We start from the raw sequence: 71,585 nt of genomic DNA on the forward strand, positions 1-71,585 counted from the left end.
ATTTGTAATTTGTATTTTACTAAGGAAGCAAGTCCTTTTTATTCACCTTTATATATGTCTCATGTATATCTTTGTAGCATCTTTTTCCTTAAATTTCCTCATCTGTAGAGTTGCACTGACCTATTTCTTCGTTGGATTTTATATTGCAGTTAGAGCAATGGGGTGGTTGCCAAATACAAAATCCTGAATTCAGAGAGGTGTATTTACTAGAAATCAACTGTGCTGTGACTTATAAAAATCAATAAATGTTCACCAACAGCATCCGAAGCTTTAGATTAATCAGATACAACAGATGGAATCATATAGACTAATCAGAAATGCTGCTCATTGAAAGCCAGCGATGCTCTTCCAACAGTTGCAGAATGTCTGTGACAAGAGAGTGAGATGCTTTTTCTCCCTTGAATATCTGATTTTACTGCCCTAACAGGATTTAAGGCTTAGTACAGCAGTTGGAGTATGGAGTTTAAAGGTTCAGCATATAAAGTGATTGCTTTCCTTGCCCTGGAGAAAAAATTCTCCTTTCAGGTTTTATAGGTATACATCTGTTTGTTTCAATTAATCAAATGAATGGAAATTAACTGAAAACCCAAACTGCAACTCTGCTCATGTAATCCAAGATTAATTCTTTAAATGATTTCATACTTATGCAAAGAGACTTCATTTATGTAACTGTGATTTCACCAATATACACTTTTCCGAAATATTAAGACTTAATGCTTATCTGCAGAGGTTTTTTTTTTGTTCATTTCAGGTCAATCGTTTAAAATTATGGTAAACAATCCACTGAATAAAAAGCTCTGAATTACAGTGCAGTGATCCGTGGGGTCTGGTAGAATGATTACACCTCACCTACTGCATTATAACAGCTCCTTTACTGTGGAGATGTAGAACTGGTCCTGTCACTGTCATGGTTACCCACAGACTCACACTGTAAGTATCAAAAGCAGAGATATGCAGAGGTTTCTGCAGCACAGGCTACATTTCAGAGAGGTTTTCAGATATCGTTTGTTTTCCTCACCATGCCATCCGCCTCTCTTCTTAGCATTCCTGTCAACATCTGTATTACATTGATGCCGTGCACTGATATAGGAAGAAAATGCATTAAATTACTACAAATAATCCCAATCCCCTTGGTGATTGTCATAAATCAGTTTCACCTGTCAAGCTGGTAAGAAGTTGAGATAGAAATATTTCCACTGCCAAAAAACTCTTCAGCAAGATCTGAAACACAAGCTTTAAGCCTGTGAACTCTGAAGTATCATGGCATTGAACAAAAATCACAAGCTTCTCAGCATGTAAATATATTATGATGAGTCCCTTATGATGCTCCTTATTGGACCTTCCTGCTTGGAGGAACTCTGTTTACGAGGGCTAAGCCCAATACTGATCAGAGAGAAACTACTTCCCCTGCAAGTGAACGTATCCTGTGAAGCATCTAAAAGGGATAAAACCAAGTGAAGTGAGCCTTGGAAGGTCTAAAGTTTCAGCTTGAGTAAACATGTAGAAAGTATAAATTCTTGTTTTAAATCTGCTAAGTATGAAAAGCTGAGCTGTGACTTGCAGTTAAAGCGTGGTCCTGTGAGATTTCTCTTCCTTGTTCTTCTCCTTTCAGGTAAAAATGCTACGAGAAACAATTCAGAAGTTAAGCCTGAAAAGCAGTGGTCCAGTATGAAAAATGTTCACGCAGAGCATCAGTTTGCTTCGATACATATGTTGTGTCTATGAATAGCTGCCTCTATATAAGTCATCACAAAACATCAAACCAATGCAGAAAACAAACAAACAAACAAAGGAATACATCTTAGATGAAACTTAGGTTCTGCTTCATTAGGAGCAGGTTAGCCAATACTAAAAATTAAAATAAAAATAATGAGAAGAATAACCAAGGTTATATTTCAGTCTGTAAAAACTCCTACAAATAAAGAACTCAAACAAACTAAACCTATTCTGAGCCTAGGACCTTCAGCCTAATGAAGAAGATGATGGAGAAAGAGAAGGCAGCAGCTCTGTGCCACAGTACACAGCAGAGGCATTAGCTGAAAGAGACCATTTCTGATTGAAAGCATTTAATCTAGAGACAATTGAGAAACACACACAAAAATCACCACAATCTTCTTTGCATTATGATTTCCCAGAGCATACATGTACCTTTAGATGTGCAAACAAATAGTCTCAGTTCTGGAATTCAAAGTAACTTCAAGTTGGGAGTAAGGTGGAGATTTGCTCATTTTCCATCCAAAGAGAAAAAAATGTGTCTTTGCTCTGGTTGGGCAATGGTGTTTCACTTACAGTCTTGTGGTATTACGTTGCATAAAGTTTCCACATCCTATCTTGAGATGAGAACTATCTTTAGGATTATTTTCTAAAAATTCCTTGGAGAAAATTAAGCAGTATCAGTGCATTTGTATCTTAGACAAATTGGTGAGTGAGCCAACTAGGGAAGATGCCCCGCTGGACCTGTTGTTTGTGAACAGAGAAGGACTTGTGGATGATGTGATGGTTGGTGACTCTCTTGTGTATAGTGATCATGAAATGATAGAGTTTTTGGTTATTGGAGAAGGAGAACTGCTACCTTGGACTTGCAGAGGGCAGAGTTTGGCCTGTTTAGGAGACTGGCTGACAAAATTATTTGGGAGGCAGCTCTGAAGGGCTAAGGAGTCCAGGAAGGCTGGACATTCTTCAGAAAGGAAATATTCCAGGCGTAGGAGCAGGCTGTCCCTGTGTGCCAAAAGACAAGCTGGTGGGGAAGAAGACTGACCTGGCTGAACAGAGAGCTCTGGCTGGAACTTTGTGGGAAACTACGGCAGGTCTGTGGATTCCCTGAGAGAGGGCATGGGAACAGAAATCAGCCTTGAAGATATTAAGGTGTACCCGTGAGAAAGAAAGGAGTAAAAGAGTATCCAGAGATATTAAGGTGTATCTGTGAGAGACAAGGGAGTAAAAGAGTAACATTGATGACAGCAAAATTAGCCAATGAGATGTTACTACTGCAACTTGTAACCAATAGCAAAAAGACACATGAGCTGGTAAAGACTATATAAAAAAGCGTTTGTGGCAATAAATGGAGACTGCTGTTTGTACTTGGGTCTATGTCATTTGTCCATCTCAACCGTGACAGAACTTGGGAATAAAAAGAGAGTTTACGACATTTGGAAGAAGGGGCAAGCAACTCAGGAGGACTACAAGGATGCTGTGAGGCTAAGCAGTGACAAAATTTGAAGGGCCCAAGCTCAAATAGAACTCAATTTGACTATTGTGATAAAACACAATAAAAATGTTTCTATACATAAATTAACAACAAAAGGAGGGCTAAGGAGAATCTCCATCCTTTGGATGTGAGGGGAAACACAGGGACAAAGAATGAGGAAGAAGCTGAGGCACTTAATGCCTTCTGGGCCTCAGTCTTTAGTAGTACAAATAAAGACTAGTTGTGCTCAGTCCCCTGAGCTGAAGACGGACAGGGAGCAGAATCAAGCCCCCATAATCCAAAGCAAAACCGTTAGTGACCTGCTACACCACTTAGACATGCACAAGTCTCTGGGTGTAGTTGGGATCCATCCAAGGGTGCTGAGGGAGCTGGTAGAGGTGCTCACCATGCCACTTTCCATAATTTATCAGCAGTCCTGGCTAACTGGGGAGGTCCCAGTTGACTGGAAGTTGGCAAATGTGACACCCATCCACAAGAAGGGCTGGAAGGAGGATCTGGGGAACTACAGGCCTGTCAGTCTGGCCTTGGTGCCAGGGAAGGTTACGGACCAGATCATCTTGGGTGCCATCACACAGCACATACAGGACAACCAGGCAATCAGGCCCAGTCAGCATGGGTTTATGAAAGACAGGTCCTGTTTGCCTAACTTGCTTGCATCAAGAATAGTGTGGCCAGCAGGACTAGGGAAGTGATCATCCTGCTCACTGTCAAGGTGAGGCTGCACCTTGAATCCTGTGTTCAGTTTTGGGCCCCTCACTATAAAAAAGACATTGAGGTGCTGGAGAGAGTTCAGAAGAGGGCAATAAAGCTGGTGAGAGGCCTGGAGCACAAGTCTGATGAAGAGCAGCTGAGGGAACTGGGGCTGTTCAGCCTGGAGAAAAGGAGGCTGAGTGGAGACCTTATCACTGTCTGCAACTACCTGAGAGAAGGTTGTAGCATGGAGGGTGTTGGTCTCTTCTCCCAAGTGGTGAGTGATAGGATGAAAGGAAACAGCCCCAAGTTGTGCCAGGAGAGGTTTAGATTTGATATTAGGAAAAATTTAATCACAGAAAGGGTTGTCAGGCATTGGAACAGCCTGCCCAGAGAAGTGGCTGAGTCACCACCATCCCTGGAGGTGCGTAAAAGACACGTAGATGTGGCAGACTTGGTAGTGTTAGATTAATACCAATAGCTGATCCTAAGTTTCTTTAACATGCCTTTTCTTTATAAAGACAGAACTTTCTGGTTATTTAGCCTGCTTATAAAGTCAAGCAACAAAGCCCAGTGTTTTTTGACAAAGACTTTGAAGAAAAAATACACAGAGATTTCAAACAGGAACTCTATGCAGAGGAATGCACCTGAAACTCATTTTGGGGAAGAATCAGACATAGAACCCAATGATGCCTCTGCTGGCCTAGCAAAGCTGAGGCATTTGTACATTCCACCAAGCAAACAAACCAAACCCTGCCATCTAATACCATATCCAGAGGGGCTATCTTTTTATCATATTAAAATAATTTTGCAGACATGGCAATGAATGGAAGTACTTGACCACTTGGCTAAAACCATTATCTAGTAAGAAAATACATCACAAAAGATTATTGCATTCTGAAACACCATGTCATCAACACCAGCACCTTTGACATAAGAATATGAGCTCCCATCTGGCAGGTGCCATCTGGAGCCCTGAGAGTAGTGTCCAATTCTCTCACCATGTTAATAAATCCCAAAGTGCTTTACAAGGAAAAGCACTGCTCCTGCTTGCATGGGGGTGGATCAATTACAGGCTCTTTCTCTGGTACAAGTGCTTTAGTTTTGCTTGGCCTACTTTTTTTTTTTTTTTTTTTTTTTTTTTTTTTTTTTTTTTTTAGCTTAAACCATCTTCGGTTTATCTGAAATGAGAACCCAGACTGCTCTGACAGGAATCCCTGAAAAGGATTTTTGGAGACTGAAGATTTCCATTTGAATTTCAGAACGATCTGATGTTACCCAAGCTGATGGCTGGGACTGCTCCAACAGGAAGGGGCAGAAGCAAAGCTCATACCTTCTGCAGCCTCTTTCCAGGTCCTGCTAAGATGAAGGTACCACCAAACACTTCACTGCAAGTGCTGCACATCCTCTCGAGTGTTGCCACAAATAAAGGGTGGGAGAACAGCAAAACACTCTCAGGAGGAACTTGCCTGTGAACAGTACACATCCAAGACAGGATAAACCCTGCAACAGCTGGTCAGCACATGCACTCGGCTAAACAAAGCACTACGTCATGAGCTAGTGGAGACACAGCTTCAAATCAACAGGGAAAAACGCGCCTCCATTAGACCCAGCACTGTTTTGGTCCAGGAACCATTCAGTCATAACGTATTGCACTTCAGCTTGTAAGGTGCAGCAAGACTTTCCATTCTGGTGAAGGCACCTCAGAAACAAATTTGGGGGCATCTGGCTTGGCTGCTAGTCCAAGTTTGGAGGTGTCTGTCAGCAGAGTAGATGTATCTTAACACAAGCAGCTAAATTCAAAAGTCGAATTAAAGGTGGCACTTTGAGAAGAAATTCCAAACAGAAAAAGGACACCGAAGGTAAGGAAAGTGCTGAGGATGTTCAAGAAAGCTCTTGGATAGGAAAGGAGGGCAATCTTTTGTAGTGCAAGAGCTTAATTCAGGTGAGTAAATAAGATAAATAATAATTAGCAGTAAAGTTACATTTGAAATTATGGCAACACATGTTGAGCCCTAAATGTACTAAAGTCTATTGTTAAGAAATTGTCAAGCAATTTTAAAGAGAACTGAACTATGAGTTTAGAAGAACTACAATGAAGCATGTAGAACCTGTGCTGAACTGATAAAACTCACTTGCAATGCTGGTGGCTTCTTCTGCAGCTATTTGTTTTATTCCACTTAACATCAATTGATCTTTAATTAATTTGCAATTAGTTCAAGACTAAGGAACTTTTAAAAATGCAAAATGTAGTATTCTTTCCTAGCAAAGAACCAGGTTGTGAGAGGATGATGTCATAACTGATCAGAATTTGAATTTTGTGTAACCTGCTTAAATTTAACTCAAAGAGTATCTTCTTCAGCCAGAGCGAGGAGTAACACTGGAGCAAGCACCACGGGGTTTTTTGTTTTGGTGTTGTTTTGCTTTTTCAGGACAGCAGCATCAACCAAGAGCGATCACAAAATGACAATCTGAAATCTATTCATTTTGGTATAAGAAAGCACAATGACCAGAAACCTCCGCAGAACTCACTAACTACAGAAGATATCTCATTTATTTAATCAGTTAATTTTAAATTAATAACATTTGTTACTTTTTGCATATGTATGCAGCACATTCAGCATAATTTTACATCACTTTTAACTCTTAAGTGTTGCATTTCATTACTATCAAAATGAAGTTTGACACAAAGTGAGGAAAAAAAGGAAACAAATACTGTTAAGCATTACTATTGTCATAACGTAAAAAAATTAGAAATCTAGTAATTGTCTAACAAGCTCTAAAGTTGTTTAAATGTGAATACAGTGCATTTTTTACAGACAGTCAGAAGAAAGAGCCAAATATAACGTAAAAGCTGTATCTAGTCGCAAATCTGTATTTTAAGGGTTACAAATTGAGGAGAATCAACCTTTCAACCAAAATCTCTAGTCTACCACTAACTGGTAATTTGAATAGTTCAACCTGTATTGCTTCAAATCAGCAACTTCATATAAACTTGATAACCACACTTGAAAGTATAGAAACTGTAAAGTTTCAGACAATAAAACACAAACTGTAGAATAACAGTTTTAAGACTCCTTGAAAAGCACTCCACACTGAAGGAGGAGGCAGGAGAATGCAAGCTGCTTTGGAATTGTTTGGCTTGTATTATTTCTCAAGCTAGTGGGTAAAAAAAACCCAGGATTTCAGACTCCTATATACTAAGTATATAAATATTTCTATTCTAAGCCTCAAAGAATTAAGCCATGAACTTTGTAGAAGACTTACACATATGACAAGGCTGGGGTAATTTGTCTGAGAAGCCAGCTAAGCTCTGAAAGAGAATCCCCGTACTAACAGCAATATCTAATTTTTCCTAGAGCCACAAATAGATGGCAACTGAATTCTGCCCAAACTCAGCAATAAAAAAATCTTTACAAGGCAGTTACACATAAAAAGGTAATTTACCATCAGTTTAGCCACTGCAGCATTTAACTTCAAATAAATGTTTTACAATGACAAGTTTTGATTCACATTGTAAATGGCTTTTGAAGCTATGTGAGGGCAAATATAATAGCGGCCATTGACACACGGAGAGGCACAGCCCAAGGCAAACCACACCACAGTAGTCAAAACACCAACAAAAGGTGTGTTGATGAAATCATGTGAAGATGAATGGCAACTTAAGAATGGAAAAAGGCAACTTTCCTCCTCCTGAGTTCCCCACCCCTTCTGCCCTTCTGAAGGCATTCTCCAAGCAGCTAATCTATAGGATTCATTTTAAAATTCAACCTGAAATAGAAACAAAGTCTTATTTTTTTTTAAAGTATATGACTTAAATGTCTTAATTAAAATATTCCACTTTAAAGGCAGAACTATGTAAGTATTCTTCGTGCTGGTCTGAAACCACTGCTAGTTATACTATAGCTTTGTATTAAGACCAGAAATTAAAGCAAAGGCTGATACCATCAACACATGTCAACTATTTCCTCACACACCTGCAGAGGTCACTTCACCTTGTGACCAGCAACCATACCCAGGCAGTATCATTGCTGCCTGTGACTTAATCTTCAGTGCCCAAACCATATTCACTTCACAGGTCCTTCCAAAAAAATACAAAGAATGAGAGCCTGGTATTTGCCTGGTATTATGATTACAGAGAAGCAATGGGGTAATAGTAATTAACTAATTTACCCCCAAAAAAACCAACTTACAGTTAAATATATTACAAGTTCAGAGCTTAACATATCAAAAGTTCAGAAATATCATATAGCTTCAAAAGAGTCACAGCCTATCAGTATAAAGGAAGAATATAAAACTATTTTATTGACCACTGTTCACCAGTATTTACAATAAAGTAAACAATATACAGTCTGATAACATTCAAATTACTACAAAGTTAGTTTTCACCTGGTCTTCTTGAGGCCAAGTGATCCCAAATACTAAAAAGAATGATTCTACAGGTTTAAAGGGCTAGGTTTGGGTAAAGAAGATACATGCACATCAATAGTATAGAAGACTACAAAACATCTGTGAGTTTGTTTAGACATTCATTACGATTTTGTAATAACTATGTAAGTTTATGAATGTTTTATAAAAGCTTTTACCTAATATGGAGGAAGCAGTAGTATCAAATGCTCTCTCATGATAAATGAAACAAGTTGCAGAAAGCTTTTATGTACTTGCTGTTGATGCAAAACATACTACTTCAAAAAAATAACAAATTTGATTCTTGTTAGAATGTATGTTTCTCACATTGCTAATAAATCAAATTTCAGGTTTTAATATTCATATATATAAAAAAAGCAATGCAAACAATTATTGTGCTTCATCTTCTGGGCATGAATGCCAAGTTAGTCGCTCTTCATAAAAAGCAATTACAATCTGAGGACACTTCACGTTCGCTTCTTTGGCCAGCACAAGATCAGCCTCATCAGAATCTTTCCTGATGTAGAAGAGAGTGGGATTTAAGAAAACACATAATCAGTAATTCAGTAAGATTAACAGCTCTTGATAGGTCGTAAGTTCTGAAAAGACTATCAGCTAGAAATCAGTTCTCAGTATACCTTTCACTATAGTTACCAGGAATTTCCACGCTAACAGCAAGGTTTCATAGCTGCATCTTCCTTTTCTTCCCTTCCTGCATTTTTGTCTATTTGAAAGGAAAACGCTATTCAAATGGAATCTTATATATCGTTACCTACTGCATTATGTAATTAAAGGAGTAAAACTTCGCTAATTTTGTCAACTTGCTGTATTGCTTTTGCAACTTGCTGTATTTCATACTGCTACTCTTGATGCTGTATTGCAGTAATAAACTTGTCAGTCTGACATGCTTCAGATTCCATTTTTAAGTGCATGCTGCCTTTACAAGTCAGTTTTATGCATACATATTCTTATCTATGTTTGTTGACTACAATTATGAAAAACTAATCAACTGCAACTGAACTAAAAAAAAAGCTGCTTTTTGTACATTTCTTTTGTGTCTGGTGTTGCCAGTTATCACTACAGAAATTCAAATAGTCAAAATCTATACTTTGCAACTCTTTTAAATTTCACATAAAGTGTATAGAGAAATTGAAAAGGCAGAAGGGAGGCAGAATCTTTCAAAGCACTTATCTTCAGCAGCCAAGGCATATCACATGACTAATCATTTATCTGGAGACCTCTTCTCAAAGGCTGTGGAAAGCTATCATCCTTGCCATCTCTCCATCATAAGAAATCTAACCCCCAGAAAATGCTAATTCATTTTATTGTATTCTCAACACTGGGAAAAAATACTAATTTTATCCTACTTGTTCAGAAGGCAAGAAGTCCTCCTGTCAACATTACAGCTAATGAAGCTGGTCTCCACCCAACCTCCCAACACCACAAACTCCCCCCATCACTTTCCCCTCTTTATGAGCCCATAAAGATAAACCTCTCCTTCACATTGTTTATTCATCTCAACCTCAACTTCCTCCACTAGGTGCTTCCAGTTCCACTCGATGGCATGCAGAACAGCTGGCAATACAGTTGGTTAAATAGTTGGCTATCCAGCAGCTGGTTTCTGCTTATTGAAACATGCAAAGCTGGATTTCTGCCTGCCATTCCCTTAGCAAAAGCACTACTGAGATCTAGCTTTTCCATACAAATACAATTTCTTCTGCATTTTATCAGAATTTACCTTTCAAATTTCTACTTATGTAAAACTGAACCAATAGAAACTGAAGTAATTTGAGTTTTGAAGGAAGAGGTATTAAGTACTAACTGGTTAGAGAAGCCTTGTTTTTTAAGAATACAAGGTTAATAAGCAGACAACCAGCTTCTCTGTCTTCTCCTGAAATGAAGTTGTCTCACTAGCCTAAGTGCAACTGCCTGCCCTCCCTTAATATGGACAAGAACCATGTATGTAAGACTTACCATTTCATGAGGAACATAAGCTCTCCACTGCTATCCGTAGCCCCAATTATCCGCTCGGGATCAAGACCCCTTGCAAACCCTCTTGGTTTATCAACCTATTGAGTAAATTAGAAGATTGTTATCTAGTTTAAAATAAAATTCTATTTTGGCATTAGAGCTAGATATATGCATTCTTGTGTATATATTATGTGAGTATAACAAAACTAAAGCATTACTTAATTATAAAAGCTATAATTACATATAATTGTTTGAAGATGACACTAATTTTATTTTTTCATGACTGATCTTCAGGCCAAGTGTCAAGGTTTAACCCCAGCTGGCAACTTAGCACCATGCAGCCGCTTGCTCACTCCTCCCCCCTGGTGGGATGGGGAGAAGAATCAAGAAAAAGTAAAAGTCGTGGGTTGAGATAAAGACAGTTTAATAGGACAGCAAAGGAAGAGAAAATACTAACACTACTCCTACTAAAAACAACAGAATATACCAAAAAAAATTATGCACAGTGCAATTGCTCATCACCTGTCGAACAATGCCCTGCCTGTCCCCGAGCAACAATCCCAGCCCCTGGCCAACTTCCCCCTACTTTATACACTGAGCATGACATCCTATGGTATGGAATATCCCTTTGCCCAGCTCGGGTCAGCTGTCCTGGCTTTGCTCCCTCCCAGCTTCTCGTGTACCTCCTCGCTGGCAGAGCATGGGAAGCTGAGAAGTCCTTGACTTACTATAAGCACCACTTTGCAACAACTTAAAACAGCCTGTTACCAACATTATTCTCTCACTAAATTCAAAGCACAGCACTCTACCAGATACTAAGAAGAAAATTAACTCTATCCTATCCAAAATCAGGACAGTATCCACCCCTTATTCTATACCATCTACATCATGCCCAGGCCATACGCTTTTCAATACATTCAAAATAATTGTCTTTTTCTCCTGTCTTTGGATATACACACACAGATATCATTCCCTTAGTCTATGGGCCACCCCTCTAAAATGTCTGTTGAGTTCATTTAGGTGTAGAGTAAAAATTAATGAATTCTACACCAATGTTTCTATCATTTCTTTCTGAAAACTCAATACACAAAACAAGTGATCTAAAAATCCTCATAGCAGATAAACAAACCAGCATGGCCAGTAAAAGCAAAAGAGACAAAGCCAAAATGCACTCCTGGAAATCGGAAAAACACATCCTTATCAGAAAAAAAACAACAAACAAATTTGGGTTGGCTTAAGCCAACCATGAAACTGCACCCTTGGGGGATATCTCAACTCTTCTTGGCTCACTGGGATTGCATTGGCAGTAAGGAACATCACAACTATTTCCTGTATTAGTTCCTCTAGGTTCACAATACCCTTTTTGAGAAAGTGGCCACTACTGTACCAGATAAAGGCACACAATTACCTTCATAGAGAAATGACTTTTTTTTTTTTACAACTCTTCAACTACTCCTTCTGATGCCTTCCAAATTCTTTGACAGTAACCACCTATCCAATAGCTGTCTTCAGCAAACCACTGACATTGCCAACCAGTTTCATTTCAAGCTGCTAGTTTGGAAGCTTGTAGAGAAAAATGTAAACTATGGACCACATAATTATATGTGCATTATTTTGTACTTATCAGCGCTAAATTTGTCACATTGTTCATTTAAATGGTACGAGAAGCCCAGACCTTTAAGAAAAGGTAGGCTTTCTTCAGTCACCCTTTCTACTCCCTCTCCACCATCACATCCAGTCCTAAACTGAGCAACTGCCTGGTCTTGACATTTTGCCATCTTGTCCCTTACCTATTTAAAATCACATACTAAATATGAAAGCCAAAATAGAGCTTCATCTTTGTTCCATTCATGAACCTCTTGCTCTAATACAAACTGACCACTTAATACTATCAATAAATAACTCTCAAGCAGTCTTACTTTCAATTATTCCTTAAGCACCATGGGACAGTGCAAGAACTTTTAGTCATCGTGTCAACCAATCATCTTTTACCCACCATTTGGAGAGTCTCATTAACCGCCATGAATGATTTCAAACCACAGTTCCAGATGTCGTGTGATTTTTACAGTTTTAAACCCATGTTTGGTCTCATTCTAAAAGTCACGACAGGATTTTGGGGGGGATGGGGATGGAGAGTTAGGGAAGAGACACAGTAGAATAAAGCTTAGCACATGAACACATACTTACAGAATCACGCTTTTTCTTTGATTTACTATCATCAGATTCACTATCTGACAAAGATTTTCTTTTGGCACCATCTGTTTTTTCTTTACCAGCTTTCTGAGAGTTCAGAAAAGCTTCGATTAGCTCTGGACAATCTAAGTTTTCTTCAGGTTCCCATGTGTTGTCAGCACTGAAATATACACACATTTATGTAAAACTAGGAAAAGAAGAAAAATGTAAAACTAGCCACATGGCTCACCTTAAGCAAGTTATTTTTTTTCGCATTATGTAAGGGAGGTTTCTTAAACCTAAGGATGCTTGTCTTGTCATCTTTAGTAACCTTCATGTACTGCATTTGATGACTGAAAGAAGCACGGAAAGAAGCATGCTCTGCTATTGTCAAACAACGTTCTTAAACTGGAGATACAGAATAAGCAGCTCTATTAACTCCTATGATCTGGGTGGGATCACAGGAGTTAAAACAAGCAATCCCCACCCTACCAAAACATATCTGTCCATTTTAAACTAACTCCCTTCCCTCATTCCTCTAAAGACTGTCCATGCAAACAAACCATAAGATACAAGCACTATGACTGACAGAGAACAGAATATACACAACATACACTACCATCAGCTTAAGTATATATGTCCAAGCTTCTATATATGAGGAATGCTCTCAAAAGTTTTCTCCAACCACTGAGATCAACTCTGTCTAGAACTATCTCCCTCTTTCACTTGACTACAGGAGGGGGACAAAGGTTCCACGTCCCAAGCTGGGCACCGCAAATGTTCCAATGAGTGTGCATTTTATTAACGAAAAAGAAGTCCATGAATGTTCCCTACAACAACTAAGCACCTCCTCAGAAGTCCTCATGCACAAACACTGCACAGCCCTACTGCACAAGCAGGATGTCTACAAATTATTTTCAGCTACAAAATTGTATTTTTACAACTTCAGATCAGACCCTTGAATACTAAACACATTGTGTTCTGCACTTATGTACTTCTCACTACAGAAATGTCAAGTGCTACAATGCAGAACGTTGCAATGCAAACACTTTGGGAAGTATGCAACAATAATGTGACTGTATAAGTAACTGCTTATGTCCAAATTCCAGGTGCATCACCTTTTTTCAGCTAGTAGTTGGCCAGAAAGTGCCACAGGAAGGAACGGGCACAACTACATACCTTCCTTAACAATCAGCTTGTTAAAGTCCACTGTAACACTTTTTGTGCTTCCGTAAGTCCTGGGAAAGAGACTTAAAAGATACCTTTCGGGTATGCCTAATAAAGGTAACCATGCCACAGAATTCCTTATGCAAACTCATCTAATTCGAGAGTAGTTCAGAAAAGTGAATAATAAACAAACTATCTACTTCAAATTCATCACTTCAGACCTGCCTACAGTTTAAATCCCAGCAAAATTTCTTCCTCAGAAGTAACATTCATTCCATCACACATAACAACTGTCAGCCTTGCTCACTTTGATAGATACTGACACAATCAAAGAACAGTGGTAAAAGAACAATTACTAAGGACTTGGTAAAAATCTTGGAACATTTTACGTAGCACAAACACTAAGCTACACATCTTCTATCTTATTTTCACACTTGACTGCCCCACTTGAATATGCATTTATAGATGTCCTTCTCTTTAAGTTCTTTAAAATGTGTCCCCATCATCCAGTCCCCTCTCTGCAGTTATTTCAAATAAATGGTTAGCATTTAGCATTCTAGCAGGAAAAAAAAAAAAAAAAAAAAAAAAAGTAATGCCTTACTCTGTAAATCCTTTCCACTTCAAGTAGTATTCCACCTTTCCATTTACAACACGTCTGTCCAGGACTTTCTCCACAACAAATTCTTCAGGCTCTGCCTCTTCAACTTTTTTACCTTTGCCATTCTGTTTCTTTCCCATTTTGTGCTACAAAAGAAATTCAGAATGACATTACTCATTCTTTTGCTTGACACAGTTACTTCACTGGCCAAATCCAACTTTGCTCAGTGAAGAGCAAAGAATCACGTACTTTTTCACACTAAAGCCAGAAGCTCAGACCCCTTTTACGTTAGTGCATGTGGTCAGGTAACCTGAGCGAGACATGTTAATGTTTTGGGTTTTTTCAGTTGCTTAATGAGATACCCAACACCAGTTTTTTAAAAGGGGAAAAACTTTTGTCCTTACACTCAGTGCCTCCACTCCCCTTATAAATTTAATTCTCAGAGTGCTACATGCTCAAAAATTACAAAGCTTCTAGAAGTTAACTCTATGCCTATGAAAAGGCAGATGGCAAGAAACAGCATAAGGCAGAAGTAAAGAAAAGTAATAAGGGAATGGTGAAAATGCACAAAATAGAAAAGGGATGCTACTCAAAAAAGGTGGTTCCTACCTTTTCCAAAAAAAAAAAAAAAAAGCTGATGGGAGCAAAATTTATGCTGTATTGCTACAATAAGCAAAATACTCAACAATAACCCGTAACTAGTGAACAGGATGCATGCTTGGAGCATTCCATTAGTGCAGTCCCTTCTCATTCTTAGCCACGCACCAATGTAACTTACATTCAAACAGATGTCACAAAGGTGCAAAAATTTAAAACACCTACACTTAAGTACAGCACTTAACATGTAAATGAAATTTTGCTAACTTAAAGAACTTTATAAATAAGTTTACATTCGATACTTCAAGTAATACTCTTTAAGTTCTTAAAACAAATATTACATCCACATCATCCTCAAGGCATTCCCAGTTTAATAAGGCACAATTAAATAGTAATTGAAGGACACATTTCAGAATTTCTTTGTTTGTAATCTTAAAAAGATTGGAACAAGGCTATCGTGTTGTTATATCACGCTTCTGGAGCACTAGCAGACCAAAAGCAGTTTGCTTGCCATTTTGGACCGCACCTTATAAGAAAATTATTAAAGTGGTAGTCATAAACTAATGGGTGCAGTATTAAGCTCCTAAAACATATAGTCACGCAGCACCCTAAATCAAAGTGGACAGAACTAATTCCTCACTAATGCACTTCCTATAGAACAGAAAAGAGACAAGCAAAAACACAGAGCACTTCTATTTGCTTGATGGCCTTTCTCTAGTCCTCTCTAGAATTAATGCAGGTTAGTTCGAGAATATTGCAAAGCAATTTTGGAACTGTCCAATTTAGACTTTGTAGAATTTTGTCTTGATGTGGTGAATGGTAAAAAAAAAAGGTATGCTTTAGAGGAAAAACTCTCTTTTTCTAGATCAAAGATGTGAAGCAGACTCTTTCATTACAAAGTCCTACTTTTGTGCCCCTTATTTTTCACAATTACTTTTTCCTTCTCTCCTCAAAATAGCTTTAGTCTAGTTAGCAACCCATAAATTAAAGGTGCAAACAACAAAGACAAGTTTCAAGTTTCTCTTTCAAACAGCAAATTTCTGTATATGATTGTATCTCTTGTGACATTTGTTTTGATTTGGAATCATACAAGTGAGATTATCTACAACAGAGCATGTATTTCCAATTAGATTTTAACTGCCTGCATATCCCAGGTGTATTTCGACCACAGCATTCATGTCTGAGAAGTGTCAACTTAAGCACACTGGCTTTTTTTGCCTTCATAGTAAAAAGAACGCAAGACTGGAAATGAAGGAAAATAGAAGCATGAAGATGTCCAACGCTTCTATGAAGGCAGCTGCTTTCAAGAAAACGGAAATGTGAAGAAGAGAAATGGGTAGATATGAGGAAAACAAACAAAAAGAAGCAGAGAAAAAAGAAAAAAAAGACAAAGACTCACTATACCATAGTAATAACATTATAATTACTGGTGATGAGGCAAGCAGGCTACAAGTGGGGAACATCTCCATCTGTGTTCTCCGTTGGACTAAAATTCTTTGATTCAATGGAAGACTGTTTTCTGGTACTCTTTTCGGCTTCACTAATTCTCGTCACTTAAATGTTTTGGATTTCTGTATCAAAGCAACAATTTTTTTTTACTTTCTAAGACTTAAGTATCTACATAATCTTCCACAGAAGAAAACGAATGCCATGTGGGTCTGTACTTTTTTCTTGCAGTGCAGTAAGAAATAACAAGATCGACAATACGTTGCTTTTTGGTTTAAATATTAGAGACTGAATTAGGTCTTGTGTGCATCAGCACCACCTTCCAAACCCCTTAGCCTTTTCGACCTATTAAAATAATACTTGATCACAAAGCCTGCAGAAATACTGAACATTTGTTAAAAACCCTGTACATTCTGAGATCACATAAGCCAATGTAAGCCTCAGCCCACAAGTGAATGTGGTACCTGATTACTACATGTCCACTAGACCCCTAAAGCTTCCTCCTCTAGGGTTATAAGCTGCAACTTGGGCGTCTGACCACTGAATGCTCATCTATGGTTCATTTCCCTTTCTGCATTCAGAAGTCAAGTATGACAGATGCAGATGCTCTCCAGTGAATAATCACTCTTTCTTTGAGGGGCAAGATTAAAACACTGATGTGACACTCTGGTGAAGGATTTTAACATACAAGAGGTAACAAAATCAGAATTTACAGTTCTACAGCTATGCTATCCCTTCACACATTTAGGTTTTGCATGCAAGTACATAATAAAGCAGAATTATTTATGGTTCCCATGGGAACCATAACTGATTTTCCTGACCTGTGCAGCAAAATTCTCAACAATATCAAAAGATTAAGAATACTGCACTGATTCTTTCCTCTCCCTGAGGCACCCCCTCCCCAGCCTGGCTAACTCCTTCTCTTCCTCAAATTAAGGAAGAGTGGGCAATCAATTACTAACTGAAAGTTCAGACATTCACCTTGGTGAAGTCTTCTCGAATAGTTTATCATACAATATAAAGGAAGTACTCCATTGCACTTCTAAGCCAAGGGTTAATACAACTTTTTTAATATATCTTGATCTGGGTCAACTAGTAATAATTTCAGTAAATTTAATAAAAGGCCTTTTGAATGCATTGTAGATCAGCTGTTCTGCTTTCCAAATTTTGAATTGTATATGTGTATTTTTGCTTACTTCCCTGCCTCAACCTCAGATGCATCTCACACTATACTTTTTCAGTTGTCTTTCACAAAACTACGCATCATTATTAGTTGAATGGTAACCAGCAACCAACTGCCCTTAGAAGTCCATTTTTTAATGTCAAGCAAAGCTTTATAGGACTTGAGATCCATGAATGCATCATTAAAACGGTCCAGGAGGGGTTGACATCTGATAATCTCTGCTCCTATGAAATTCAAAGAAACTGTTATTTGTTAAAATCATTTCAAATGGCATCTTAACTATGCCACATCATTTCCCAATAATGTTATTATTCATCTGTAAAGACTGCCTTTTCTCAGGCAATTAGTTTTCCCCAAATACACTGGGAGAAATTAAATGAATACATGATTTTGATTTCGTTACATATATGCTGAATTACATGGTGTACTGAAAGGAGGCTAATAAAATGCTTAGTGTTTTCTACTGTAGGACAGATGAAATAGTGCAAAGACCTTTAATTTTTTTTTCCCAACAAGTCTCTTTAGAAATGGCAGATTCATTAAAGCCAAAGATAATGTCCTTTCTAGTAGCCTTACTTTCTGGATTTGAAATTTTGGTCAGAATAATGCTGGGGAGGGGAGATGTGGATGTATCTTTTAAATGGAGATGCCAAGTTATAAGTTTGAAGAAAAAATATGTTGATTAAATCCTTATATACTTTAGGTGTGCGTGAACTTACCAATGTAGTTTTATTGGAGGCCATTTTTATTGCAGACTTGCAGAGCTTTTACTAGAAAAATGCATGACAATTAAAAGGAAGTTTACGTTACTCAGAGAAAGGCATCCCAATACAAGCATGGTCCTTGTTCCAACCCCCATATATTCCCTGCATACAACATTTCTAATACGGATTAAATCCAGAACAAAAAGTAGGTTACTACTTTGTCCGGCATAACCCAGTAACACACCATCATGCTAGCCAGTATAAACGATAAAGTGGTATATAGGGTTGAAAAAAGGTTTTTAACAAGGCCTTCTAAGGCACAGAGACGTTTCTAGGGAAAAGGGGGAGGACCATCAGGGATGCTTATTTCCTTAAACCCAGCAGAACAGGAGTTCAGATTCTAGCAGTTAATCAAGATATACCTAGGTATATTAACTGCATATCTAGTGGGGAGCAGCTACATATCTGTGTTGTAATGAGTCACCCATTGCTCTTACATTGTAGTAAATGCTTATAAACAGCAACTATGAATCTTAACTACCAGGTTGCCTTCTGATTCTCAAATTTGCAGAAGTTAAAGTCCTAGAGCAATATTAACTCAGCTAAGCTGTATATACTACTTTTTTGACCTACACAAATGATGTTGAACACAATCCATCCCCTTTTCCATGTCATTTCTCATGTTGGCCACCTCCTCGGGTACATATTATCCCCGCCCCACTGCAAACTATCGAACTGTTATAATTCCCCATATGCCTGAGCAAGGCAAAAGAGTAAGTCCTTCAAGGCCAGACAACCTCCCGGGTTTGGCAATCCCACCCAATCCTCCCCTGATGGGGAAGGTGGATTTTGGCAATCCCATGGGCAGTGGGGTAGACGGAGTGGGAGAAAGGCAGGGGCTAGGGCCCCAGTGCAGAAGGGCTTGTCTTGTCCCCATTCGAAAGGCAGGACAAAGGGGAAAACAAACAACAATAACAATAATAATAATTATAATAAAACCCCCGTGCCACTCCCATCAGAAAATAAAGAGAGCCCTGCGGAGGCCTAACGGGGGAGGCTGAGCCTCGGGCCTGCGGTGGGCACACGTGAGGCCGGCGGGGACGCCCCGGGCGAGCTAACGGGACTGCCCCGAGCGGCGCGGGGCCGGCCCGCCGCTCACGGCGAGGCCTGCGGGAGGAGGCCCGCCGCTCCCGCCCGGGGCAGCCGCCGTCCGGCGGGCCCTGTGCGCCGCGCCCCCGCCACCGGGGCCCCCTCCACACCGCCTCCCCCACCACGCCACGTTTCCCCCAGGCCCAGCACACGCCGCCGCCTCCCGGAGCAGGGACGCCCGGTGGCGGAGGCCGCCCCTCGGCGGTGGCAGGCTGGCTTTGTCTCCCGAGCGCGTCCGCCACAGCGCGGGTGCCGCTGCCCCCGCCCCCCGGCGCAGCCCTCCTTCCCCGCCGCAAAGCCCGCTCCCTTGCTCCCGCGCGGGCCGGGAAGCACTGTGCAAGCGCCGGGGCCGTGCCCCCCGAGCCGCCAAGGAAGCGGCAGCGTAGGGAGAGGAGGGGGGCTGCATCCCGCATCTCCCCGCAGCCGAGGCCCCCTCCGCGGGGAGCGGAGGGAGGGGGAACTGGGGAAAGAAGGAGAAGGCTGGAGGGAGAGAAAGCGGGAGAGAGAGAAAGAGAGAAGGATACAGACTTCAATGGTGCCCAGCCGCTCCGGTCTCCTGCCTCCTCCTCGCCTCTCGCCCTGCGCACACTGTGCAGCGCCCGCAACAGCGATATCTGAGGGGGGTTGAGTCGGGGGGGTGGGGGAAGGGAAAGAGAGAGAGGGAGAGAGGGAGGGAAGGAAGGAAGGAGGGGGTGGGGAGCGGCTGGGCGGCAGCGCGGCGCAGGGCGGGCGCGGCGGCTGGTGGGGCTGGGCTGGCCGAGCACTGCGCGCCGGCGGCTGACGGGGCAGAGCGCACGACGCCGCCTACGCGCGAGCTGCAACCTCCTACCGTCGTCGCCGCCAGCACAGGAGGGGGGCCAAGACGTCTCTCCAACGGGGGGCTAGCGCAGGACCGCGTCAGGCGTCCAAAAGAAGGAAGATGCCTCGCGGCGACAGAGAAAGCGACTGGGTGAGCCGGGGGCGGCGGGCGGGGGAACGGGCCAGCGGAGCCCGGTAACTGCAGCCGCCATGATGGCCGCCGCCATGAGGGCGCGTTGGGCCGGAGCGGGCGCCGCCCGCCACGGAGCGAGGCCTTTAGTCGGTGTGGGAGGGCAGCCCCGGCGAGGCCCGGGAGCGGGGAGGCTGGGCGGCGGGGTGGGTTTGAAGCTCGTTGTGGCGAGGCTGAGGGGGGGCGTTTGGAGCGCGGCCATTTCCCGCGTTGCGGCGGGGAGGCCTAGTCGTTAGGGCACTAGGGGAGGGACGTGGGCTCAGAAAGCAGTGCGGGAGAGAAGCTGGAAAATTCTTTCTAGGAGTGGGGATGGGGGTCGGAGTCGGCTGGGGAAGGCTTCACTCCGGGTGAGGAGCCGCGGGTGGATCCGTGGTGGTTTTCCCCGAGAGCTGCAGGGGGGAGGGGGAGAAGAAGGGGCGGGAAGAAAGGAGCAGCTCTAGCGCCATTTCTCTGGTGTGTGGGGCAGCAGCACTCACCCTTTGTCGCGGTGCGTGCGGTGCCACTGAAGAGAGAAAAAGGGAGGGAGGAGAGGAAGGAGGGAAAGAAGAACAGAGTGCCGAAGCGGGCGGTGGGCCCGATGTCGGCCGTGTGGGGTAGAGCGGCGCAGGCGGCGGCGGAGGAGCCCGCCTCCCTGCGCTGGCTCCCGGCCCCCCGCTTTGTGTCGGTGCTGGCGCCAAAATCTGGGTCGTTCTCACTTCCTCCTGCTCGAGCGGAGGGGGAAGGGACCAGGGCGCCAGCAGCAAGGGGAGTTTTCGGGGGTGCGTTTTACTCTGCTCGCGCCCGCTCCCTACCAGTACCACAAGTGGCCACCGAGAGGGCAGCGGGGGGAGATGCGAGGCTGCTTTCGGTTAATTATAACCACCTTCTTGGAGGTTTGAGCCTTCGATGCCGTTCGGCTTTTTCCGGGGGAAAAAAAAAAAAAAGGCGCGTCACGGTGCCAATCGAGATCGGAGCCGTTTCGGCTGCGCTCGGGCACGTATCGCGAGTCTCTTCAGTTGTCGGAAATTGCCGAACGCGCTGGATGGTCGATCACTGCTGCGGCTCTTTCTCCGGAAATTGCCGAAGAGGTTTTGAACGCCATTCTTTTCTGCCTCGGCAAATTCCGGAAATTGCCGAAGCGAGTCGAACGGGATTCCATTCCTGCTTCGGCTTTTTCCGGCGACTGTCGAAGCGGATAAGCTCGACGACGACGGCTCCTTCGGCTCATTCCGGAGACAGCCATTACTAACGGAGTTGATGACTTTTTGTTACGTGATAAAATCACGCAGGGGCGTTATACAGAATTGTTGCCCGTTTGGAGATATTTAAGCTCCGGCTCCAAGCTTTCTTTTTTTTTTTTTAAACTAAAACCTGGGAAGGGAGCCTGGCTTGGAGAAGGAGGGCGCTAGCACTACGTGGAGCTGAATTTCAAATTGCGTAACAGTTAAGGCAGCCATTACTGACCAGTTGTACGCTACTCTCGAGCAGGAATAGGTAAACCATGAAGAACATGGTACGTGGAAAAAGGGAAAATTCAGGGTTTGTTTTTAAGGAGGGCGGCAGGTTTGGTTATGGGTACGGAGTGAAATTTTCCGGGTGTGGACGTTACGAGTGGGGTTGAGCCCCTGTCAGTGCAGGTCGGTGCCGCTGCGGGGGGTGGGGGGTGGCGGCTGTTTGTCTTCCCGCAGAAGAAGCGTTAGCGGGCAGGAAGGTTCTGGAAGCGACGGTTGGGGCTGGTGCGCAGCCGAGAGGGGCGGCGGAAGCTGCGGTAGCCGTGCATGGCGGGTGGGCGAGTTCTTGAATCACTTGACGTGCCCGTTAGCCGAGCTGCTGTTAAGGTGGCGCTGAAGCGGGGAGAGAACGGAGAGGCACCCGTGACTATGGAGGTCAGTTAATGCGGGATCCAGGGAGTCGCCTTTGCCCTGCGAGGGCACCCTGAGCGGCCGGGGCGGCGCTGCCGGTAATGGCGGTGGCGAGGGGGAGGGCTAAAATGGCGGCGCCGAGACTCGCTGGTGCGTGAGACTGAGGATCCTCTGGGAGCGATAAACCGACTAAGGGAGGGGGGATGGCAGCCGTAATTGCCTAATATCTGCGGGGGCGTAAAATAGCGTTTACAGGCAGACTCTTCCTGGTACCGTGTGTGCAGATGCACCCTAGAAACGGTTTGCACCACTTGGTTTCTGCTTAGCCTGAGGACTCGGATTTGGGCGGTTTTTTTGTTTGTTTTTTGCCTGGGGTCGGTACTTGCAGGAGTTCTTTACCTCGCGCCTCATCGATGTCCCTGGAAGCGGCGGCTGGTTCTGGGCGCCATTTTCCCCTCCTGGCTGCGGGCGCCCTGTGTTCCTGATAGCCGCCACATGGCGGAGCCGACTCGGGATGGCATCTGGCTGCGAGGGCGGGGGAAAAACGCAGAGGAACTGAGAGGGTGAGGGGAGAGAGTAGCGTCTTTCGTTTGGGATCAATAAACGCAGCTTTGCTTTCGGCAGGCCTAGCCATAGTTGTTTGGAGATCCCACTAGCTTGTTTTTGTTAACTGTTCTTGTTACTCGGAGAAGCCTACAGTCGGCTCGAAGTATTTGTGCACACATTATTGCTGTATGAAACACATTTCCTTGCTCTAATGATTATTTTTTTCAGCAAAGACTACATGTTTTCCAGTCCTTTAAAAGTGTTCCTTTAAGCCTGCGAATGGAGGCTTAAAAAAAGCACTCATGAAAATTCTGCAGAGTTCATAAAGATTTCCTCTCACACTCTGTTCCTACCACAGAATGTACTATGGAAATCTTGAAAGAGGTTTTTCTTCCAGCTCTTATATTGTGGAGGTGGGTTGTGTGGGGAGAGAGGTGATTGTTTTTACCAAATGAGGATTTTTGTCAAGATTCTGAAAGGGACAGGAGTGATAATTTTATTATATGTTTTACAGCTTCAGCATAAACTTCAGATAGTCCGAGCTTTCTGGACCACAGTGAGAGGTTAATGGTAGACTGAGTTGCTTAAAATTGACACATGTCGTGGTTTAACCCGAGCTAGCAATACAACCAGGATAGCTGCTCACTCACCCCCTTGCCTACCCCCCCCAAATAGGGAAGAGAATCAAAAGGGAAAGGAGAAACTTGGATTGAGATAAACACAGTTTAATAAAATAACAGAATATTAATACACTGCTAGTAACTATATATATATGCATATATATGTGTGTATGTATATGTAGAAGAAATAAAAGATACTCGAGGCAATTCCTCATGAACACACTGAGCAGCCAGGCCCAGGAAACAGCACCTAGTCCCAAAGAGAGAAGAAAGAGGAAAAAGGCAGAAAGGCTCAGAGGCCTCTGCAAAACAGCAAAAGGCCAAAATAAAACTTCCAATCGAAACTGCCCTAGCAAGAGCTAGGAAAAAAGCGGAAGAACCAACTGGAAGGGCCTGACTGTATGTATGAAGCATGACACTAATGGGATGTAGTACTCTTATTGATCAGTCTGGATGTCAATCAAGCTCTGCCTCATCCATGCACCCCTTCCTCAATGTCTCACACCTGTGGGCAGAGTGCGCAGTGTCCTTGGCGCTCAGACCAGAGCAATTAAAAGCATTAGGTCTCTGTTATCTCTTGTTCTCAAACTAGGTCCAAATACTCAGCATGCTAGCTATGAAAAAGGTTTCTAACTGCAGGAAGAAAACCCATTTTCAGTTAAACCAGCACATTCAAGACAAATAGTCTCTCTTCTTCCCTGTCTGTGCCTGTGTTAGTGCAGCAATACATGTATGGTATTTTCACACAGTTATTTTAATTGAAAAACTGGGAGTGGCTTGTTTTTGTGTGACCTGACGTGTGTTGTGCCTAGATGTTGTTCTGGGTAGGGCATGTACAGTATGAAACTTGAAACATGGTAAATTACACTTTCTAATAATTCATACATCTGTTAAGTCTCTTATTCTGTTCAATGTTTATTAGTAATGGGTAGTATATGTCTGTTAAAAAGCAAATGTAATTGTTAGAGATCCTGGAGTTTTGTTTACAACGGTTTTCAAAGATAAACCTATTGCTTATTGGAAAAATCCTACCTACCTACTAAATTTGCTTGATTCTTATGTTTTCCTAAGAACATAAATGTCCATTATTAGACACATGATGATCATATAGGAAAAGTGTTTGTTGTGGGCCTGTTAAAATACTAAGTAGTCCCTGATTTTCAAGCAGAACTGAAGTAATCTGAAGGGAGGAATTTTTTTTGCAATATTGTTGCTTAAAATTATTTCTCTGCTAGCCTACTCAAAATCATAAATGATAGCGTGGCTTGCAGCATATGACTTTTTAGTCCAAGATTGGTATGCAACATCCTTTCCTTTATTCTTTTTAAGACATGAGATGAAAGGAAACTTGACATAACATGGGTTTGCTGGTTTAAAACTCTTCTAATTTTGCCTGTCTGTACAAGGAGGAGGCAGTACTAACTTCCTCTGTGTTCCTTAGAAATAAGCATACTAGATCAAACAGCCAATTTTCACGTGTTCTTAAGAGACATTTTAAACTTCTCATTTTTATTTGGGGGAAATGTTTATTTTTATAATGGTTGATTTCCTTGTCAGGCTGCTGTATCTGAAGCTGGTAATAAGGTGATGTATTTTGCACAAAAAATGATTCAGTACTACGTGCAGTAATTGTCTTATATGCATCTATATCCAGGCCTGCCTTTGACAACCTGAGAAAAATGTTTTATAGTGCAGATTGGCTTAATACTTTCAAAAGCATTTGTGCACTGAACTATTTTGATTATTTTCTGAATCTCATTGGTTTTCTAGTTTTCATCTTTTATCTTCTTGTCCAGTGCATAGTTGGTTATATTGTGTTTGTCAGCTTTAGCTAACTATGCAGTGTTTAAGTTGTTTAAAAATCAACTACTACCCTAAAGAAAACATAAAACCAAACACCCAAGTAGATTTTCTTGATTTAAAAAATTATTTAACTGTATAAAGCTGAAGGAACTGCATTTGAGCTCTCTTGTTCCTAGCAAGACAGCTCTCTTTCAGACAACATTCTGACATCTTAAATTTTGTGGAAGGGGATTACTTTTTAGTGCATTTTTAAATCGTTGCTGTGTGACATACGAAGCTGCAAAATACGTGATTTAGTCACACTGTTTTGTGCAGTAAATGAAAATTATGGTGTATACTTAGTATAAAGAGTTCATATAAAAGTATTTTTAACTGGTAGGGGTGGGAAGGTTCTTCCTGCTTGGGTAGAATGCCACATACAAAATAGTAAATCTATTGCCTTTATTGGTCCTGTTTTTTTTTTTTTTTTTAATGGTGTACTTGTTATCACAGCAGAAATTTCTGCAAACTAGCACAGTGGTAATTTCTCTGAAAGGTAATAGAACAAAGTCTTACTGAAAGCATAATTTATAATAGTAGATATGTAACGTGAATATTATTCACATTTCCGTTTTAAAGGGAATCCACTTAGTTTTGATACTGCTGCTGTGAGGGCAGATAGATTTACTGCTGATTCCAGTGGTGCAGGATCCCAGATTAATTTTACAGATGCTCTGGCTTTCATTCATTTTAATAACTAATGAGAAAATAGGAATCGTCAACCCATTTTAGAACATCTTGAAATGTACCTTTTAGTGCCTTGGGTAAATAGGATGATAGTATCCATGTAAGACAATTTGAGCCGGGATGGTTTTTAAAAATAAATACTGTCTGGAGTAGAATTTATGTTGCCTGTAATGAGAACTTTTGGGGTTGTTTTAATTTTTTTAAAAAACATTTCCCGAAGATCTTTGAGAGGATTGTTCTGGAAGTCTTTGACTGTGGTTCATTGTACAGTAAAATCTGTATTGTAAAAGTAGACACATAGACTTGCATAAACTACTTAATTTCTTCAAAAGCGGTAGAACAATTAGAAGAGCTAAGCATAATTTTGAAAAATATGTCTTGTCGAAAGTTTTTGACACTTTTTAAAAATCTGACATGGTGTCTAATTATGCTGATGTAAAGGGGGTATTGTTAATTATATTAATATAATCTTCTTTTCTGTGATAGAGGGAAAAGGAACAGTTCCGCAAACTGTTTATTGGCGGCTTAAGTTTTGAAACAACAGAGGAAAGCTTGAGGAGTTACTATGAGCAATGGGGAAAACTTACAGATTGTGTGGTAAGTTTGGAGTACTAATGTGCAATTATGGCAGCGAATGTTTAGAAGTTGTAGAAGTGAGGGGTTTGTTTTCAGGATAGCTTAATGAAAAGACGGAATATTAATATTTTCCTAAGTGTACAGGTGGTTGGTCCATAATTCACATTATTCAGTTCATTGAAGCTATGCACAGACCTTACCTTGCAAACTCTTGATAGAATTAGGAAGCATTTACAATCTGTTTACTGTAAAATCTCTCAAATTATTGCTAACCACTCATTTCAACAGTTTAAAATTAACTTGGGTGTCACTGGCTGAAGTGCATAAGGGGATGCTTGCATAGAGCACTTACATCTGTGTCATTGGTAACCTTCGGCAGAAAGCTGATATGGTAAGCAACCTCAATAAAGCTGGGGAAGGGCGTCTTCATAGAATTGCTTAGGTTGGAAAAACCCTGCTAGATCACGGAGTCCAGCTGTAAACCTAACGTTGCCAAGTCCACCAGTAAACCGTGTCCCTGAGCGCCACTTCTGTACATCTTTTAACTACTTCCAGGGACAGTGACCCTTGCAGAAGTTTCTCTGCTGGATTTGTTTTGTGAACAGTAAATACATATTTCGTAACACAGATTTCAAATCTGTGGTCTTCGGAAAGCTTAAAATAAATTATGTGTTTGATTTTTTTGGGAAAACAAATGTAAACGTATGTCAGTAATACATCAGCATTTCTGCATTATGAGTATTGGAAAACAATGATGGTTTAAATTTCTGTGATGCCAAGCAGTGCGGTTCATGTACTTAAACATCATAGCATGCTACTTTATCATAATAGTGTTTTGAAATCAAATCAAGGAAAATATAAATTAAGTTTATGCATTTTTGCTCAAGGTGTTACTGTTACGCTTAACATGAGACAGGGAGATATGATTTAAACATTTATTGTTTTTTAGGTAATGAGGGATCCTGCAAGCAAAAGATCAAGGGGGTTTGGCTTTGTAACATTCTCTTCCATGGCTGAAGTGGATGCAGCCATGGCTGCAAGACCTCACACGATTGACGGAAGGGTGGTTGAGCCTAAGAGAGCTGTGGCTAGAGAGGTAAGTATGGCTTTGAAAGTATATGATTCTCATGTTTTGAAAAACAGATCTGTTTTGGTCAGACATTTATGCTGTTGTCATGGGTAATGGGAGCTAGCAATGCAATGACAATAGCTGCTCACTCATCCCTTCCCCAGCACCCCCTTCCCAATAGGGGAGAGATTTGAAAGGGAACGGACAAACTTGGATTGAGATAAGCACAGTTTAATAAAATAACAAAATACTAATACACTACTAGTAAATATGTATATAAAATAGAAATAAAAGACACTCAAGCAATTCCAAACAAACTCCATCCACAGCTGAGCAGCCAGTCTCAGGAAGCCACACCCTGGTCCCAAAAAGAGGGAAAAACGCAGAAAGGCTCATAGGGCTCTGCAAAACAGCAAAGGGCCGAGCTAAACATCCTGAACCAAGATTCCCCCGACTCCAGCAAAAAAAACCTAAGAAAGAACGTGCGAGAGAAAAAAACACCCAAGAGTGAGAATATGCCCCAGAGAGAAACTGGAAGATCCCTCAGTCCTTAAATAAGAAGCATGATGCTAAGGGGATAGAATACTGTTGCCTTCCTTGATGCCTCACGCCTGTGGGCAGAGCGCTCAGAATGTCCTTGACTCTCAGACCAGAACAATTAAAATCATTACTCTCTACTGGGGTGTTGTCCTTTGTTCTCAGACTAAGTCCAAATAATGACCATGCAAGCTATGAAAAAGAAAGGTTTCTAACTGCACGAAGAAAATTAACTCGTTTTCAGTCAAACCAGCACACCTTTGTTCTTGTTGAAATTGCATGGGTTCAGAGTCTTGAGTTAAAAGGGTGTGGATGGGGTGCTATTTCCCCACAGTTTTCATCTGTTAAATGACCCTATTACATACATGTCTAATATTACGGTGAACTATTAAGTTATTCTGGTTACAGAATCATGTCTGCAGGTGATGCAGCTGGGATCTGAAAGCACTGCTAGCAAAAGTGTGTCTAATGCCTGCAATTATGCACATTCCAAACTAACTCTACTCTGGAGTCGTTACTATTACTAAACCTCAAATTAATAAACTCCTGCCAGTCTCTTCTGGCTCTATTCCTGGGGTATTTCTGAAAGGTATGTAACTGAAATGGCTAAAAGTAGAGAATGCAGGGAAATATCTTTTTTTTTTTTTTTATTTTTCCCTAGTGGTGATATACAAAATAATTTTGGGACTACTTTGGTTTTAACCCCAGGTATGGTTTTTAAGTTCAGGGTACAAGTTAGGTGTATGCGTCCAAATGCAATTCACCTGTAAACTTTTCAACCAGGCCTGTGTGGCACAGAAGTACTTAAGGAGCAAGTGCAGATTCTAAGTGGGTTCTATTCACCACATTGTGGGAGCTCTGGCAGGGTTTACCAGTTTAAGGTTGGATCCAGGTGTTTAATGCTTTTGCAACTGATGAACTGGAATCAAATGAGCTGTCCCAGTGGTCAAGGGAAACAAAACTTGTAACCACTGGGTCCCTGTTCATTATCCCAGTTTTCTTTCCACTTCATGCAGAATGCAGGGTTGGTTAAAGCAGCATACCTACGTACTGTTGAAACAGACAAAGCTATTTATAAGCTTTACAAATAAGTCATTCTTACCTAGTGCAGCCTCTTTGATACCCTGCTGCAAGTGCAAAAATAACCCATGAATGTGAGGAGTTGTCACCATATTTTGAATAGAAGTTAAAATGCATAGCCGTGCACTTGCTGAGAGGTTGAAGGACTTTTACTGTTGATGAAAGTGGGATGTTGCCTTCACTGCCATTGAAGAAATGGGCAGAAGAGGCTGACACATCTTTGTTTCAGTTACAAAAATCGTGCTTCTTTCAAGCAGTTGATCTTAACGTCTTGTTTAAATATGTTTAAAGGTTTTTAAATTTATGCATTTCATAGCACTTTTAACTTTTTTCCAGTGTGCTTTGACATATAATGGGGAAGAAAAACCTCAAATTACACCATATTACTTGCTTCCCAGAGTGCCCCTCGGGCGAAGTTGCAGGGACATGCATCTGAAGAGGGCTACCCCAGTACTAGGAAAAAAAAAAAATCTTAGTTTATCAGTATTCCATTCCTGAAATCCTGGAAAAATAGTGATTTGTGATATTGTTTTTCTTTGTGATAATTTAAAGGTTTTTTTTTTAACAGGAATCTGGAAAACCTGGTGCTCACGTTACTGTGAAAAAATTGTTTGTCGGTGGTATTAAAGAGGACACTGAAGAGCACCACCTTCGTGACTACTTTGAGGAATATGGAAAAATCGACACTATTGAAATCATTACTGACAGACAGTCTGGTAAAAAGAGAGGGTTTGGATTTGTTACATTTGATGACCATGATCCTGTGGATAAAATTGTATGTAAGTAAGCTTAATTTCACTCTTTCATTTGATAGTATTAATCCTTGCAGTCTCGGTAATTTTGTAAAGTTAAACTTAAGACAGACTGGAATTAGTTATGTGCATGAATATTTGCTACATTGTCGTTTTGGTCAATTGTGTGGGAAACATTTAAAGTAAGTATTGACTTCTTTGCTTAAAAATTGTGGTATTTTGGGTTTTCAGAATGATTATGTGGAATATATGTGGATTAATTTGGAAATTACTTCATTATTATTGTAAGACTGATATTTGTTGCCAGATCAGTACTTAAATGCTGATCGTATCTTATTTGTTATGGTTCTAGTGCAGAAGTATCACACCATCAATGGCCATAATGCAGAAGTAAGGAAAGCTCTCTCTAGACAGGAAATGCAGGAAGTTCAAAATTCCAGAAGTGGGAGAGGAGGTACGTACAAGTAACAGTTAATGTTTTGTGGTTGATGTTCGTGTTCACCTTCCATGATCTCACTGCTTACAAACATTAAACTGTTACAGGGAACTTCGGTTTTGGTGATGCACGTGGAGGTGGTGGCAATTTTGGTCCAGGACCTGGCAGCAATTTCAGAGGAGGAGCTGGTAAGACATGCATGTTTGTAGCCTTTTTTTTTTTTTTTTTTAATTTATTTGTATCAACTTTCTAGTTCTGGGTAACTTTGTCATCTACTGCTGTTTGATTTAAATGCAGTTAGAAAATTTTTAGGAAGAGTAACTTGCAAACTTCTTCTGTAGTATACAGGTTGATTTATGTGGATATTCAGTAAAACAAGGTGATGGGGTTTTTCTAAGGATTTTCTTAAAATCCAAAACCTAAATAATTTCATTATGGAATTCAGAGATTTCTCCTCTATAATTGTATGCAACACTTGGCTGACTTTTACAGTGTGAAAGGGCTATGTGCAAAATAAAAACTGTGTGGCTTACAAATACAAGAAAAATAGAAGATGTAGAGTAAGGACGGGATTTGTTATTTCACATACCGAGTTTGAGTGTACATGTGCTTAATCTCTCTGAGATTTCATCCTTAAGGTCATAGGGGTTTGAGAATTCAGTTAGTTTGCTACAGATGAATTTAAGTACTTCGTGGTTTTGTTTTTTTTTTTCCCCAACAGATGGGTATGGAAGTGGCCGCGGATTTGGTGATGGCTATAACGGATATGGTGGAGGACCTGGAGGTTAGTTCACTTTTTTTGTGGTGGTTGTTCTTATTTTTCTCTCATTCAGAAACATTTTTACATTCACTTACAATTACGTAAAATTTTTACAAAATTTATATTACTTGCCAAAGTCATTTTATTTGCCTTAAGAATTACACATAGCTGTCGCTTGTGTTAAACCTTTATATGGCAAATTGTATGGGTAGTTCTTGGACATCCATGCCCTTTTCTTTAGAATAGCAGTGTTTCTTAAATTTCCTGGGGGAAAAAAAAAAATCAAGATTTTAATTAAGCCTCTTAATTGAGGCCTGTAGGCAATCTCAGTTTTGATCACAGTTCAGTTAGGGTGGAAGTTGGTATGTGTCTTTAGAAGTAGTGTTTATAGAAATTTCTTCACAGAACTCCTACCCTTTTCTTCCCCTGTAGACTTCAAAACAGAAAAATGTCTTTCAGATTTGTAGAAGTTGATTGCCTTATACACGGAAAAGTTTATTTTAAATTGTTGTATTGTCATAGGTGGCAACTTCGGTGGCAGTCCCGGTTACGGAGGAGGAAGAGGAGGATATGGTGGAGGAGGACCTGGCTATGGCAACCAGGGTGGTGGCTATGGAGGTGGTTATGACAACTATGGAGGAGGTAACATACTGGCCTGAAATGACAGAGCATTCAAGTTGTAAATCAGTGCTAGTCATTTGCGCTTTGAGGGGAGGGGGTTGTAAACCTTGTGTAAGGAAGCTCTTGTTTTCTAAACAGTGTGAAATAGTATGGAAAAGTAGTTCGTTGCATAAACTCCTGGAATACCTGTGTTATTGTTGTACTTTTATACAAATTCCAGTGCTGCAGTCATTTTAGCTCATCTGCGCATTTATCCACTTGTGTATTGATAATGCAGGCAATTATGGAAGTGGAAACTATAACGATTTTGGAAACTACAACCAACAACCTTCAAATTATGGTCCAATGAAGAGTGGAAATTTTGGTGGCAGCAGAAACATGGGTGGACCATATGGTGGAGGTATTGTATATGTCCTGACTTTCCTTGGAGCCAGAGTGGGTGGGCTTCTGTCTTTTGGGGAAGTGAAAGGGATGATAGGACAAAGGATGACTGTTTTGAACTAGAAGAGGTTATATTTAGATTAGATATAAGGAATAAATTCTTTATAGTGAGGGTAGTGAGGCACTGGAGCAGGTTGACCAGAGAGGTTGTGGATGCCTCATCCCTGGAAGTGTTCAAGGCCAGGGTGGATGGGGCTTTGAGCTACCTGATATAGTGGAAGGTGTCCCCGTCCATGTCAGGGAGGTTGGAATTAGATGATCTTTATGGTTCCATCCAACCCAAACCATTCTATGATTCTAAGTTTGATATATAGAAATTGGATAACTTCTGCAGTAGATGGACTGCAGTGCCCATGTTTTTTCTGCAAGTTGGGCTACAATTTCTGCTCTTGAGACTGTAAAGATTATCTTGGGAAAAAATTTGTTATTACTATTTTGGGAAAGATGAATGACAAGGTACTAACTTTTCCCTGAGTATTATGAAATGTTTAGCACTTCGTAGTCTGTAAAAGATTTTAGACAAGTTTCATGTTCTTTGCTATCAGCTCACAGTACTTGCAGAGAGCCTACTTAATGTCCACTAAACTTGCTGGGGTTTCTTTATCTCCCTTCTTGTTGTGGTGTCTTTTTTCTCTGACATTTTCTGCTTTTTGTTGTCTAAATGTTACTAAATATGGCATGTAAAGCTTGTGACATGGAAACTGGAACATGAAGCCTTTTCTTGTAAGGTTTAGCATGCAAATAAAGTCAGCCCTTGCAGGCTCAAGACAGTACAGTGCATCAAATGACATGTGACATTGAGTCTTCCAAGGTTTCAGCATGTAGGTCTTGTGGCAGTTCTTGAAGTTACTTAGAGGAAGACAGTGAAATGTTAAAAATATTTGTTGTATATGCAGTTTCTGGAAGTAAAGCAGATGTTAATCTTCATACAGTACTCAAAAGCATTGCTAGATTTAGAAAGCATACTGATGTAGCCGTTCTGTGTTTTTCTGCAATTGCAGGAAACTATGGTCCAGGGGGCAGTGGAGGAAGTGGTGGATATGGAGGGAGGAGCCGTTATTGAGTTTTTGCAAGCATGCCATGGGTAAGTATGTTTATAATTGTTAAAATTGCAGTGATTCTTGAGAGTAGCTGCAGGAGTTAAAAGCTTTTTAGGATCATATTATCTTTCCTTTAAAAAATGGTTAGATGAATAATTTCATAACCTATTTTTTTACTCTTTACTTCTGTTGAAACAGGCTTCACTGTATAAATAGGAGAGGATGAGAGCCCAGAGGTAACAGAACAGCTTCAGGTTATCGAAATAACAATGTTAAGGAAACACTTATCTCAGTCATGCATAAATATGCAGTGATATGGCAGAAGACACCAGAGCAGATGCAGAGAGCCATTTTGTGAATGGATTTGGATTATTTAATAACATTACCTTACTGTGGAGGAAGGATTGTAAAAATGCCTTTAAGACAGTTTCTTAGCTTTTTAATTGTTGTTTCTTTCTAGTGGTCTTTGTAAGTGTAGAAGCATTCCTTTGATAATGTTAAATTTGTAAGTTTCAGGTGACATGTGAAACCTTTTTTAAGATTTTTCTCAAAGTTTTGAAAAGCTATTAGCCAGGATCATGGTGTAATAAGACATAACGTTTTCCTTTTAAAGATTTAAGTGCGTGTGTAGAGTTAAGAAGCTGTTGTACATTTATGATTTAATAAAATAATTCTAAAGGAAATATTGTGTAATTTTAGATTTTTTTTTTTAATATTGTAAAATAAGGCAAGGAGTGGGTAGCATAAGGTCCCACAAAAAATATGAAGCTATTGTTGTACATGTAAAATTAAATGCTGGTCAGAAAAAAGTATGTTGTCTGTAAATGATCAGGTTTAAAATATATAGATAACTTAAGGGGTATCTCTGCAAGGAGAAACACCTTTTTAGATCTTTTAGATGCTGCTTCTTCAATGCAAGGAAAGGAAGTATCCCCAGCGAGTTACTCTTCCAGGGACGCAGGTCTAGTACAAGCGAACTCTTGAAAACGTCACTAAGTTCAGCCAGTCTTAAAAAGCTGTGCTGTATTTCTGCAAAGCTTTAACCACAGTAGTTGATAAGGATGCCAACGAAGGCTGAGGGTGTAGAGCAAAATAGTTCTAAGCTTCAGTTAAACTTCTTTAGGTAAGATCTTATTTACTTTTCCTTTCTTTAATGTTCAAAAACCAAGAAACTAATGTTGTATGACAGTATTCTTTCAGTATAGTGATTATCGTTATGTAGTTTAACATAGCAATGGATTGAGTTAACATTTACCAATTGAAAAAAAAAATTGTGAATCCTGTTTTCTTGTATTATTAAATTTTTTACGAACACATTTTTGTTAATTTCAGCTACTTAACATATTTTTTTCCTACTGGAATCTAGCTATGATATGAACCCTGGACAAGCATAGACTGCTGCCACTGTACACTGCTACAGTTGAACAAATGAGACCTGCAAGTGTCCATTAGTAAAGCTTTGCAAGGGTTCCATCCCTGGTGTTGGTAGTTAAAATGGTAGGTCACAAGTTAATTAAATCATACAACTTTTATTTTTGCATCCTGCAACATTTTATTTTTTCTTGGGAGTCTATGCATTATGGTGGTTGCAAGGTAATGCAATGAAGGTAGTTCTGTGCTGTTGAAAATGAACTGTGTTATGTGTCTTTTCTACTGTAATCTGTTTTATATAACGTGTTTCATCCTGAAGGTTCCCAAGTAACTGTAGACTGTTTACGTGTAAGGAAAAAATTGCACCACAGAATACATCTGCCTCTGTGAAGGAATGTGTCGTCCATTCTTTAACTGCATAAGCAGTTCTTTAGGAAGGGAAGTGAAAACTTCAAATGAAACTGCAGGTGGTATTTCATAAGTGTATAATGCAATTATGTAAATTGGAATTTGGCTAGAATGTTGAGGTTTCCACCATTTTTTATAGTTCTTGCAGCTAATAAACCTTAGTGCCAAATTAAGTCAGCCTTACTCTCACTGCATTCAATTTTTGCACCTCAAATTAATGAAAATTCATCAAGTAATGAGTTTTTCGGAGTAAGGGTGGCATACTCTTCTAGATCTGTTTTTTAAAGAAAAAAAACCCACCAAAAAAGCCCTGGTTTCAAAGTTCCATTGCCTTTAAAAGGCTACCCACTGAAGAGCGTGGACTCAGCTGAAAAAAATCCTGTTCCTTTTTGTGTTAGACACACCAGTGAACTGCTTATACTTTTTAAAAAAAAAAAATGGCTGAAGTTCCCCTATTGGTAATTTGGTTTAGACATATGTGATAAACATCTTCAGATACACTTTTTTTTTCTTTGGCAGGAAGGTGCCATGCTGCAGGTAACTAATGAAGAAGTGGTCAACCACAGAAACGCTTCAAGAAATAAGAAATTCTGTATCATCAGAAAATAGTTGTTTTTGCTGCCTTCATTAAAAATCTAGAGGTTAAATGAATACTGATAAAACATCAGAATTAGTACAGCTCCCTGTAATTCTGGGTTTTTAAAATTATAGTAATAATGTCTTGTAAACCTTTCGAATAAAATTCAGATTCATTAGGAAAAACAAATCACTAATGTTAAAATAGCGAACACTCTGTGAGTAGAAAGTTTAACTACATATTTTTATAACTTTCATAGCTTTAAAATAAAGTATTTTTTATACCAACGTAGTTCTAGTGTAATGCTTAATAAAATAAAACTTAGTGTGTGTCTAACATTAAATAATGTTTATGTGCAGCTTTTAGACCCTTTCATGATTTGAAACGTTCCATTTTGAGGTGGATTTAAAACAAAGTCAACTTGGCAAGTGTATTCACAGAACTTGTATCTCTGACTGTAGGCACCTGTTCTCTGCTGGGAGAAACAGTGCTACAAGTTCAAAATGCTGATGTCTTTGCTGTTGGACACAATTGCTTTAAAATAGCTTTTTGACTGTGTTTTATATCACTTTATAAAAATATCTCCTTTCCTGTTAATTAAACTAGCACTTAAGACAGGCTGTCAAAATGTGATAGGACAATAACTTTATCCTTTTCACCAGTGAGGAGCTTTTAGCATCCAGAGAGAAAGACTGAATGAAATTAGAGTTCCTGCTGTACCAGAACTCTACTACTGATAGCTTAATCTTTGGGGGTGGGGAAACAACACCCACAAAAAACCAAACTCCCAAGTGTGAGCTTGGCAAAGCTTCAGTGGGGAATGTATTGGAGGGAACATATATCTTCAGTCTGTACTGTTTTAATGTATTTAACCTTCTTTATATTCAAAAATATTATTTAAGGATTCACATTTGATTTTTTTCCTGTGTTTCTTAAGTTCAACTTTGAAATATTTGCATAGGTAACCGGTGGGCTGCAACGGAAGCAGAAAATGAAGACGCACAAAATCTGCTTTACTTTCTTCTTTCCAACAGAATGAGTTGACCAGTTGATAAGGAATTTGCTGTCTTTCCTGGAACTTAGAGATTTAGTTAATGGATGTTTTTCTTTGCAGTGGCCAAGACTACATTCATATGATATAAAAAAGCCTCACTTCAATGAGGAGTAATTTTCTCTTTCTGTTTGAGATACTTACACTCTTTCAGTAGTTTTGCAACAAGGCTTTAAATTTATTTAAGTGTATTTTCCATAATAAGGATGTTTTAATTTTGATCTACTCTCCATGGGGGAAGGGTGTGTATAGAGGCCAGCAGTATGCAAAAACTAAGTTATTGGATATTTGAAGTCTTAAAGTTTTGAATATTTGAGTAAGTTTCCTGTTGTCTTGCTGTTGAACTTCCCATGACCTTTCTTGGTATGTTCTTAAAACAACTGACAGTCACAACATTTACTGATTAATTCAGTAAGAGAAGTCACTATTTTGAGTCAACCTGATACTGAAAACTAGCAACTTTGAATAAAAACCAACAGCGTGTGTGTGGTCAGTTATTGGTCCTCAATTTGTAGAGAATGTATACTTGTCCTCTAATTTCTAAGAAGTTTGGTTTATGTTGCTCTGCAGACTTTGTTTTTGAAGTAAGGATAACATTGCTGGTAAGCATGTTTCTGTGTATTAGGAACTGAGGATCAGGTTGTTGGTATTAAGCCCAGCTTGCTTCTAGCAAACAGGGAAGAATGTGAAAGACATCCTACTGGTAACTGGTATGGGATAAAAAAATAACCCACAGTGTATGACTTGCATTTATAAAAAGGTGGTGAAAATAGGTCAACAATAGGGTTCTGACCACTCAGACTTCATGTTCTATTATTTACGTTAAAGGTGGATTTTATTCACTTCTATTACGTGTACTTCAGGTGCCAAGAAGTGTTCAGGAAAATGTGAGAAATCACTCTTATGATTGCAAAATTAGCAGGAATTGAACTTTGTCCTGTGTGGGGAAGACTGCATTCTTTTAGTTTTTATTATAAATGTACATATGATCTTGGGGTTGAAGTCATATTTCTGAGGAAGAAAAAAGTTCTAGAAAACAGATCTGAATTTTAAGAAGGTGTCAGCTGAGTTTGTTTTGGCAACTTGACCGTATTTGTGAAAGGATGATGTGCTGAGAACACACTGAAGCAAGATGTTCCCTATAGTCTCAGTGTTCCAATTTGTTTTCAAAGCTGAGCGCATGATGGAAGCAGAATCCTGTAGTAGTGCTCTCAATTTTTTTTTTTCTCTTGAGAGAGATGCTAGGTTCTTTGGTGCAGTGGTACTGGTAGGAATGCACAGGAGTGTAACGCGGAAGGGTGTTCCTGGGTAACTTTGATACATTTTGCCAGAAGTCATACGGTCTCTCTTAACAATTGTGCTCTTGCTTTGCAGCTAGTGTTGATTTGCATTGCAGCAGAAGTTACTCCAGTTAATGTCAGCAAGAATGGGTTTATTTATCAACAGTAAAAATAAATTGTGTTGATCTTTAAATGGGTGTTAGACTTGCCCCAAAGATGCTGTGAACCTACTAGGTCAACAGTGTTTGGGGATTGTGTAGTTTACAAACTCCTATGACCTCCTGTGCTGCTTCACTCTATGAACAGGGTGACTTTGTGGGAGAGTCCTAGAAAATTGCTGTTCCCCCTAGAGTTCTCCCCAATGTGGGACTTTGCACAGCCCACCCTTTGCTGCTGCTTTGGTCTCTTTCGTGGTCCGTTTTTGGGCATTCTTGTATAAAAATCAATGGCTAATGCATTCACTGGAGTTCTAGTAGCTGTGTAGCAGGTAACAAGTTGCAGTGCTTTTATGAGGTACGCTACAGTAATGGTTACATGTGTCATCTCCATTTGATTTATTTAGTAAATAATAAATTTTTACTAGAACCTGGTGCTGAGTGTCGTTGCGTCATTTATAGGCCTCTGCCGGCTCTGTTCTCAAGATTCTCGTTAAAGCCATACTTGTGACTGCCAAAAGATCTGAATGTAGTGTGTATATAGGGACAAACACGGAGCTGTTAAAACTGACAAGTTGCTTTGTCCTTTGTTTCCTCTTTGAAGTTTGTTACTCTGGTTTACCCCATCTAAAACTAGATTGTAAGCTCTTGAGCAGGAACAGTCATAGCTTGTAAAATGTAGCTTCTGTGGAAAGCAAAGTGTTGAATAAAACCAGAACACTAAGCTGAAGCTGCACATGAGTGCAGTGCTGTTAGTGATCATTCAGTGTGTGTGTTACCGCAGTATGCCATGACTCTTTGGGGGTGGGGGGTGGTGTTACTTGGCAGTGTGCCTTTATGTCAGTGTGCAGCCTTATGTTTCATAAACAATGCTTAGGGTGATGTGTTCTAATAAAGTACATTGGATACTCTAGAAGAGGTTCAGGTCCGAGAGGAGCCAGTGGCTAATGCTGCTCATAGTGCCTGTGTGTGTTGCTACCAGTGACAATGGGGCAGGCATTGGGTATGCTTTGCAATTTCCTCACCACCCACTGCTTTTCCTCTGTACTTTCCTCAGTCTGACCTTTTCTAATCTCTTCATTAGTGCAACAGAAACCTGTTTTACCACTCAAATGTTGTGAACTACTTAATGGCTTTACCATGGGAACAGTATTTTAATGAGAACTCCCACTTTGTGGGTTTTTTGTCTCTATATCAACAGCTAAAAGCATCATCCTCAGCTTTGCAACTTTCTAGCAGTATAGTAAGTCATTTAAAAGTATTTCAGTTTGGACTTCAGAGAGATGTTTTTCTCCATGTTGGTATTCAGTAAGTTAGAATGCAGCCCTAAGAGCTTTTTACAAGAGATGTGGCTCCAGTCTGATACCACATCCTGTCTTTTTACATGGCATAGTTCCTGGTTTCTACACTTGGGATTTTGGTTTCTTGAAACTTAAAATCTGTAAAAGAATCAAGATAGGCTTCAGTGAGGGGGTGTCTGCTTTTTACAGCCATTTCAATGATAAGTTTTCTTAACTACTCTTTTCATTAATAGCTCCTCCACTCCTGTACAATGTCTCCTTTTTGTATATAAGTTGAAGATACAGTCCAAGGCCATTATATATATTAACAGTTTTTAGGTAGAGTGGAATGGCAATCTATTAAAATTGAAGGAAAAAAAAAAAAGGGACATCATTCTGAAGTCTGTCTACAGTTGTTTTTCCTGTGGGCAGGTAGCTGAAGATTTGAGAAAATCGTGTAGGACACCCAGACCTGGTGCTCAGTGTTTGTGTCAACACTGTCATAACTCAGTCCCCCCCAAATTAATTATTCACCTGAGTGATTTTGTAAGGGTATAGCTGCTACTTGAGTTCTCAGAAATTGATTTTCATAAATAAGCTTCTTAAAGAAAAACAGTTGTAGAACAATAATGGGAGTAGAATTAGCTGATGGCAGTTCATTATAATTTCTGGTCTTCAAATTCACAGCTAAAAGAACTAGATGGGGTTGGGGCTGATACTTTGATTTCACAGGAGTCAGCTGTAGTATGCTGCTTTCCCTTGAGATTGCTCTCTAAAAGAGTTTCAACCTGCTTATTTTCAGCATGTACCAAAATTTAACCATGTAACCATCACCCAAATGAGTTTTGGGCACTCATTCTGCTACCAAAGAAACACAGAGGGTTCACCTTTTTTATTTCCTCTTCCTCTCCTGACACTTCCCTCATAGGACTGTAGAAACTTGTGAAGCCCTAAAACATAAACACTTGGGTTTCTGGTTTTACTAGTTATGGACTTAATTTAATATCAGAATTTGTGCACAGGGGCCATGAAGTAGACCTAAAGCCCTGGTCCTACAAAAGCTACATGCATAGACTTTAAAATGATTATGTGATTTAATTAAAAGATTACATTCATACTGCCTCAAATGTACTGTTTTTTTTTTCCCAGAGCTAGAAGAAAAGTTCACAGTTTATCAAATATATGTAGTTACCTGTTGCATGCTTTAGTTGAAATTCATGAACTAGCAATGAAATGAATTCCTTGTGAATACCAGTTAGGATAAATATGCCTCCCAGTGAAGCTCAACTAATAGCAGTAACTTCCAGGGCTTCACTAAGGAAAGTTTCTGCTATGAATTTAGCAATTTGAGGCTGTGTTTAAACTCATAAGTGAAGGAACAGATGCACACATATTGAAATATTTTTTAAAATACAACATGCAGAGCAAATTGTTTGAAATAGCTGGTTTCAATATCAATAACTCAGTGCATTTTGCACTCTGAGGCAGTGCTTCTGGTTTTTTGGAAAATACTGTTTGATGCTACCAGTTACTGTAAACACAGGTGCAAACAAATAACATGATTAACCTGCTAATGGCATAGTTTATATCTTGAAATGGCATTTAAATTTTATTGTCTCTATGTGTAGTTTTCATGTGTTTGGTGCAAGGGCTTTTTTTTAAACGTGATCATAAAATTGCTACATTGTAATCATGCCATGACCAATGAGATTTTTTTAATATATATATACCAGTTGCATGTGTTTTCTTTATAAAAGATGTAAAAAGTATTTATTGCTATCTAGTTGCTCATATTTGTAATTATTTTAATACCTTACAAACTAGTGGGCCTCTTAACCTTATTACATGCTTGCTTCTCTTTTAGGCCATCTTTTTTGCAGATTCTTTTCAAGTTATTAAATAGAAAAGAATAAGCTGCAGTGAATAAGCATGTAGGTGAGGAAAATGTTTTCTTTTTAATGGCACAAATAAACAAGTATCAAACCCAAAAGTTCTTTATTCAAAGCCACTATTGGAGTGTAATCTCATTTATGAAAAGTACAGATAAATAGTAATTTAGTGCTACTTCATTTGCTTTAAAGACTTTGAGGAAAAAAAAACCAAACAACTATAAAGTTGAAAATACTTATAAAATATTCATTTTTAAAAGCTAAAATGAAGCACTTTCATACTTATTGAGGGAAGTATCCAAATGGGAGGGTGAAGGGAGGTCACACGAGTAAATATATCACAGACTGGGAAGCAGTAGGAAGTCATTCACCATCACTCACTTGAGACTGATTCAGTTGCAGAGAATGGAGGTAAGATAATATTGACCATATGAGTTGTGAAATTGTACATTGTTTGCTTAGAGCTATGATGGTGAAAGTAGTGCAAAAAACGCAATAGCCTCCTGGGCCTCTCTCCTCAAAGGAAAACTAGGAAAAGTAGAACACTTCTGAGCAAATGCAAAGCACAGTATATCTCTTAGGAACACAAATTCACGCTGAATTTAAGGTGAGGATGAACATGAGCTACAGTTTATCTTCCAGTGCTAAAAAAAAAAAAAAGATTATTTTGTATGTGAAGAATCAAGTACTTGGGACTAAACTGTTTTTTGTTCTTTCATCTGTAGCTTTGATCTAAAGCATGCTTTTTATTTTTTCCCCTACTGACCTGTGTCCCTGCCCCCCCATCACCTGAAACTAAATTCATAGTTTTACGTAGGCCTATAAATGCAGTATTTCCGATTCTGCTTACACTGATGGCCTAGCTCCTTTAATTCTAATTAAAGGTAAACAGATTTACTCATTCGGGTAGGCTTTCTAACAGATAATCTGCTGGGTTTGCCAGACCCTTGAACACAGACTTCCTTCTCTAAGTATCTCTTCTGCTTGTACTACTGTAGTCACTGACCTCCAGTCTTCATGCAGATATTCTCTCAGGAAAAATAAAACCTAAGGGATTATTTTTGCTTCTGCCCTTGTTTCTGTTCTGATTTGACCAAGTGTTTGGGCATTATGAAAATATTGCCATCATTACTGCAATGAATGACATATTGGTACAGGTTAACAGGTCTACCTTGGCCATCAATCTACTGAAAATTAGCAGTACAAGGTGTTTAACTTTTCCTTCATCCAGATGATTTGCTACACTGAAAGTGCTCCTTTGAAAGCTCTCCTTTTGCATTTGAAGATTACACATCTTCCAAGTTAAGAAGTGCGTTTAGTTTGCGTTTAAAACAATTTTGGGCAGCAACTTTGTTTCTTCCTCAGATGCTAGCACAGTGTTGAATGAGTTGATGGGCATGCTCACAATTTCATTGACTAAAAATGGTGTTCTCAGAGCTTTTGCATGGTATTCGTCACTGCTAAGGTTTGTATCAGTACAACTATGGCACCTATTTGTTACTTAATTTGGTTTCTGCGTCCACATCTGCTGATGATGCTCCAGAGTAGATGCTGCTTGATTTTAAGCGTGGTTATGAAGAAACTGCTGAAGTGTGGCTTCTCTAGAACACCCGAATCACCTGGATATTCCACATGGCCTTATTTGCCATGTTCTTGGCAATGGCTACCAACAGCTCCTCAGCCATGTGAAGAAACAGATTTAACATCACTGCTTTACCCAACAGCACCTTCACTGCAGATTAAGTAAGAGGTGATGCTGTGACTTGAATTCAAAGGCAGTCCTGAATCTGAGCCGGGTTCTTCGAAGAGCTGAGAAACTTCTATAGGATCAAAACCTTCCTCCAAAGACATGAGTTTAATTTCATCAAAATTTTCATTGTGGGCTGTTTGGTTTCTAATGCTGGCAGCTGAAAATAGCCCTGTCAAATTTGACCCATGAAGTAGTGATTCTGGATTTGTGCTGTTAAAACTTGACTGAGGAAAAGACTCTTGCCTGTGTAAACGTCTGTCTGAGATGGGTAGTCTGTTCTTAGTAGTGTGGCATCACGAGGACTGAAACAGCGGCAAAGTGTCTCGGTGAAATGAATGTTGTGTGACAGTGATGGATCTCAGCTTCTACTAGAAGTAGCAACTTGTATATCTTCCAGTAAGCTCACCTAAAAGATGACGGGGGGTGGGAGGGAAGGATCTTTTATACAATGAATGCCTCTACATTCCTCACCTGCACAGTCTTGATCAATTTATTTTCTAATGTTCTGATATTTGAAGTAAAAATATTGTATGTTAAACTCTTCTAGCTACCCTGAATGCTGTTTTCCACTTGTACAAAGCACAACCTGTGTTGGCATATGGCAAGAGGAAGCAGGAAGGGTGCTGAGGAAAAGTGGTTGAGGGATGAGAGGAGGAGGAGGACTCGCGAAGGACAGTGTGGGACTGATGAGCATTAAGAGGTGGAAATGGGACTGTTGCTAAGTGTCCATCAAACTATAGCCTGCATGGTACATCTGATCTGGTCTAAGAAAAGGTCCTAAGAAAAGTGGTTCTGACCCTTCCCTGGTAGCGGTATTGATCATCTGATCACAGGGTGAGCTGGTTCGAAGTGCTAAATTGTTGGAAAATTAACCTTGTAAAGAAGATAAATAGCTCACCTGCAGGACTTAACCGGTGAAAACAATGGTGTATGAAAAGAGAGGAGGAGGACAGGAACTTTAAGGTCTCACTGCTTTTCTTTCACAGGTTATGAAAGCTTTTAAGGCTGTGAGCTGCCACATTTGGCTTAGCTCCTTCTTAACCAGGGTCTATTGCGTTCACATTTCAACTCCTTTACCACTCTGTTTTCAAGAAAAATCCCTCCCCAGATCACACCTTCTGTGGATGTCATTCAGCTTTAAGTTACTACTCTGTTTTTCTTTACAAAAATAAAGCTGCTGTATGATCCCTCAGCCCTGAAGTCCAAATGGTAGGTACTGCAGCAGCATTGAGGCCCACCTTATGTGGGGTATCATTGCCCGGTACAAAGCCACTGACCAAGATTAAGTCAGATCACTTGCTGACAAGTACAGTAGTCGATAAAATACATGGATACAAAAAACCTGAGAATATAAATGCATCAAGTAAGCATATGATATGATTCCTCTATAGCTGAGCATCCCTACTGTGGTGCAGGAAAGGAATTATTAGTTGAAATAATTAAGTTGTCCAGTGGCTCCACCCAACTACGAACAATCTGAATATATATCTCATGATTGAGGAGATAAGGTGTTGTAAACACTACTTACTCAGTACTGCACAGTCACACTTAGTGTTTCTGTCCTGTTGCTTATTTTGCATTAATGGTAGCAGAAAAACCAGTAACTGAGTTACACTAACACCATTATGAGCCCCAGAGCTAGATCAGGACTACACGTGGGTGGTGTCTGTAGAGAGAAAAAGACTGATTCTTGCTGATTGTAGAAGACTTGCTATTACTACCAAGCCTATATATTTCATCAGCCTTTCTGCTTCTACCATTGGAGAATGTGGAAGTTCACACTGCTCACAGCAGGTTGTTTCCAAACAATAAACTACAACCCCACCTGATGACAACCTTCAGCTTGCCTTTGGAAGGATTTCTGTGCAAGCACAAGGCAGGAGATTTACACTAGAAAACCCAACCAAAAAAAAAAAAAAAAAAGAAAAAAAATCCAGATATCTCAAATTCTAATCTTGCTTCTGCCCTTTACTAGTTTCACTTGGGCTAGAGAACGCAATCTGAGACCGAGTCTGATTTACCAAATTATCCATCAGCCTTTCACGTTGCAGGTCTGGGCTCCAACTGTGCACCTGTGGTTTCCCTAAAGTACAACTTACTGCAGGTCAACTATCAGCTTCGGTCTGTCAGTCTTTGAAATATAAAAAACAGTAATTTATGTCAAATCTGCCACTCAGGGTGGTCCAAGAATAAATGAGGAGGTGGGAGAAAGTATGATTTTGCGGGTGCCCCAGCCTACACTTAATTGGAAGGATGCTGCCTGCTTTGGCAGATTTTCTGATTACATTAAAAAAAAAAGCCTTCAGTTTCCAATTAAGTACATTGGAGTATAGATCTCAGCATAAATTTGGTGCACTGTACATCAGATTATCCCTCCATGTATCTTCTCCTCTTGCTTCCCTATTTGTGATCTATCAAACAATACGTAGGGAGCAGAACATGTAATGGTATCAAAATATGAATAGGTCTCCCGTGATGCGTTGGATGGACAAACAAGACCCCTCTCTAGCAGCAGCAGAGAGCATAGGCAAGCTGTTTCCAGCTACCGATCACTGTGTCATTCGCAAACAGGGCTAAAACTATGCGGCTCAGTCCTACAAGTGCACAGAAACATCTGAACTGGTTGTGGAATAACAGAAAGTCCTCACTCATGGCAGCAGAACGGAGCAGACAGGGTGGTTTGCCAAGGTGTGCAGGCAGCATGGAGGGGCAGGGGCTACCAGCCCCTGCAAAGCTCTGTTTCACTGCAGTCAGACTCAGGTATTTCTGCAAATATTTCTACATATCCCAGTGCCAGAGCAAAGGTATATGACCACCACTATTTGCAAATCGATTTTTCATGCTGATTACTCATATATGTCATTCACATGCTGCCTGTTAATTCCTCTATTTTACCTTTATTTTAGTTGTCAGGCTTCAAATTATTCCACTACTGTCATTAACCTTTGAGATGCTTTTCTGCAAGCTGCTTTATTAACTGCACTTCTCTGTAGAGCTGGCCTTCTCTTTGCTACCAGCTGAAAAGATGCAGCACAGGCCTAGTGATCTTTGCCACATTTTGATTAAGTAGCATTTCCAGAAAATTGTCCCACTTCAGTACGAGTTAGGCAAAAGAAATACAGTTTCTAGTAACATAACCAGTAGTTTCACTTTACTACTTTGCAGGATTAAATATGATTCAAAATTAAATATAATGATGCATAGCTGTTATCATATAGCTCTAATGTTACTGATGTTGCTTTTTTGCCTGTGTACTTTAAATACGTGGTGATAATTAATCTTACCAATTGATACCTATTTAATCTCAGCTAAAAAGCAAAATATTTATTGCTGTTTCTCTATACTCATAATGAGCCCTAAAATATCCCAGAAACACAGGAACAGAAGAGTACTTTATTATTTGAAATGCAGCCAGGCTTTAGAAAGCGTGAAGGGTGGAGTGGTGGAAGGAAACACGAAATATCAAAGTAACTTTTATGTTATATATGGTTAGGCTTACAAAGCACACTAAGCCATGCTAATTAAGCAGTGCAATTGAGTAAATCAAACAGTACGTAACTGTGACTCCAAATATGGCACCTGTCAAACATCTACAACTCCAAATCGTAGTAATGCCATCTGGTCTGCAACCAAACGCACACTGCCAAAGGCACTCCTGCATGTTGTGCTGAGTTATTAGCATCTGTCTGGCCACACGCATTTCAGAAATAAAAGTGCTTTACATAGCATGGCTCAGCTCTGCCAGCTATTGCGAAACACGCATGCTCCGTGCACTCTACATGCTCAGCAAACACAGAGAATTAACACCAATCTACTCCTAAATGGAGGCAGAGATGGATACAAGTTGAAGACACAGACACAAATAGTAATTGTCATTAATTTCAATTAAGACATCAGTTTTAATCCCAAAGATGGTTTAATATCCCCTTAGAAATTAACCTTTTAAACTGATGAAGGTTATTAAATTTATTCAGTCACCCTTTCAGAGTGAGCACACTAAAAAAGAAAGAGCTCTTTCTATGTCTCTGGTGTCTCAAGATGCTTTCTGTTGTGGTCAGTGAACTACCCAACATCGGGGTTCTCCAAGAGATTTCTTTCTTTCTGTACCTTTATCCAGACTACATTGGTAATATATCCTCATTGGTATGGTGTAGTCACTGAATGATACACTGAATAAACATATAAGTACCCATGGGCCACCCTTTCTACTAAACTCAGTTCCTTTTAAGCCCTCCCAGGCAAAGGTACTTCCTCAGGTATGCAGCTCCCACCCTTCTCGAGCCACCAGCCTGATGGTGATACCAAACGCTGCCAACTCATAGCTCTGAGTAGAGAGCGCTGTTAAAATCCGCAGTCTGAGATTTTAGCTCCTCTGGGGTTTGGGTATCTTCACCTTCCCTCTGCCACCGTATGTAATTCCTCTTCTATTTTCCACATTTTCCACACTCTAATTCTGTCTTCTTTATGCCTGATATTCCCCTCATCTCCTCTCACGTACATGTCCCTTGCACACCCTGCACCAGGACTACCCTCCCCGCTTTCCAGGGGGCAAGAAAATCCTGGTGTCGGTCAGCCCTACACCACTGAGTCCGTCTACGCCCTTCTGAGTCACTCATTTGACCTGGCTTTTTCAAAAGCCTTGTGCCTCCCACAGCACAGAATCACAGAATCAAAGAATGACAGAATCACAGAACATCAGGGATTGGAAGGGACCTCGAAAGATCATCTAGTCTGATCCCCCTGCTGGAGCAGGAACACCTAGATGAGGTTACACAGGAAGGCGTCCAGGCAGGTTTTGAATGTCTCCAGAGAAGGAGACTCCACAACCCCCCTGGGCAGCCTGTTCCAGTGCTCTGTCACCCTCACTGTGAAGAAGTTTCTTCTCAAATTTAAGTGGAACCTCTTGTGTTTCAGTTTGAACCCATTACACCTTGTCCTATTATTGTTTGCCACTGAGAAGAGCCTGGCTCCATCCTCGTGACACTCACCCTTTATATATTTATAAACATTAATAAGGTCACCCCTCAGCCTCCTCTTCTCCAAGCTAAAGAGATCCAGCTCCCTCAGCCTTTCCTCATAAGGGAGATGCTCCACTCCTTTAATCATCTTTGTTGCCCTGCGCTGGACGCTCTCCAGCAGTAACAAAAATAAAGATCATGGTTTTTCAAGACAACACGTGCCTCAAATGTTTGAGGTTTTTAACCACACCTCTCTCTGAAACACTGCACAGTCCTTCACACACCCTCTTATTAAACCTGGGCAAGTTCTGGCTAACAGGTAAGAGCCATCCATGAGCAGAGACCTATTTGCAGACATTCCCCCACAGTAATACTGCTATGTCCTACTGCCCAGTGAGTTCAAAATAAAATTTAAACAGAACAAAACCAAACTAAACAAACCAAGTTCTGTAAGTTAAGCACACAGCTTCAGTGGGACTGCTCTCAAACAGACTGGAGGAAAAAAAAGCCTACCTGGTTTGTACTTACCTTCATTTTACCAAACTTTCAACACTCAGCAAAAGAAACAAATCCGTATCTCTAACTACTCTCACTCAGTGTAAATGCACCAAATGGTGCCCAAAGTCCAGAATGGATTCATCCCCTCCAGTGCTTTAACATTGTGAAATTCTGCCTCTTAACAGTGTTCCAAGTTTTATATAACAGTTTTACATAACCTGACCCAAACTGCCCTTTCTAAACATGAACACAGTGACTATAGTACGAACAGTACAAATTATTCACTGGGCATCTTCTTCCTTCACTTTTGTAATTCATGAACACCACCAATATTATGCTGTTAGTTATTAATTAGAGCAGGTGTTCTTTAATTGAGCTGTTGGGGAGGGCTCCAAAGTCTGTCATAGAGAGCGCAACACATCCACATGTAACAAACCCCCTTGGTCTGGGTGGCAGCAGAGCCTTCCTTCTCCGTCCCACCCCGAGCTGGAGCACGTCCCACGTACCGCACGATGACCCAGCACAGCGACTGCTGCCCTCACTCAGGTGCTGCCTCTTCTGCTGGTGTGGGCAGCATCCACGCTTGGGGTTCATGTGATTTGGAAAGTGAGAATGTTTTTACTGTGAGATTCAGGCCACAGACAAAAAACTGAAGAGCTACATAGTCCATTCCTTGTAATCTAAATAATTCCCCATGTATATTCCGTGAAAGATACAGAGCCCATTTCATTTTTATATTCCCTTTCTTCAAATGTCTACATAAACACGCACACGCACACACATACACATATAGAGGTATTGATATACAGAGATAAAGGGAGAAGAAAATCACACACTCAAGTAAGGCAGCTCTTAACTCTTGCAAGATCTTCAGCTAAGACATTGTATCACAAGCTTCTTGAGTCTTTCTATGTAGTCGTGAATATTATTACCATATACATAGGGCTGATGCCACACCTTGCAGCACAGAGGCCTCCCAGTTCCCCACACAGTTTTTAAGGTGCTTTGGAAAATGTGCCTTGTTTGTTTTGCATATGGACTTAAGGCTCAACACAACAACATTTAGAAGTGCTGTTGGGGCGGGGCTACAGCAAGAAGCCTCAGGAAAATGCAACCTCCAGTTGGCACAATGGGGCACGGACTGCATCCCAGGTTGTGTGCCCGTGGAATGGCTTCTCTCTTTTCCCTACTGCTGTCACACCTATATCCAGTGCCAGTTGCATGTATTTTTTCTGTATTTTTTATAGTTTTTTCTATGCTGAAACCTTCAAAGTTTACACAGCCACGCAGTGTCTCAATTTAGCATTTTCCTTAAAATGCATTCCTTGAGCAACCCAACAATAATTTACAACACATTGAGTAAAAATAAGCAGACATGCCCAACTTCGCTTGTGAGAGTAAGTCAATGTGACCTACTCACACACAGCCTACGTACTGTGACCTACTTGTGCTGACTAGGTTTGAGTTGGAAAAAAAAGTCAGGCACCCATGTTTTCAATAGCAGATGTCAGCATTCAAACAGGTGCTGAATATACTGTCAGGATTCTATGATTTAAGGAGTAAGTGGTGCTTTCATTATAAATCCTTTCTTAAGAAAACAAGATTGCAATCTCTTTTTTCCAGTGAACTGTCACAAGGAAGACCAGCTGGTGCACAAACACTGCCATATCTGGAAAGAAAAAAAGTACCATGAGAAAAAATCACCCCAAAGAAAAGACAAAGTTCACTCATCCTTTTAATCTGTTCCCCTAGCAAACATGCCCACTACAGCCTAAAATCTTGGTCTGGGTATTCTGCAAATAATATGACCTGAATCAGCTTTCATTACTACACAAATTACTTCATTTCCCTGCATGAACTGAGGCATGTTTTCCTGGCTATTCAAAGCAAAAGTTTATTGTCTTCTTTTTATCTTTTTCTAAAGATGTAAGTCATGGTTGCCAGGCACCCTGGTACCTTAGTCTCAATCTTAAATGTCCCTGAGAACCAAACCTACAAGCCTTGATTCTATAGCTGACCCAGAGCAGAACAGCACAGAGGTATTAAACTAATACCCTAAACCACAGGAGCACATCTTCTACCAATGACCTATGAACTACTGTTAGGTAATGCAGGACAGTGAATTACGGATAGGATTTGGAACAAATAACTTCTTTTTTTTTTTTTTTTTTAATGTAGTCTCTACTCTGGTACAAGCACTCTTCAGTCCTGATTCTTCCACACACATCTGCCTAAGAAAACAGGTAGCAAGACTCTCGGAACTTACGATTATTTTCTCTCTTAAAAGGTGTATTCCAGAAGAAAAATACTTTGCTATTTTTATTATTAAGGCAACGAAATATTGTGCGGTTTACATTTCATCAGTAAACATCTGTTTGGTTACAGAAAGGGACTGAATGAAATAGTTTGCTGGGGAACATAGTGAATACAAAGGTTAAGGCTGATCCTAGTCTGTCGGGCAGCAAGCTGGATGTAGGAACCCACCTGTTTGCTTTACTCATTGTCAAAGATTAAGTGCTCAGGCTGTCCTAACACTGCACTACATCTCATCTTAGCACAGAGCAGAAAAATAGGCCAGGCAATCCCATACAGTTCAGCATGCTCGGACAGCACGCCTCAGCCACCGAATCCATTTTCTTTTTCATCTGCAATTGTCTTCCAGAGTGGTTTTAAATACCAATTCCCTAAGGACAAGGATCAACAACTCGTGTTGTGTTGCCAGCAATGTTCTCAGCATGGACTGAAGCCCAATGAATAAAATTAACCCGGGGTGGATGAATCCATCTGATAACTTTTTAGAACACCACACAATCGCACAATACTGAGCAGAACAAAGCAATCGCTTTCATCTGTTTACACAGACCCCTCATCCTGATCTATTGTGAATAAGAGAAATGCTAAAAATAGCTCAGGTCTATTTTTACAAAAGGCAAAATGAAGGTTATAAATCAGCTAAACCACTTTGAAATACATTATACTCTTACAATAACATTTTGACAGCACAAGTAGAGTTATTCCAAATAACAGAGGTCACCTTTAAGCCTTAAGATCAACTTTTTCCTCTCGTGTTTCATGTTTTGAACCTGTTGTGTATTTCAAAAGAAGTCTGATGGAGGAGACATGGGGGTTTTCACTTAGAAGTCCGTTTACATTTTAGGTCAAGAACGGAGCACTGCCTTGTCTTGCTCCAATCATTCTTTCACTTAAACAAAATGTGAGGGAGGCCCAGACCTACATTTAGCAAATAAATGAATAATATCTCTCCACAGAAATGAGTGGTCACTTACACTTGGGGTGTAGAAACTCGTTTCACAATGACTTTACAAAAATAACCAAGCTAACACATGGGGAAATAGGAAAAAATGAAGAAACAAACAAGAAAAAGAGGAAAAAGGAAGAAATAAAAAAGAAAACCTACCATGCAAGACAAGTGTAATAACTAATAGCTGATGCTGGTCCTTTAATTCATAAGAACCAGCCATTTATACTGGTTCAAAAAAAACCTGAAAAATGTTGGTAGTTCCACTTGGTATTTCAAAACATACTAAACATCAGAGTCACAAAACCACCATCCTGGCATTACTGTATCTTCTATCCACACAGTGTATCGCAAAAGTCTCAGATCATAAACTGTTCAAGACAAAATGAAACTCCATGCCCACTAGTGACTTAACTCCGAAAAGCAGTCCCTGCAGCTGAATGGCTCGGCTAATCTTTGAGTTACAGACATGCACGTCTCTTCTGCAGGACGAGGGTCTGAGTGGGTGCATGCAGACAGAATTGCGGTACGGACTGCATGTTGTGTGACTGAAACAGGTAAATCGGTCATCGCTGTTGGGTATTTCTTGCCTGACTATATAGTTCACGATGCCACACTGATAACAGAGGCAGATACAACGGGGCTGGATACAATAGCCCTGGCACAGGAAAAATCCCAAGGCTTAAGAAATGTTTCTGACAGGTGTAGTTATCAGACTACGACATAAATGTGCTCTTTCCCAAAGCAAGTGGTGCTGTTCTGCTCCTCATAGAATAGTTCGGGTTTGAAGGGACCTTCAAAGCTCATCTAGTCCAATGCCGCTGCAATGAGCAGGGACATCTTCAACTAGATCAGGTTGCTCAGAGCCCCGTCCAGCCTGCCCTTGAATGTTCACCATGATGCATTGCAGAGAAGCTCCATTTCTGTAGCCGGATGACATTCTTGAGCTGCCTGTGTGCCCACACAAAGCAAACTGAGGCGATCCATTTCAGGAGAAAATACCACGCAGAAGCGACAGTCTCGTCCTTGCAGGTGACAAGCGGCGCTGGGGCCACGCTCGGGCCCTGGCCAGGGCAGCTCTGAAGGGTTCACTCCGCTCGGGTGCTTGGGGAAGCACCGGCGGTCGCTCCGTTAGCAGAAGGCTGCACGTCTTTACTCCACACAACGTATCTGCCGCTCGGTTTGCGATCGCCCCCCGCTGCCCCTGATCCCCTCCCGGGACGGGCGGCCACCGAGGGAGTGGGGAACGCAAACGCCAGTCTCGCACACGTTTGCAGGTCTTTCCACTCACTTTTTTTGCGGAGGGGAACTGGCTCAGAAAAGCGTTCCCGCAGCCCGCCCCCACATCCCCAGACCGCCCGCCCGCTCCGGGACTCACCCTCCCCCTCGCTCGGCGGATGCGGCGGGGCAGCTCTGCAGAGCTCCATGCTGCCGGTGCCCGGCCGGGACAGCCCGTGCCTCCCCCGCCCCCGGGGCCATCCCCCTTACCTCCGCCATGGGGCCGCCGCCGTCCCATCCTCTTCCCTCTGACGGCCGCGGGTCGGCTTCTCCGGGCGGGGCGGGCAGCGCTGAGCGCCGCCGCCCTCCCCGGGTCCGAGAGCCGAGGCGGGACCCGCCAGGGCAGGTCCGGCTGCCAGCGAAGCCCGAGGAGGCTCTGGGAGGTCGGTGACCCATGGCTGCCCGTCGGCAGGCCCGCTGTCCCCACAGCTGACGCGCCTCTTGGGGTGCCTGGGGGTAGACGGACCCACCGCCCAGGCACAATCCCGCCCCTCTGCCCCCGCGCACACAGCCCCCTCCTGCCGCCGCACTGGCCGTCCCTCGGGAGGGGGACAGGGACACGCGCAGCCGGACACCCCCGCACCCCGCCGCCGCTCAGCCAAGCGCCCCTCCGCGGGACCGGGCGCCCCATCTGTGTCCTGGGGGCTTCCTGCGTCCCCCGGGGAGGAACAGCCTTCTGTTGCTGGAGCGAGCTGGACATAAAGGACACGAGTTAGGAAGCACGGTAGCTAGGGGAAGAAAAAAGAAATGTTAAACCACAAAGCAATTCTCCACCCGCCTCTGGTGGTAACTGTTCTACTCTTCCCGCCCCCCGTTTTTAGAATCCCCAAAAAAAAGTAACAAAACAAAAAACCCCAAACAACCAAAACCATCCCCCCTCAAAAAAAAAAAAAAAACAAACCCCAACCTGCCAAAACAAAATACACAAAAAAACACACGCACCAAAACAAACAAAATATAAAAAACCCGAAGATCAAACAAAACAACAACAGAACAGCTACGAGTTTTAATTAGTCAACATGGAATCTGAATATCTATCCAGCACCTTTGCTTTCCCACCTATTGAACTGCATTTTCCACAGCACATTTACCTAGCACTACCTGAACTTGCTCTCACATACACTAGCAGTATCTTCTCCAACTGTTTTGTTCTTTCTGTCTTCTGAAAAGGCCTTTTGTCACTCCTCATCATTTCTACTTCTCTGTTTCAGGCTTGTTTTGGCATTTACAAAGTGTAAAGCTGTTTGGGCAGACTCTCAAAGTGTCACTTATTCTGCGACAACTGTGTGTGTAATAGGTGCAGTTTCTCATTTCTCTGGTATCACAGATGACATTTCCATTTCTCTGTTGTGTTCAGTGTGATACTATGCAATGTGTGTGTTACAATAGTCCTAGCATTTTCTTGCACCTTGTTTCTTGAATTCCAGTAAAATTACAGTTCTCTTTAAAAAATCCAAATAAACTGGAATCTGATACAGTCTTCCATTGACACGTTTTTTTCTATGCCAGAGTAAGATCTCTGTTTTTTAAAATGGAAATGTAACTGAAGGTAACAATGTTGATTTTGCTGTTACAAGAAGAAATTAAATGTGGTTTAGGCTAAATTCATTTACACTCTGTAATTCACTGCTTGAATGCCATGACAGACATTTGACACGAGTCCTTACATTCCACATTGTTCATTGGTGTTAACCCTTTTTTTTTCAGCACAAGCAAAATCTTTGCACTTATTTTTTAAACTTGTTGATTAAGTCTTCTAACGATAAGAAAATACATGACAATTGAATATAGCCCATAGACTTTCTTGCAAGAAATGGAGAAGAAAAGGACCATGTGTTTGAAGGTGCTGTGGGAGAAGACACATGCTTGGACACATCTGGGGGCTAGAAAACATTGTTTTTCTTTTATATTTTCAGTGACGATGCCCAGTGCATCTCCAGCACTACCTGAAACAGAGCTGCTGTGTGACAACCTGTGACACAGCACTTGGCATGTCCCACTCCTCAAGGGAGACAAGAGCCTCTTTCTGGCCACTGCAGGCTACTATGATGTACATTAAAGAGAGCCATTTAATAGCTTAGTCTTTTCCTTTAACAAGATGGTGGGTTTTAAAGGGTTAAGAGGATACAGAGGCTCTGTACTGTTGCAGTTGCCTTTGGCTGTCAGCTTTTCATCTGAATTGAGTTTTGAGCCATGGTCCTTAAGATCCTCAGCAGCACATACAGGCCACAAGAGGGATGGAAACCTCTGTCAGGCTGGCCCAGCTACCTTAAATCAAAGATAACCTTCATTCAGAAGAGAGGTTATGATGATAGATTTAGAATGTTGTTCAGGTCTTTGGGTTTAGAGCATTAAAATCCTGTACTCAAACAATGATGAATGAGGATGAGCTCAGCTAGCAGTGTCCCACAGAAGAGATGTGGGTGCCAGGGAGCTTGTGTGCCCTCCCTCAGACAGTCACAGAATCACAGAATGGTTGGGGTTGGAAGTGACCTCTGGAGATCATCTAGTCCAACCCATCTGCTAGAGCAGGTTCTCCCAGAGCAGATCACACAGGAATGTGTCCAGGCGGGTTTGAATGTCTCCAGAGAAGGAGACTCCACAATATCTCTGGGCAGCCTGTTCCAGTGCTCTGGCGCCCTCAAAATAAAGAAATTTCTCCACATATTCACACGGAACCTCCTGTGCTTCAGTCTGTGCCCACTGCCCCTCATCCTATCATTGCGCACCACTGAAAGGAGTCTGGTCCCATCCTCTTGACACCCATCCTTGAGATATTTGTAAGCAGCCTTCTCTTCCCCAAGCTGTGGCCGGTTTGCATGTCAGACACTGTCTGCCCACAAAGGCAGTCAGCCCCTCATCCTCACCAGCAAAGTCAGTATTATTCCTGTGTGTGTTTACCGATAAATCAACACAAAGATCACTACATAAATGATGTTGTAGTGTGAACGCTTCTTTTAGCTTGAATCCCTTAAACAAGAGATGTCCCCAGGCCTCCTAATCAAGCTCAGCAGAACAGCAGATGTGACAGTTTACATCAGTTCGCTCTGCTCTGGCAGCTCATTGATGAAGGAAAAGAGACGACCAACTTCCCTAATCCTTACTAAAGGCTTGATCTGATTCTGTGAAAAATGCTACGATGAAAAAAAGAATGCCTCTTTCTTCTTTTTTACCTCAGTTTGCAAATGAATAACTTCACAGAGTTGCTCCTGAGTTACTCAAAAGGAAAGGAGAGTTGGTCCCTATGCCACACCACAGTGTTTTCACCAAACTCCTGCTCGGGATTACCAGGCAATGAAGTGTGCGTATGTGTCCGTATATAGAGCTACAGGTAAGGTTAGGTTACATCTCAGCTGTTTACAGCTCCTAAATACATCTGTACTCATTTATTCCAGAGAAGTCTCTTGATAGTTTCAAGTACTCTGCTGGTCTTACATCCAGTGAGTCTAGTAAACAGCCATTCATTTTTTTCCTTTCTGCTAAATTCTGATAAGAATTTATTTTGTTTAATAACACATCAGCAAGGTTTATTCCATGGGACATTTCATGCATCATTTCTGATTATTTCAATTTATAAACCTGCTTCTTGTGGGACATAATTTTAATCAAGGTAAGCAATTCATAGATAATCTTCTCTCAGAGAAGCATTAACATCAGCTTTAATAAATATGTTACTCAATTACTTGGTATTGATTCTGCTGTGTTAGATGGGTGCATTGCTCCCCAGAATGCCTTTGTGCTTCATGCCAGTACTGAAAAGGAGAAATTGATTTTTTAGCATAAGTGTTTATGGTGGAAGCTAAGTGATAGAGTAGAAAAGCTTGCAGCATCTATCTACAATGATGTCAGTGTTTAAGTTCAGACCCTTGTTCAGAGCAGGCAGGTACTGTCAGTCACAAACATACTAATGTCAAGAATTTGTCACCTAATTTTAGGCTGTGATCATTTTCCTACTTTATTATCTGTCTGGTTTCCCACCATTCCATTATCTTGTCACTCTGTCTGTGACCAAGTAGTAACATTTGAATTGTTTTCCTCATGGCTGCCACTGTTATAATCTTACTTTCATATTTCTTGCAGTGTAAGAGATCCTACAACTAGTACTGGTTTTAACCACTCTCTTGCAAATCCTTCTATGGATAAGAGGCTTCGATTACCAGTCCTAGCAGTATTAACTTTGAAACAAATAGAAAAGAATATTTCCTTTGCTACTTTTTTGGTCAAATTTTTGCTCTGTGCTTTGAATAAATGTAATTCATTAAAGGTGTTTGTGTGGTCAGAAAGGAGAAAAAAAGAATGAAACTACAGTGGCCAGATCTGGCGTATTCTGGATCAAATGACACAAGCTGAGCACACATCTGGGACCTATATTTCTACATGTCACACTTATTGCATGGCTTGAATCAGCTCTCCTTTATGTCAGATACACAGATACTATGCAGATGAATCATCATGTAAATACTGGATGGATGATGTATCTTATTAAGCTCTTACTGCAAATCCTTTGGCAGGGCTCTGAAATAGCTGCATTAGCACTGCCAAGCCATGGTTTACAGAGCTGGACACAGATTATGGAAGAGTGGCTCATGAAATCCTCCTAAACAGGTCTGTAACATGTAGATGCTTTCATGTCTTGTCTCCCAGTACAACCCCTTGCAAGGGATATATACAGATATATAGATATATATATATATATATATATATATACTCAGGGGTGGGAAGTCACTATGTTTCAATGGAGAAAGACCTTATGTTCAAGATATTGAAAAAGTAAAAAGCTTTGTCGTTGAACATCAAGGCACCCATTCACAGATTCAACTAGCTAAGCATGCAACAAGAAGTGATGTGAAGCTGCAGCTCACTTGCTTTTTGCAGTCTATCCCACGGATTCATCCTGACAACTGAAACAAGCTGCCAACTCTCCTCCAAACCCCTAACCAAACTGCTCCACTCCTGCTGGCACTTTGCGTATGCTCAGCAGCTTCCCATAGAAAAGTAATGTGCCCAGGTTTACTCTTTTGAACCAAACCCCTGCCCACCTACTTAGTGTATTTCTCTCTGCCATCTGGAGAAAAGAAAGTAAATGTCAATTCCTTTTAAGACCAGGAAAATATCGTTTCCCCTCCTTGACATACAGATAAAAAATAGCAGACATCCCAAGTCCAGCATTACCTTCTTTCAGGCATGCCTGGGGAGGATGCAGCTGCCTCTCCATCCTCCAAGGGAAGACCATTTGCCCTGGCTCAGTAGCCTCAGCTCAGGAAAATCCACCCTTTGTTCTCCTGTGGGTATCTTTTTATTACAGCAGCGGGTATCAGTGCTAGGACAGTTGGTAGCAGCCCTGTACAGATGGATGCTAAGCACCTACGTGCTTATTTTGAATCTGTGCCTTAATGCTTTCTTCCTTCTTCAGATGGTAGCTGCGGACCAGTTGAGGCCGCAGCTCAGCAGGAATTCCTCCTACCAACACAGGCACAATGGCATGTGCCAAAGCAAAAGACTGCACACACATACAGACACTGCACTCGGAGCACAGGGCTGGTAGAAATAACAGTTGTGACCTGAGGAACACTTGCCTTCTTCCTGGAGAGGGTGATAAATGAGAAGCCATTGATCCTTCCATTTAAAAAAAAAGAACCCAACACCCCAAGACAAAAGACTACAGCAAAAACCCCAGCAGGAACACCAGCTGAAAGCCAAGGAAGAGAAGATGAAAAAATAAAAAAATGCAAGGAGAAACCCCCTAAACAGTCACAAACAGAATAAAATATACCAAAATACAGAAATTAAAAACATTTGATACAGGTAGCAGGAATGAGTTTGATATATTTGGGAACTGGGACGGGAAGAGGACAAAAACCATTGCTAACACTTACCAGTAGAAAGGACTACATTTCCATTTATTTTTCAGTTGAAGCTGTCACGTACCGGTGGCATCTGTGGGATCCAAGGATATGTGATGGGACAAGAGGTCCTAACTTGTTGGAGGCAGTCAAAATCTTGATAATCTTGATAACCCGAAGTGCTGAGCTACTGTTGGCTGCTAACTAGCAAAGCAGAGGAAAACAGAGAAAAGCACTTGGTGCTTTCAAGATCTGTTTGAGGTACATCTAAAGCTCTTGGAAGAAACAAATCTTTTTTATATTTGGGTTCTTTTTACTTCCGGATGCAGTGGTATGCCAGGAACAATTTGTGACTAAGGCTGTAGAAACCCAGGATAGAAAGGCAAGATAGTGCAAGGTGAAAGGGGAGATTGTGTTGTATTTTACAGACACAGTGTTTAGAAATATAGTATCCAACCGGCAATGGAGTTCACGGCTAAGTGACAAATAGGTTTTGACTTGGGTGGATTTGCTGAAACAGAAAGAATTATGTAGCTCTGAAACTTACCTCAGTCTGAAATGATTTAGCAATTTTAGGAGTTTATCTTAGGCTGAAGATTTCAACTGGAATGTGGCAGTTTCTCTTAGGCGGAGGCCTATGCCCGTTCAAAAGATTGGTTCTTAGGCATTTAGAAATCTACATCTGTCAGAAAATATTTTGTTATGCCATATAAAAAAATATTTCAGCTCTGAGGTTCCTTACTCAAGTTGCATTTATATTATTTCTAGTTGCCTGAACCAATTTTTGAAACTTACCTCAGTGCCTAGTAGTGCTTAGAAATTCTTGTAACTGTATTTTTAAAATGTTTTGAAAGTTCCTAAATCTCTTTCTGTATCTTTTTTCCATTTTATATCCAAAATCTATATGGCTCATGGATCTCTAATACTAGGTTGCTGTGTGCCAACAATGCACTGTACCCCACTCATTTGTCTTTGGGATGCTTCCAGAGGAAGGGTGGGAAAGTTAGAAAATGTTGTATTGATCTAAATCAGCATAACAGCTGCCACCTTTGCAATGACTGGATCTTCACTATCATCAGACCCAATGTATGCTGAAGCTGGGTGTGTATGATACTGCCTTTTCTCTTGGAAGCTGTTTGCAAACAGAGGCATTGCTAACGCTGGGTAGCATCTCTTTTTTTTTTTTTTTTTTTTTTCCCTGTTTTGTCTCATGTTTCAGCATCAGTATCAGTTTCTTTCAAGCATCTTCTTGTCTTCTCCCCTGGCATCCTTTATGGCTGGGATGACTTACACAACACAATTCACCATTACCAGACTGAAAACCTTCTGCAAAGCGTCTGCACCACTTCCTCCAAGTGATGAACATGTTGGAAGGCACCGGCTATGCACACCTAAATAAAAAGCTAGAACCCCTTATATCTGCTGGGATCCTGTACCTCGTATTTCTTTTAAAACCCTTAATTTGGTTCTGTTGCTAAAATACCAACAAGGTTGATAACACTAGCAACAACAATAATATTTGAAGAGTCAAGAAAGCCTCCAGGGTTTGCTAGTGACAGAGGCTGCTACCTGCATTTATGTGCCAATGCTATGTTGGCTGAACCACTCTCCTCTGTCCCAGTGTGTATTAAACCCACAGAATAAATAGAGTAAAAGTTATTCCTGAGTATAAAATTGATTTTGAATCACATACTTAAAGTAGAACCACCACTTTCTTAGGCACTTTTCAAAACCTTTATCCTTCTTTAAAGAGTTAAAGCAAGGAAATGTTAATGAAGACTTGACACCATTTCAAACTCAGGCCTTTTATTTAGTCACCTGGTAGGGGGTGTTTTAAATGTCTGAACAGCATGGGTCTTCACAAGAGGTAACAAAAAAGGAACTGTCCCTTTTGGGATGGTGGGTGGGTGCAGGGAGCAGGCACACCTGCTGGGTCATGCCATTCCGCTGCCCACAAGGCAATATCACCAATGCTCATGGCCAAAAGGAGCTGTCAGAGCACAAGATGTGAATTGCTGCCAACTCATACCCCTCACATCACATTGTCTGGAATGGAATGAGATCTGTCAGTCTTTTCCTGAAGTAGGTTCTCATGGCCAAGATGGCCAAGACCTTACTCCTGACCTCGCTTTCCTTCTCCCACCGTGTCAGATGCTGACCCACCTGATGAAAGAGTTAATTTACTAATGTTTTTTTCTTCTCTGCCATATCTGCTCTTGGGATCATTCAGATGATACCAGTATATTCTTGACTCCATTTTAAATAATACAGGGGGCTTTTTTAAGCTACTCTTAGATGTGGAGAAAGGAATGAGATACTGTCTCCTTAAATCACAGTCCTGCATAATTACAACTATGTGAAGCAGCAAAGGCTAGACATCAAACCCAGACTATTCAATTGCTGTAGATAAAAAATAATATTCCCTAAAATTCAGGGTGCTACAGTGTTGTTTTTATAATGAAAAGTATTATTTTTGTGACAGGGCACCCTCCAGCTAGTTTAATGACATTTTTTATTCTGCTGTCCCTACTGTAGTGCCTGGGTTTCTGCATGACAAGAGCTCAGTTGCTGCCTGTATTTTGGCATGTAGGCTTTGGTTCTCTGCCCCTGCATTTCAGTAGGAAAGCATCACAAAACTAACCAGTGAACACATTGCTGCTTCACACAAAGTGAGACATCTGACTCAGGAGCAAGGGAGATGGAGTCACTGCCTGTCTGCCACTTCCTTTAAGTTTCTGGAGCCTGAAATATATAAAGGATTCCTAGATGGGATGAAAACAGTCATTAATTCCACAATATCATGGCTGTATTGTGCCCCAGTGCAGGCTCAAAGGTACCTCTGCTCCTTCAGCTGTGCAAAGCAGATGGCAAAGTGGAGGGAGTCATATGGAATACATGTGTTACCACGGCTCTCTTCTGTTTTGGGGCAAGTGTGACTTCTTGCTGCCCTGCACACTTCCACCCATCAGCTTCAGGTGCTTCATGAGCAAAACAGCTACTCTACACTGGAAACCAGACTGGTGGCTGAAGTCCTATGAAGGGAAACCGTTCTTCTTGGATCAGCTTTTTATCTTACTTCCTATCCTGCTTAGCATGGCTTTAATGCAGCTCTACATTTGGCCTGTTGCCCTCAGCATATTCCTGGCCAGAGCTGTATCTGCTATCCTGGGCTCTGGCAGAACTGTTCTCACAGTCAGCAAACAGCTACCTGTCCAAAGAAGAAATTTCTCCCACACCATTTGCTTGTGTATTAACCTTTTGGTTCTCTTATTCTTCATTTTTCAAATGTACATGAAGGCTGAAGAATGTTGGGGATTTCAAAGAGGAAAAGGAGGGACCATGGCTGCAGATTGGGAAAGGGTAAATGTGACAGAGCAACAGTCCTGAGCCATCAAGCATTTAAGGAGGTGCATTTGGTCTGTGTTTGGCACTGACATAGCCAGCTGTTACTTATCTTTCATCTTCATCACGAAATGTCTTTAATAACATCGTTCACTGGAGTGACAAAGAACTATTGGCTAAAGCATAAATTCACAGTGACGCTTGCCAAAAATACCAAGATTATGCGTGTAGCCAAGTATTTCTGAAATAGTCCAAGTGGCTCTTCAGTGCTTTAACAAGTTATTTTCTTTCCAAAAGATCTTTGTCTTTCACATGTCAGCTCTGTTTACCATCTCATGCTATTTATTGCTTTTTACAAACTTCTCAAAATATTTTAGGACTAGAGTGTAAGCATGGACCAAAAATTCAGGCTTCTTATGTCATCAGTGAAAAGCAAAATCTTAGGTTTAGTTGTAATAGGAGAAAAACACCAACAACCAGATTTGTGGTTCCCTGCAACCAGCAGCACAAGGCTTAGTTTTATGGATGGTAGACAACGCTGTCTGCTCTTATTTATGCTAGGTACCTAGTATTTCTGAAAAATCCTTTAGTTCTAGAAGACAATTCTAGGAGACCAAACATGCTATGGTGCCCATTCTCTGAACCCCTAATGGGAGAGGAGGCTGCATGCCATTGTGCCTTGTCTAGCCACAATAACCAAATGGGAACACAAACACTCCAGTGGGCACCAAATTAATTATTTGCATTTACCTTTTTCTTTAGACTTTTGAATCTTCTTCACAGCAATCCCCTTACTGAGCAACTACATACTTCTAATTTTTCCTTGACTACAGAGATCACTAATTTCTTGACTCTTTTTCACAGAATCACAGAATGTTAGGGATTGGAAGGGTCCTCAAAAGATCATCCAGTCCAATCCCCCTGCTGGAGCAGGAACACCTAGATGAGGTTACACAGGAATGTGTCCAGGTGGGTTTTGAATGTCTGCAGAGAAGGAGACTCCACAACCTCCCTGGGCAGCCTGTTCCAGTGCTCTGTCACCCGCACTGAGAAGAATTTTCCTCTCATATTTAATTGGAACCTCCTGTGTTCCAGTTTGTACCCATTGGCCCTTGTCTTATCATTGGTTGTCACTGAGAAGAGGTTGACTCCATCCTCGTGACACTCACCCTTTATCTTTTTCCAGTATTGTTCTCATTTTCTTGGCAAACTTGTAGAAGGAAATTAAGAAAAGGTTACAAAGAAATTGGAACTTGCACTGTGACTCACACAATGGAAGCAAGATGTCTGATTCTAGTAGTCTGTTCCGACAAATTAAAATGTATTTTAATAATGAAATTATTCAAGATGGATAATAGGGTTATTTCAGGAAGATTTACTACTTGTCTCGAACTCAAGCAATAGAGAAAATCCAACGTACTGAATTTCCAAGTTCAAAACCAATCTTTAATTTTATGCCTCAGCTTTTATATTTGAAATTAACTGGATGTGCATTTTTGCAAGAATGATTACATTTAGATAATAGCTATTAGCATGGAGATCTCTAACTGAGGCCCATCTCTGAGGTCAGAAATCAAATGCGTGTTTTCCATGTAGGGCAGCTAAGCATTTAAATTCATCGCATCTGCTGTTACCTGTAATATTGTGTCTGCAATTCAAAATAAGAAACTTTCCATCCCCATTTCACAATTTGGTTCACACCCCTCATTTATTAGAACCTTATCTTTTGAGTATTCAGCTGCACATAATGACACCAAAAACTAAGGCTAGACATGCATGATCAGTTGATGATATAAGAATAGTGCATCAAGGAAAGTGTCTTGTAGATGACTGGTCAATAAATCTGCTTGACAATTTAATTGGTATAATTGATAAAATCCATATAACTACTAGGGAGGAAATTAAATTACTTTATACAAATCAGATTGGGATTTAGATTAAAATTTTCTGAGTCAATTCTGTTTCATGCAAATTATGTTATGGAAGACCCCCTGGTTTGGAACACATTTGTTAAGCTTTCTCATAAAAAGTGTATTAATTCATGTAGAATGGCAGAGCCTAGTATCCTTACACAGGATGTATGTATGTTTGCCATGTGGTCTTCAAATCTCCGCATCTATATGCACAAAAATGCCACAATAACCACAAGTAGTATTGATGTTTTATTCTTACGTGATCAGGAGATAGGAGACATAACAGGTTGTAGCAATGCTCTGATGCAGGGGTGTTAAAGCACCATTCAACTGTGTTTTTCACAAAGCCTTTTACTGTATTAATGGTGAGCTAGAGAACTTCATCCAGTCCTGAACTAAAGGAGAAGATGGCTGGAACTGCTGAATGGAGGTCTGCAGCTTGCATTATACAGATTGGGAGACTAAATAATTACAACAGCTTCTTCCAGCCTTAAAACCTCTGAAAGGAAATACTTTATTTTTTTTTTCCTTCATGCTTGATGGAGAGCAAAGGAAGAGCTTGTTCTTCCTGGTATGTTGTAGAAGAGTGGAACAGTTTTTGCTGGTCCTGTGGTTTCTGTGATGATACATCTGGACCTTCTCATGTCCTATGGGAGAGGCATGATTGCTTCTGCCAAGTCTCAGAAATCTCTACATATTTCTGATACAGGAAAGTTTAATGGCATGCAGCCTTGGAAGTGCTTGAACATAGGAAAGCAGAGACACAGAGGAAAACTCTACTCTTAAACGCAAGTGGTAGACAAAACCTGGACATCACTGCAGTCCCACAACCTGCATATGGGAGATGGTACTGCAGCCACTGAGAGGGGAAGATGCTTTTCATGGGAACATAACACCACCTACCAATCGTCAAGGAAAAGAAATGGTCAGGGGCCTGCTGCTTGTGTTTACATGTCTGCATACCAGCTGTACAGTAATATTGTAATAAAAGCTGTTTGGGCAATCATTGTTATGCTGGTGCTGTTTAGCAGCTTGCTTCCAATATTGCATTACAAAAATTACACATTTCATATAATCAGGTCTGTCTCTTACTTAATCATCCTACTCTATGTATAAATCTTTAAAATGGACAGGTCTATAAATCACATGCATTTCTCATTTACCATTCATTCTAAGCCAGGCAGTTTCTTATTTAAATTGCCATATGAATAAATCTAATAATCCTTATTCACTTACATCATCTCAAACTTTAAATCTAGTTCTGACTGAGGTCATAAGTGAAATCAGTATTAAGGGCAAAACTAGCAGCTGTAACAACTATAATAGCTCACCAAATTATGTTAACGGGCTGAAATAACATTAAAAATGAGGAAGAATTGAATTACATTATTAAAGCATGCTATGCTGAATCAGGCAAACACTCAACCTAACCAGAGATCCTGAATGTGCATGTACTGAGTTTATCATCATACTAGTCCATATGCCCTGGATAAATGAGGAGTAAAGACACTTCCCCAAATGTATCTATTTATAAACTGCATTATATATGATGTTATACCAATTTTTTAAATGCAATAGCTAAATTCTAAACAACTGTCATCACAGCTAGAGCCAGAAATACACTTCTTGGTCTACAACGGGCAGTTTTGCTGGTCTTTTATTTGGTGTGATTCTGATCCTTTCAACCAGTGATACAGGAGATCTCATGGAAGAGCTACCAAAATTATGCCTCCCTCTTTCCAAAAAGCCCAGCAAATTCCATTTTGCTGTTAAAGAAAATGATGCACGACTGATTCAAGCATCCCATTTGTCTAAGAAACAACTTACAATTTCTATAAAAATTCACACACAAAAGGAAGTGAAAGATTTCTTTGGTGGTGGAGAAAATAGTTATATGTCACAGAGGAGGGTCTGAAAACCTTTGGAATTAATCCCAAGTGGTGATTGATTCCAGATATTTTGCTTCTAGCAGTCACCTGGGTTTCACAGCACTTTGCCTCTATGTGAAGCTTCCCGTGGCAGGTTCGGCAAGGAAGTGTCCCACTAGAGCTTGACCAGAAAAAAGATCTACTTCACATACGCACCACAGACTTCCAGCTATTATTATTTAGTGTTTGGATCACTGCAGCCTATAAACAAGACTACGTCATTCCTTACATATACTTATTTCCAGTGTTGAAGGAAAGAGCGTAAGGGGCAGGGCAGGATCCTTCTTCTGCTGAGCCCTTCCATCTTTTGGCAATGCACAGCACATTGTCACCCCTTGCCAGAGGTTGCATTTGGGCCATCATGTTCATCATCTCTCGCTGAGTCTATTTCCTATGAATTCATCAAATTCCTTTTGGAACCCATTCCTACTTTAGATTTCCACAATGTACTCATTCTTTGCTTGGGGCAATTTACTGTCTGATCATTTTATTAATTGCCACTTATGTCATATGATCTGTGTTATGAGAAACAGTAAAAAAAACCCAACATTTCTTGTTTGTGTTTGCTTTGCTGGCTGTACTCCTACAGGCCTCAGTTCAAACTGTCATGCAAGCTACTCCACACTTTAGATCCACCCTCTTGTCTGTTTACACACCTTTCTACACACAGTATCACAGTATCACAGTATCACAGTATGTTTGGGATTGGAAGGGACCTCAAAAGATCATCTAGTCCAATCCCCCTGCTGGAGCAGGAACGCCTAGGTGAGGTCGCACAGGAATGTGTCCAGGCGGGCTTTGAATGTCTCCAGGGAAGGAGACTCCACAACCTCCCTGGGTAGCCTGTTCCAGTGCTCTGTTACCCTCACTGAGAAGAAGTTCTTTCTCAAATTTAAGTGGAACCTCTTGTGTTCCAGCTTGATCCCATTGCCCCTTGTCCTATCATTGTTTGCCACTGAGAAGAGCCTGACTCCATCCTCGTGGCACTCACCCTTTATATATTTATAAACATTAATAAGGTCACCCCTCAGTCTCCTCTTCTCCAAACTAAAGAGCCCCAGCTCCCTCAGCCTTTCTTCATAAGGGAGATGCTCCACTCCCTTAATCATCTTTGTTGCCCTGCGCTGGACCCTCTCCAGCAGTTCCCTGTCCTTCTTGAACTGAGGGGCCCAGAACTGGACACAATATTCCAGATGGGGTCTCACCAGGGCGGAGTAGAGGGGAAGGAGGACCTCTCTCGATCTACTGACCACCCCCCTTGTAATACACCCAAGGATGCCATTGGCCTTCCTGGCCACAAGGGCACAGTGCTGGCTCATGGTCATCCTGTTGTCCACCAGGACCCCCAGGTCCCTTTCCCCTACACTGCTCTCTAATAGGTCATGCCCCAACCTATACTGGAACTTGGGATTGTTCCTGCCCAGATGCAGGACTCTACACTTTCCCTTGTTAAATTCCATCAGGTTATCCCCCGCCCAACTCTCCAGCCTGTCCAGGTCCCGCTGGATGGCAGCACAGCCTTCTGGCATGTCAGCCACTCCTCCCAGCTTAGTGTCATCAGCAAACTTGCTGATAGTACACTCAATTCCCTCGTCTAAATCATTAATGAATATATTGAATAATATTGGCCCCAGTACTGACCCCTGAGGCACTCCACTAGATACTGGCCTCCAACTGGACTCCGCACCATTGACCACCACTCTCTGGCTTCTCTCTTTAAGCCAGTTTGCAACCCACCTCACTACTCTATTGTCTAGACCACACCTCCTCAATTTAGCTGTGAGGATGCTGTGAGGGACTGTGTCAAAGGCTTTACTGAAGTCAAGGTAGACCACATCCACCGCTCTGCCATCATCCGTCCACCTTGTTACATTCTCATAAAAGGCTATGAGGTTGGTCAAGCATGACTTACCCTTGGTAAAGCCATGCTGACTGCCCCTAATGACCCTCTTATCCCTGATGTGCCTTGAGATGACACCAAGGATAAGCTGTTCCATTACTTTCCCAGTACCAGTGGTTTACTCAGTAGCATAATGATGCTCTTTTCCAAGAAGGCGAAACATTTTATTTACCTTTTTGTTCAGTGACAAAAGGCTGCCAGCACTCAGGCTCCACTATTCTGGGCTCAGTACAAACGTTATAAATAACACGTATGACAGACTATGTCTCATGGAGGTCCCCGTGTAGGATACAAGGAAAAAGAGGTTTTAAGAGAGATCACCTCTTAGGTGATCTCTCTTAAATCAGGTGGCTGCAGGAGAAACAGAGAAAACTATCTTGGGATGTACACAAATATGAACTATTTGGTAGTAGACATTGCTGGTTTTTATGTGCCTTTGTTGGACAAAGCCAGCACAGTTTGCCTTTATGCATCCTTTTGTCATAGTAATGGCATTTCTAGTAACAGACTAATTGGCACAAGTAACCAAGAACTGCTGTAAATCGTCCCTTTTCCTCACCATAATTCAGAAAATTCAGCAAACAAAGACACATACACACACACATAAGTAAGGCCAGGATAGCGCATTGGAAAACACTCTGTTGTGGTTTAACCCCAATTGGCCACTAAGCACCACACAGCCACTCGCTCACTCTCCCTCAGGTAGAAGTGAATTGGAAGGGTAAAAGTGAGAAAACTCATGGGTTGAGATAAGAACAGCTCAATAGGTAAAACAAAAGCCATGCATGCACGCAAAGCAAAACAAGGAATTCATTCACTGCTTCCCATGGGCAGGCAGGTGTCCTGCCAGCTCTGGGAAAGCATCAGTTGTAACTGTTACTTGGGAAGACAAATGCCATCACTCCAAACATCCTCCCTCTTCCTTCTTCTTCCTCCAGCTTTACATGTTAGGCATGAAATCATATGGTATGGAATCTGCCTTTGGCCAGCTGGGGTCAGCTGTCCTGGCTCTGTCTCCTCCCAGCTTCTTGTGTACCTCCAGCCTCCTTGCTGGTGGGGTGGGGTGAGAAGCAGAAAATACCTTAACTCTGTGTAAGCACTGCTCAGCAATAAGAAAAATATCCCTGTGTTATCAACACTGTTTTCAGTACAAATTCAAAACATAGCCTCATACTAGCTACCATGAAGAAAATTAACCCTATCCCAGCCAAAAGCAGCGCACACTCTTAGCTTATTTATTTTGCAAGCTGTAGTTATTTTTTATTCTTTATGAAACTAAAGAGTACAATACATTTTAATAGTCAATACGCAGTAATTGCCAGGACACCACGGGGGCTGGGTGCTCCCTGAGGTCCAGGACCACAGGAGCTACCCAGAGGCAGCAGGGCAGGACTTTGCAGGCAAGACCTGCCCCACCACCCCAGCCAGGGCGTGGGACAGCCCTGAGCATTGGCACCTGCCTGGGGACAGCTAGGGGACTCCAGGACCATGACAGTGTTCAGCATTGGCAGAGTAGCACAGACAACTGAAATGTGGCAGAAGTCAAACCAAGTTCAAACGATAGATGTTGACGTTTCAGTGCTGACCACTGCAGGATGTGATACCTTGTAAGATATTTTGCAAAATAGTTTTTAGAAATATGAGTCATGTCCCTGTCACCCAGTATCTCATATCTTCACTGAGAGACAGGCCATCTGCCATCTTTCGGTGATGGTGACTAAAGATGCAATTATGGGAGCATGAATTGCTGAGAACGTGCATCTAGCAAAGGCATGACCTCTTCCAGTAGGCAGAAAACAGTAATTTTCTGTTAGGCAAATTAATGCATTTGATAATCCTATACCTTAATCCAGCATTAAATAGTTGCCACAATTTTGTTCATTTTAGCCATATCATTACAACTGTATTATCTTACATTTTAAATATATTTCTATAAATTAGGAGTGAAGAGCCTGCAGATACTTCACACTGAATCCCTGTGAGTAGTGCCAAGTCCTTCTAGGTTCTAAATGTACCTGATGAGCAGAACCACATCTGTGTGTACAAAGGAGACAGCAAACATCTGCTGCTTTCTATCAGAGGCGACAGTGCTGGTTTCATAAGCAATTCACGACAACCTTGAAGAAAATCACATTAGGCCTTTGTGCTTTCATTATCTCTCCTATGACTTTAATATGTTCTGTGACTTTGCAAATGCTAACAGCTGTCAAAAATAAATGAGGCACATTTGATTTGCTGCCTTTTGCTGCAAGATATCTCCAAGCGATTAACTAACAGAGGTCTTCATGATCCCTTTATGTCACCTGCCTATTCTTTCAGTACATTCAACACTTAGACATCCAAAGATGCTACTCTAGGGATGTCAGATCCTTTTTCTCTCTGCAGACAAGCTTTAAAAGAAAATGCATCACCTTGCCCCTATTTTGAGCTGGTCTGGGTTTTTTTAAGAACAGGAGGAACTTTTGTGGACAAGTATCTTCAGTTTCAGCAATAACTTCTTTTTAATAATGCAGTCAGAGAAGAAGCAGTGGTTTGTGGGGAGCAGGCATGGGAGAAGAGCCTATGGAAAAACAAAAATCCTTTTTTGCATCTAGGTGTGCTGCTAAGGATCAGTGGTGGGAGCTGCACGAGCAGGCTGGGCAAACATCTCCTAGATAGCAGAGGGGAAAAAATGACTCTGAGACTTCTGTCAGTTGCAGTCCTAGGTTGCGCCATCCTTTAGCAGAGGATTCTGGCAAAAATCCCTGCTGGAAAGGGCATAGTGTTTATACAGAGCTTTCTCCACACACGGGAGCATTTTAAGGAAGTCCGAAGTGATAACTCCTGTCCCAAAATGCTCCTTCTCCTGTGGGCTGCAAAACACAGAGCTGCTCTTGGCACCATGCCCCGAAGGAAAAGCCCTCTTTGTTTTAGATTTTTACTCACTTCACTCACAATCTTAGGAGCAGGGTCTGCTCTAAGTTAGGGATCTTTCCTCCCCTCCTCCAAAGCAGTCTTGCCAGGCACGAGGATGTCACATCTGAAGTGACTGTCTCAGACAAATGTCATCCCCTGCCAGCTACCTGGCACCCTGAGCCTGAAGTCTTCTCCACAGAGTGCATGCCTATAATTATTTCTTTCAGGAAATCATAAAGACTGATTTTTTTCCTTCCTTTTGTTTCATCTCACATATCTTGGAGAGCACCTTCATGACCACCACATGGGCAGAAAGAAACTACGAGTTTATGGGGAACCCAGATGCTGTCACCTAGTGGGAGGGACACTAACAGTGAGGAGGGATTTTTGTGTTCAGTCTCCTGCATTAGTGTAGGTCACATAGCCACAGTCTTCACCCAATGTGTGTCTTCCTATAAGTAACATAAAAGTTCATTGCTTAGAGGTCCTGGTTTCCAGTCAGGTGTAACAGTCATGATACCATCTATTTTGAGTGGAGTGATGCATCTGAGTATTTCTTGGCCCATGAGTGATTTGGTCCACACAATCACAAACCTTAATGTATTGCCAAGGGTGAGTGACCTGAGCAAGGAGCTGCGAGGCTGTGCCTGGACCCAGAGATATAGAACCATAGGGTCATAGAATAGTTTGGGTTGGAAGGGACCTTCAAAGTTCACCTAGTCCAACCCCCCTGCACTGAGCAGGGACATCTTCACCTAGATCAGGTTGCTCAGAGCCCTGTCCAGCCTGGCCTTGAATTCTCCAGGAATGAGGCATCTACCACCTCCCTGGGCAGCCTGTTCCGGTGTTTCACCACCCTTATTGTAGAAAATTTCTTCCTCA

At 41.1% G+C, this 71,585-nt stretch overlaps 3 protein-coding genes across 11 annotated transcripts; 1 reads left to right on the forward strand and 2 right to left on the reverse strand.

The window, feature by feature from the left end:
* Positions 1-8,177: 8,177 nt before the first annotated feature.
* Positions 8,178-20,889, reverse strand: CBX3 (chromobox 3). 5 transcript variants are annotated; one of them, XM_065829788.2, is made up of 7 exons: positions 19,821-19,939; positions 18,159-18,209; positions 16,238-16,381; positions 14,217-14,359; positions 12,464-12,629; positions 10,280-10,374; positions 8,178-8,822 (listed from the first exon to the last, which is right to left on the reverse strand). In XM_065829788.2, exons 3-7 carry the CDS (start codon positions 16,277-16,279, stop codon positions 8,696-8,698), a joined length of 573 nt encoding a protein of 190 aa, XP_065685860.1. In that variant the 5' UTR covers positions 16,280-16,381; positions 18,159-18,209; positions 19,821-19,939; the 3' UTR covers positions 8,178-8,695. The 5 variants fall into 5 exon arrangements, with proteins under 5 accessions (XP_065685860.1, XP_065685861.1, XP_065685862.1 ...); XM_065829789.2 differs by lacking the exon at positions 18,159-18,209; XM_065829790.2 differs by lacking the exon at positions 16,238-16,381.
* On the forward strand, positions 20,071-35,775 carry HNRNPA2B1 (heterogeneous nuclear ribonucleoprotein A2/B1). Of its 5 annotated transcripts, none has more exons than XM_065829784.2 (11): positions 20,071-20,241; positions 26,303-26,413; positions 27,342-27,488; positions 29,647-29,857; positions 30,183-30,284; positions 30,374-30,454; positions 30,988-31,050; positions 31,549-31,668; positions 31,925-32,047; positions 33,090-33,172; positions 33,327-33,811. In XM_065829784.2, exons 1-10 carry the CDS (start codon positions 20,212-20,214, stop codon positions 33,149-33,151), a joined length of 1,050 nt encoding a protein of 349 aa, XP_065685856.1. In that variant the 5' UTR covers positions 20,071-20,211; the 3' UTR covers positions 33,152-33,172; positions 33,327-33,811. The 5 variants fall into 5 exon arrangements, with proteins under 5 accessions (XP_065685856.1, XP_065685859.1, XP_071661124.1 ...); XM_065829787.2 differs by lacking the exon at positions 20,071-20,241 and adding an exon at positions 21,617-21,772; XM_071805023.1 differs by lacking the exons at positions 20,071-20,241; positions 33,327-33,811 and adding exons at positions 22,023-22,145; positions 35,427-35,775.
* Positions 35,776-41,854: 6,079 nt separating this feature from the next.
* On the reverse strand, positions 41,855-54,558 carry NFE2L3 (NFE2 like bZIP transcription factor 3). The gene is given in 7 exon segments (XM_071805510.1): positions 41,855-42,502; positions 42,505-42,735; positions 42,738-43,148; positions 43,151-43,295; positions 48,753-48,882; positions 53,093-53,610; positions 54,550-54,558. Coding segments are annotated over 7 exon segments (1,752 nt in total). The 3' UTR covers positions 41,855-42,194.
* Between the last annotated feature and the right edge of the window lie 17,027 nt (positions 54,559-71,585).

Source organism: Patagioenas fasciata, chromosome 2 (assembly GCF_037038585.1).
Source record: "Patagioenas fasciata isolate bPatFas1 chromosome 2, bPatFas1.hap1, whole genome shotgun sequence".
NCBI lineage: Eukaryota > Metazoa > Chordata > Aves > Columbiformes > Columbidae > Patagioenas > Patagioenas fasciata.

Bases quoted from the DNA above. Each gene is read 5' to 3' on its own strand.
- CBX3 (XM_065829789.2), bottom strand. From the start codon at position 16,279: ATGGAGATGTTCCCCACTTGTAGCCTGCTTGCCTCATCACCA. The intron at 14,360-16,237 runs GTAATTATAATG...TTTCTTTTGTAG, and splicing joins GCCTGCTTGCCTCATCACCA to CACAAAATGGGAAAGAAACA. The intron at 12,630-14,216 runs GTAAGGCATTAC...TGTATATTTCAG, and splicing joins AAGTGGAAAGGATTTACAGA to TGCTGACAACACATGGGAAC.
- HNRNPA2B1 (XM_071805023.1), top strand. From the start codon at position 22,038: ATGGCGGGTGGGCGAGTTCTTGAATCACTTGACGTGCCCGTTAGCCGA. The intron at 31,051-31,548 runs GTTAGTTCACTT...GTATTGTCATAG, and splicing joins ATATGGTGGAGGACCTGGAG to GTGGCAACTTCGGTGGCAGT. The intron at 32,048-33,089 runs GTATTGTATATG...CTGCAATTGCAG, and splicing joins GGGTGGACCATATGGTGGAG to GAAACTATGGTCCAGGGGGC.